Below are 72089 nucleotides of genomic sequence, written 5' to 3'. Positions count from 1 at the left end.
GCTGCATGGAGACTTGAGTTCATGCAGTGACAAGTGGTGCCATGGATCATGCATGGCTCTGCCACATGTATTATGCTATCTCACAGGCTGCCATGTGTCCTGCCAGCTCATGGGCTGCCTTGTGCCCAATGCCACATGTTACGGCTGCCACAACAGCATGCCACATCAGCATGCCACGTGTATAATTATGGACTTGTTTTGTTAACTAAAGTGACAAATCTCACTCATGTGTTTAAAAAAGTCACAAATCTCACTCATGTGTGATATTTATCACCAAAAATTTATAATTGATCTATGGATCATCATTCAAAAGATGCTATAATGCCACAAGGGTCAAGTGCTATTGTTTTTACAGCCAAATGCCACAACTGAAGGCTGCATGTAGTCTAGAGATAAAGACCATAGGAAAGCATTGTCACATTTATGGATGTGTGATCGTATCTCATGATTGAGATGCAATCTACAAAATACAATCACACCGTATTGGGTTGCAATTGCATCCCTATCTCCTGCTCATAGAGGCCATTTGACTACGCCCGTGTGCTGGAGTATGAGTCTGCATCATCTATATAGACTGATCTCACTCTCAAGCACGAGTCATACATGGCAAATCTCAGAAAGGGTGCACAAAAGGGCAGCAGCCCTTAGTGAGGCTCTTTGTGAGTATCGTTTCTTTACCAATGGAAGTTACATGAATGGTTCCTAGGCATATCAGAGAATTTTAATAGGCCTCTTTCAATTCTTGTGATGGATCCAAAGAAACCATCTCTGGCTATTTTTTGATCTTGCAGGAACGCGGGTATTTTTCATACTTAATAATAGAAGTCTTTTTCATGGAAAAAAAAACAATTGATACTGGGTATGAATTCAATTTAAGGCATCGTCACTGCCTGCATGTCATTGCTGAATATTTTAATTTGTAATGTCATTAACACATCCATAAATTATATTGACTAGTGCAATCTTTAAATTTGGAGAATCTAATTTTCCTCACAGGTTTTGAAAACACAATTATCTGCCAAGAAAGAAGGTTTTTCTGATGTGCTCTACCTAGATGCAGCAGAGAACAAGTACTTGGAGGAAGTCTCTGCTTGCAATATTTTTCTCGTAAACGTGCATATGTCAATCTTTTTTAAAGTTTCTTGTGCACATCTTGTGGATGCTATCTGTGAAAGTACATTGTCATTTTCTTTGGAGGTACAGATTGATTGGGCAAGAGTTTGGGCAATTTCTTCTATAGCAAGAGTGATATAGGGTTTTCTCTGAGGTTGTATTGCTTGGCATTTTAATTGCTTGGTGTTACAGGGAGACGCGGTGGCCACTACTGAACTGAAAGGTACAATTCTTCCAGGTATCACAAGGAAAAGCATCATAGAGCTAGCCAGAAGTCGTGGCTATAAGGTAATGAATCTGTAGAATTAATTCCAATTTACCTCACAGAAAAGGAACTGAACAGGAAACAGAAAGCATGATGTACATATGTTACCTCACAGAAAAGGAACTGAACAGGAAACAGAAAGCATGATGTATGTGTGTGCATGTGTGCATAGCTTTGTGAAGAAACATAAGCATCAGGTCAAGACTGGTCTCTTAAAATCTGGGACGAATGTCAAGCAGAAGAGTCCACATGTATGAAGTGTTGCCTCCAAGGTGTGATGTAATATTCGATGAACATTGGTTTTTCTTAAATTGAAGGTTGAAGAGAGACGAGTATGTGTGGATGAGTTACAGCATGCAGACAAAGTATTCTCTACCGGAACAGCAGTCGTGGTATCGCCTGTTGGGAGTGTTGTCTTTGAAGGAGACAGGTATATTTGATGGCATGTGTCTCTGTATCTTTAGGTGGGTTTAATTATTAATTATTAAACTATTATCAGCAGTTGTAGCAACTGCCTAGGAGCATCTAATGGTTACATGGATGTATAAAATACTTGATGCTTATTTGTTATGGCTTCAGGATAAGTTACGCAAATAAGGGGCTGGGAAGAGTGTCTCGAGAGCTGCACTCAGCTCTAACTAGCATACAGCCGGGTCACTCAGAGGATACAATGGGCTGGACAATGCAGATATAGGTAGGCATCCACAGTTTGCACCTTGGATTTTTTTGTAGCTGTTGATATTGTATGAGCCCGATGGGGGGATCTAAATGGTGGATCCGTGGGTGATATGAAAACCTCAGAGATGGGAGGAAATGGGTTTGCAACGTGACATTAACCTCTACTAATTGCTCAATATAGCAGCATTTGATTTCCAAGCATCTGCTACATTCGAAAGAGTATCAGAGGGCTTTGTGGAGAACTTTTCTGTAATAGGTATCTTGACTAGTGTTGAACGTATCTGCCAAATCTGCTAGTTCAAGCTTTTCAATTCACCCATGTTGTCTCTAATGGTTTCTTTGTATGAATCACCCAAGCATCCAATAACTTTGCATCAGAGCTTTAAAAAAAGATCAGAGGACTTGGTTGTTAACTTTTCTGTAACTCTAATTTAAATTGCTCTAATTTAAGCTTTCATGTCACCAATGGGGCCTGTAAACAGTGGGCTGCTGCTTACCTGTGGAACTGTAGATTTTAGTTTGCTGATCTATTTGTGCTTTGTATCCCTTTTGGTAAATAACTTGGCTTAACAAACTTATTATTTAACTTTGAATATGATGTCTGCATGCCCCTCATCACAGTGCTTTGTAAAAGCATATTTGCAGAAGACTGAAATGTGTGTAGGGTCGATGAAAAATGGATTTGAGTTCTCAATAAAGAGTAATGACATCTGATAGTGCTAAATCAACTTCAGCAGTTGAGGATAGTTTTGCATATCGCCAATACTTATGTGCTGGTTTGGGGAGTTTTGCAAACACAACTTATAGCAAGTAGTGCACTAGAACCTCTAGCTAGCTTGACAAAACATTATTCTTGAACGGTTAAGTGTACAGCTACAACACCAAGTTCACTTGTAGCTTGGTTCGCCTGCTGATAAATGAAGGGTATAGAAATGTGTTCACTTGGAAGAAATAAACCAAGACCCTTCTAATATTGCTAGTGAACTCTTAAAGTCAACAAAAGATGCATAGAAATTTGTGATACAAACACATGCATTGCAACCTTTCCATTGTACCCTCCTAAGGTACCTAAACGTGAAAAAGTTTGTACACCCCCTTCTATCTCATTAGAGGATAAAACATATGTAATCTCAGGGCAAGAATGACAAAGTAGGAGGGAGGAGAGGAGGGAGTAAGATAATGTCCTACTAGATGGCAACAAGGATAGCCAATGGAGTGATTTGTTGACCTCCAATCACCTGATTATACCATGCAACTCATATGTTCTAGGCAGTGATGTTGGATATCGTCTCCCAAACACTATCCTCCAGTGAGGGCATTGGGCGTACACGAGAAGTTGCCAGTGCGTCATCAATCTATACCCGAAAGATGTTTTGGCCATGGATCTTGTACACTGGTGAGATTCGGTCAATCGAGAAGGCATGCCTTATCTTTGTAAGCCATGCAACCATCCCCCAAGTGAAGTCTCACTATATCCACTGCGTGTGGGTCACAATCTTGAATGCCGCCAACCAAATCCTCTGAACTGTGGGACAACCCCATAGGTAATGGGGTATCATCTTCAGAACTCCCGCTGTGTAACAAAACCATCTGCCATCTCCAAACATCTACTCCCCCATGGGCTAACAACCAGAAGAAATAGGAGATCTTCCGTGGTCTCATGCTAGTCTAGAGACAAAGATGTGGAGCTGAGAGACGACCTCCTGAGGAACCTCTTGCTTGACCCAATAGGGCTCTCTTGAGAGTGTCCAAACAACTACCTCCAACTAAAAGCGACGGTCAATGTGAGTCGTGTATGAGAAAAAGGGCACCTCCTCTACCCTACTCGAGTGTCCTACTCTGGCTGGCCCAAACCACTCCCTTGGGTTCCACTGAATATCATGAAGGGGCCATCCCTCCCAGAGCCACATACACCAAACTGCTCCCTCTAGGGTTGACAGGATTGTGTCCAGATCAATGTGCCATCACTTGCCTAACTACCCTTATCCGCTACCACTCTAAACCATCTAGGGCTACCTCATCCAAACCATCCCTACTTGTTTCAACCTACAACAAGCCTTTAGGCCCCACCTTGTAAAACCATCCCTACCTGTTTCAACCTACAACAGGCCTTTAGGCCCCACCCCGTAAAACCATCCCTACCTGTTTCAACCTACAATAGGCCTCTAGGCCCCACCCCGTAAAACCATCCCTACCTGTTTCAACCTACAACAGTGAAAGGAAACACAGGCCTCCCAAAAATAGCAAACCCTGAGAGGCACCGATGTCCCCAAAAAAGCAAACACTGAGAGGCACCCTTGTCTACGAGAATTGCCCAAACCAATTATGAGGGGTCCAAGGACTGTGTAGCCCTTCCCACCAAGAGGTGGGGATCACTACATCATTCTTTGCTATCTCTGTACTTGACCCCCTCAAATGCGAAAGGGTATGTCCTCAGTCTCTGCATCCCTAGGGAGTCATCTCCAAACTCCAAAAGGTTTGGCTGGGCCACTATCCCATTGTACATATCCAATATGCATTTGTTGGCCTAGCATATGCCCCTTTGGGTGCCAAATGATTGGCTGCCCCTCAAATTGCTCCCTGCATAGGAGGGGATGGATTGGATGAGTCCCCCAACCAGCCACTACTGGACCCTAAAAAGACTCCTCATAAGGGGGGCGTCGATCCACCTGCAGGACTCTTGCCACTGTCCACCTATGCGAGGAGTGTTCCCTAGGAGCCCTTGCTAAAGGAGGAGCTTCCAAGGCACCACACCTAGTGTGAGACCACACTGAGCTTGCCCAAAAGGGCTCTTCTTTGCATGCATCAATGATGCCCAAACCTCCTCACGTCTGCGGCATGATCTGCCATGCCACTTGGGCTCTAGTATTCTGTGTGCCTCTAAACCTGCCCAAAGGAAGTTGCGCACCAAGCATCTCAATTGCAGGACTCTTGCCACTATCCACCTATGCGAGGAGTGTTCCCTAGGAGCCCTTGCTAAAGGAGGAGCTTCCAAGGCACCACACCTAGGGTGAGACCACATACCACCAGCTTGCCCAAAAGGGCTCTTCTTTGCATGGATCAATGATGCCCAAACCTCCTCACGTCTGCGGCATGATCACAGTCTGCCATGCCACTTGGGCTCTAGTATTCTGTGTGCCTCTAAACCTGCCCAAAGGAAGTTGTGCACCAAGCATCTCAATTGTCCCATGCATCCCTGGTGGAAACACCAATAGGAGGCTATGTACCAGGCCATGTCCAAGGCGCCCTACCTGCTAAGGAGAGTTTGGTTGAGCTCCAATGCAAGAGCTTGCACCGAGCACTCTCTAAAATTGAGGCTATCTGTCGCTCTGCTAAGATGTCCATGCCCACCTAGCAGCTAAGGTACCTCAATGTCTATCCTCGCGGAATCCACGGAAGCCAAAAGCAGCCCCTCAGTCTCGGACCTCTTGAACCTCCTCTACGCCCGTGAAAAAGCCAATAGTTTTGGTCCAGTTAATGCAGGCCCCAAAGGCCTCACAATAAATAGCCTAGGCCCCCCTAACTACCTCAAGGCTCGTGGATGAGCCCTCCATATATAGAGGTGTGTCATCTACAAACTCTAAATCTAGCAACTCCTCTTGTCAGATCGACAACCTCCTCCCTGTTGGATGTTTATCACTTCTATTGTTCATCCTTGCATTGGTCTCTCCAAGATGCACATTCTCTCACAGACCTTCATCTGGCCCAATTAGAATTGTTTTATCAATGTTTCTAGTTTATCAGTAGTAGATGTTTCGTTTTGGGAGACCTTCATCTAGCCCAGTTAGAAATGTTTTATCAATGTTTCTAGTTTATCAGTAGTAGCCGTTCCGTTTTGGGATAGCTACTATTAATGTACATTCTTCTTAAAGAAATAGTTTCTCACAATAAAAATTGTGTGCATGTGTGTGTGCGTGCGCACTCATGTGTGCATGCATGTGTGTGTGTGTGTGTGTCTCTTTGAGGCTATCTCAGATTACTGTGCCTGCATTATACAAAATCCTTTTGCCTCAACCCTGGGTTTCGGAAATGGGTAATTCTATTTGGCGATTGAATTGGCCAGCTAAATGGTGTAGTAAAACACTGCGGGAACTTTGGGCATACAAGGTTCCACTTCGGCAACATGTTTTTTCATTGCGAGTGCTTCTAGGAAATTTTCCATCTAGACAGTTGCTGGCCCGTAGGCACATTGCTCCTGCTTTATGTCATCGGTGTCTGACTTCTCAGGAGACAGTGCCTCATTTATTCTAGCATTGCCCATCTTCTCAACAGTTTATGGATTCTCTTCGACAGCGGCTACGAGCAAGATTCCCGACTCTTCTCTTCGAGAAAATTTTCTAGCTCTTTGGCTTTCATCCACCACAGCGACCGGAGTTTCATCTTTTCTTTGTTTGAACTCGCTATTGGGCACTTTGTACTTTATGGGGACTGACCATAATTGTAAAGTCTTCTGTGATCCCAATTTTTCTTTGTTTGCTTTCTTTAAGCGTTCTCTGCAGCAATCTTTTTTTGATTGCTTGCAAACTCGCCAGATAGATCAAGAGTGTATATTTGGCTTATATTGAGATCTTCAGTTGATGTATTTTCTAGCACTTCTTTTTTGAGGTGACTATTCTTGTAATATAATCAATCAAAGTTTTCACCCAAAAAAAAAGAAAAGAAGTGTGTGTGTGTGTGTGAGCCATGTTAGTGTGGGAGTGGACCTGCCTTGCAGACAGCCCAGCTCGTTGCTAGCCCTCGATTTGGGGCTTCCTGCACCTGTTCTTAGATCCCGTGCCAGGCCATGTGCAATAGCATTGCTCCAGATCTGCTTTTCCCACCAAATATTGTCTTCGAAGCCTTGTTGCAGGTCTTGCCTTAATTCCATACAGGGCCGTATTGTTCCATACAGTTTGTACGGCCACCCTGGGCTTCACCCCTTCTCCTGACATCCTCTCCATTATCTTCTTGTAATCTTTGACCCAAACTTTTCAATTCTGTATATAACAGCCTTTCTTTTACCTTCTTTCGACTTCACCTTCTACCCTTTACCTTCTTTCTGTTCAAATCTCTCTTCCTTTCCTACCTTTCCTTCTTCGCTTTATAGGTTCTCAATGGCTACTATGAAGACATACATAAATAAAAGGCAAAAGCAGGATTTGGGTCAAGATGACCCTGGGCATGTTTCTTTGGAGGCTCAGTTAGATATGATGCATGAAGTTTTTGATGATACATGCAAGGATTGGAAGGATCCTACTCCCACCATTGGAATTATGGTGGAAGTAGAGGATATTGTGGATCCGATGCGTGAATATGCCAAGCATGCAGTTATTATATTTTTTCCAAGAAGGATGCCAATTTTGCAGCTAATGTTGGAAATTGGCTGACACACGCTTTGGGGTGCTGTTTTGTTCGCGAAGTGCATTATGCAGCCAGGGGCTTCTTTGAAGTGATTGTGGTGGATGAACAACACAAGCAGATGCTACTTGAGCACTCCCCTCTTTTTTATGACCAGTAGATGGTACATGTTCTTCCCTGGTCACCTACCAGGGATTATCAAGCTTTGATTAGGCATCATTGTCCTATGTGGGTGGAGGTTGTGGACTTCCCTCAATGACTTGCTTCTTTGCTGCCAAAAATTGCAGCCTCTCTGGGAAAAGTGGTCAGTCCACCATGACCGAATGGCAACTCGAATAGATTTTGCATTTTGTGGGATACAAATAATCCCACTTCAAACTCATATTTTGTCACAGTAAACAATGTTGCTATGGCCAGTGCATTTTACAAGCTGAAATGGGGTTTATTTGCAGGAGCTTGTTTCGAATGCAAAAAGTTTGGGCACAGGGCTTCACAATGCCCAATAGTCTGGCATAAAATGCCTCAAGATGCCATGCCTGCTGATATGCATCCCAAGGATACTTCTGTCTCTTCTCAAGCAAAGAATAAGTTTAATAAACCAATAAATGCAGCTCAGGATAAGGAGAAAGCTCCTACTACATCAAATGGTAATGCCTCTGCATTGATGCCTTCAACTTCTCAATTGAAAGTAAGGGAAAAAACTTTGCAAGAAGCTTGGTAGAGTCCAAGAAAGATTATGACAGCAAGGAGACCTTTTCCATCATGTACTTGGAATGGTTGATCTCATTAAGTGGGAACACTCCTCAAGAAAATTCAAGGATTGGAATTACATGGGCAGCCAGCTGTACCCTCTTTCCTGAAAAGGAAGTGGTTGCTCTTTAATCTTCTCCATAGACTTTAGTTTCGTCTCAAGGTCGGGGGCCGGATCCTAAGGTTGAAATGCAAACTTGAGTTTTTGGGTTCTCAAATGTATATACTTTGTAAATACGTTGTCACATATAAAGTGTCTTACTCTCAATGTACAAGGTCTTTGTGATCCCACGAAATGGAAGTTGGTTTGGGGTTATCTACATCAAATGCATCCTAATATAGTTGCATTGCAAGAGCATAATCAACATATGTATGCTGGTCAATATGGGCAGTTTTCTGGCTATGATATCTTCTATGCAAGAGAACATACTTTTTCAAGAGTGGTTTTCCTGGGTGAAACATGAATTACAGCTAGTGGTTGCTCTAAATGATTGTCAAGGTAGATGGTTGATTATCCAATGTCTTAAACAGGGGGAAGTTTTTGAGTTTGCTTCAATTTATGCACCACAATCCTCTCATAGCAGAGGTTTGATTTGGGCTGATATGCAAAGTTACCCCTGGAAATAGCATGCATTTATTTGTGGAGATTTTAATAATGCTCCTCAACTAGGTGATAACACATCAGGTCATACTCATATGTTAGCATCTGAGCGTCAGCATTGTTATGCTTTATTGCCTCAGCTCCCTCTTATTGATTTGTGGAAATAATCACAGCCTATGCTACCTAGTTTTACCTTTCAACATAATGCTTAGTTTACTTATTGGGCAAGTTTGGATAGATGGTATAGACTTGATCCTCAGTATTATGATTCTCTCACTGTCAATTTATGGGTGGATTACACATTCACACATTCTGATCATGCCCCTTTGTGGTTGAGGATTGTTCTCCATGAGATACCTGATGATAGGCTTGTTCACAGAAGATTGCTTCTTGTCAACAATAGTTATTTGTAGCATGAAGCATACAAGAATATGGTTAAAGATGCGCTTCAGCCACTATCTCGATAGGCTACCATTGGTATTGATTTTGCCTGGAAAGCCTTTGTTACACGAATGCAAGTTGTCATTCTTAATTATGGTAAAAGTTATATGAAGACCTTGAGGGATAATGTTGTTTAGGAAAAATCTCAGTGTCACTCTTTGACAGAGTTGAGTCACCTCAAGAGTCTTTCTTATCAGGAAAATCAAATGTTATATCAAGCAAAATATTAGTTGCAATGCAATGACAATAGGAAAATAGCTAAATGGGAAACATGTGCAAGACAAAGAGCCTTTTTGGATAAAGGTTGCTCCTCTAAAGCCTTTTTTAAAGGGCTGCATTACAGAAGGTCTTCTCAAAAAATTTGCAGGGCTTTGTTATCATATCGTGTTTGGACTTCTTCTAGGGTAGAGCTTGCTGCAACTTGTGTTCGACATTTTTCTTCTCAGTTTGGAAAAGCAGATTTACCTTCACAAGAGATTATAACAGTGAGAGGAAAATTATTACAGCATGTCATTCCAATTGTCTATTTGGCATAGGCCTTGGATTTGGAAGCTCCTTTCATTGAACAAGAGCTAAATGATGATGTTAAATCCTGTGGTAGATGGAAATCTCCTCGTTGGGATGGTCTCACGGTGGAATTTTTCTTGGCATTTTGGGATTTGTTGAAAATGCCTTTGCTGCAAATGATTAATACTGCTTGGCAAAATCAATGTATGTCGGCTGCTTGGAAGAAAGGGTTGGTTAAACTTCTTCCCAAGGAGCCCATTTGTGAGTCCTTAGCTGATTGGAGGCCCATTACTTTGATGCCAGTAATATACAAGATCATCACCAAAATGGTGGTTGATCAGATAAAATAATATTTACATGATGGCCTGCACCCAGCATAGTATGGCTTTATTCCACGATGCCATTATACTGATAACATTGCAAATGATTATGTTGGAATTGAGTATTCTATTACACAGAGCAAGATGTGCTTATTTTGCAGGTAGATATTGCAAAGGCATTTGACACCATTCAATGGGACTTTATAGCTCATACCATGCATGCTTTGGGATTTGGTCAAAAATTGCAGCATGTTATCTTTTGGCTTTACCAGGATAGCAAAGCTGCATGCATTCTATCTGGAGATTTATCAGAATCTTAAACACTTAAATGTTCAATTCAGCAAGGTTGTCCTCTTAGTGCTATTTTGTATTCTATAGCCACGCATCCAATGCTTCAATATATTGATCATTTGGTGGTGACAAATATTTTACATGGGCTGGAAATTCCTACAAGTCGATCATTGGTTGCTTAGGCTTATGCAGATGATTCCTTCTTCATGCCAAAAAACACTCCAAGGGATCTTTCTTCACTAATGCAAGCTCTCTGTTTGTATGCACTGGCTGTTGCTGGCCTACACATTAATTTTCAAAAATCTCGTTTGTTGTTGCTATTACATACCCAGGATTGGCAAAGGCTGCTATGTTCAAGGGAAATTGTTCCGCCAACTCAATGGATTCATTATCTTGGATATCCTTTAGGTTGGAGTATTACCCGCCGTCAACAGATTGACTAGATTCTTCCTAAATTGAAGAAAAAATTGGAATATTGGAAATTGGCTACTTAGTCGTTTTATGTTTGACTTCGCATTGTTCAGTCTATATTGGTGGCTTATATTCAGTTGTATCTGCCATTGATTTTTTTCACCAAGAAGTATTTTTCTTCATGTCCACCATTATGAATTTTTTTTGGCGGTCAAACCATGGCAAGAAAAGCTTGCGGATTCTTCCAGTACAGAGATTGTGCTTGCCCAAATTGCATGGAGGGTTGAATATTCTTAATATACATGTGCACATTTTACCTCATAAAGGCAAGATGATGCTTCAGTTTCTTCAAGATGATTAGCCTTGGGCTCCTATGATGTGTTTCTTACTAGTTCACATCACCACTCCTGCTTTTGGTTTTTGGCAACCCACATGGTGGGATTTTCTTCTAGGCTATATTGAAGGCAAAATCAAAGGTTGCCCAATGGTTTCTCAGATGTTTTTTTATTGGAAGCATATTCTTTCTCACTTGGCATGGAATGGAAGAGACTCTTTTACAGGGTAACTCTTTGCAAGCTGAGAGCATCCATTGGTCATGGGCTTTCTCTACTCCCTTGGCTTTGCAGGAGCCTTGATGCTCTTATTTTCTTAATTTAAAAGGGATTTCAGTTGTTGCAAATGTTATCAATGATGATGGCATTATTTTATCTTTCCCTTTAGCTGCTACAAAATATGGTTTGGGCATGCACTATCGTCCAATATGGCAGGTCATTTCTCGAATGGTTCAGCCATGTCAACCAGTACCGCCATTAGAGTTTCCAGACAAGCTTCAAGATTGGACTCTTCTTCCTTTATATTCATCTATTCGTCCTTTGAAGCCGTCTCATATCACAGTCTCTTCTTTATATAAAGTTTTGTTATCACCACCTTGGGTGTCAGACAGAGCTAATCAGATTTGGGCATTGCACCGTCCACTCAAATGGTGGAGAAAGAGATTAAAGCAAATTTGGCACTCTAAGCTTCCTTTATGCCAACATGTCTTTTTATGGCATGTTCTGTTGGGGGTTTTACTGTCAAGACAGCTTTTATCTTGCAGACGTATTGCTCCTGCTATCTGTTATCAGTGTTTAGCTCCTCAAGAATCTGTATCTCATATCTTTTGGAATTAGTCTAAGACACACAATTTCTTGTGTATTCTTCGCGATAGATTGAGATTGATATTCTCTCAGGCTTTTTTTGGCAAGCATTTTTGGTTGTTTGGGATATATCCCAAAGAGCCACAGATTACAATTTGTTCTTTACCTGGGTTCGCTACTGGGCACTCTGGAGTCTCTGGAAAGCCAGAAATGATAGAGTCTTTGTTGATCTAGTATTTTCTACTTTTGTCTTTTTTCGTCGTTCCTTGAAACAATCGCTCTTTAATTGTTTGCAAACTCACCACATAGATCAGGATGTATATTTGTCTTACATGGACATCTTCGCTTGATGTACTATTTTTGCTCACTAATTTTTTTCTGGCTAGCTATATTGTAATATAAAGCAATCAAAGATTTGACCCCCAAAAAAAATGTGTGTGTGTGTGTGTGTGAGAGAGAGAGAGAGATGATATGATATGGTTGTATTTAAGTCCACTATGAGACCCTTCAAGATCTATGGATTGGCAATCACTACCAACTAATGCTGATCCCTTCCATCTAGTGCAAGAAAAATATTACAACCATTTATGCAGTGAGTACATGCTAGGCTAGCTCATGTGCCGGTTCCAAATACTTTGTTACAATGTTCCAAAACCTCCTTCAAGTAGCTCGCTAGCTTTTTTATTGGCTGCTCCAACAGATTTTTCATACTCTCTCTATTGCACTCATATTCTTCTGTGATGTTAGCATAGAATCCACATCTGAGGAGTACATGTTGCTCATTTTCTAGCTACCCTGTTGGGCAGATTTTGCTGGTCCATTCTAATATGGGGATCCTAGGTCTTGCTCCCCACCGCAAGATCATGTGAGCTAGTTTTCATTTTGTAGATTAGCTATCTTTTAAAACTTGATATGTCTTCCTTGAGGTATTTCTACATTCCATCGAGCTGATTTCCTATTTGTAGAACTATATTTTTGCCCCCTAGTTTTGGTATAGTTTTTGTAGCATTCTCTGTGTCACTATCTCTCTAATTTTAGGTGCTTCTTTGGTATGTCAGTAGCTATAATACCACCTTGTTTCATCCCTTAAGCCCTTTTTTTGCCATCCCAGGATTTGCATAGCTTCCATCACCTTGTGTGGTATCATGCTGACATCCACCTTCCCAACTTTGTTGTGGTAAGCCATGAATTGACATAATGCAATCGCTTCTAGGGGTATCATACATGTTTCAGCCAGTAGGATGGGGTAGAATGTCTGTGACTTTGCTCGTAACTCACCTATGAATAAACATTTGTGTAAAGTTTTATCCTTTCCACATACATCATAGAGAGCCCAAGTGCCCAAGCTAGGCATCCATAAAATTATCGTATGCACCAGTATGGTCTATAGAAACTCGCATTTCCCAATTTGATAGATGAGACTTCCTACATTTATTTTGGAAGCTATACAAAGCTTTCAACTTTCAAGCCTCCTCGAATCCTCATTTCATCAAAGCATTCCTTGCTATTTGAAGACCTTCCATGTTGTATATATTCTCATCCACCCATCCAAATCATCAATAAAGAGACCAAAATGTATTGTAGAGAGGGGGCATCCTTGCTTAATTCCTATGCCATTTCTTACAACTTTTCCCATGGAGCATGACCCATCTCCTAGTGGCTTTGCTAGGACTTTCTCATAGAGTTAGTATGTGGCTTCTCTGATTTCTTGAGGGACTTTAAGCTTTTCCAATCTTTCCCATAACTTTCTACGTGGGACTATATCAAAGTCTTTCTTGAAGTCTACAAAGCAACAATAGGCAGCCTCTTTGTCATGATTGACTCCTTTAGTTGAAGCCCTTATGGTAGCCAAATGATCAACTGTTGAGTACTTGGGATGGAACCTTGTTTGAGATGGTGCCCTAACTCCTCGTTTCTTTGCCCATTTGCTGACTTTTTTGCCAAAAAATGGTGCCATATAGCTTTGCCATTAGGCTACTCACCATGATTGTTCAATAATTCTTTGCCACCTTGCTATCTCCCCCATTATGGATTGGTACAATCCTATTAAGTTGCCATACATGGAGTGGTTGTCTACTCACAATTTAAGTGCAACACCAAGGATTTCAAACTCTACTACCACAATGCAGAGGCATACTAGGCTCTATAGGACTCGGAGTTGGTACCATATCCAACCAATGGGCTTGCACATGGTGGCCAATAGGTTCCCTGCCACTTGAATCTACGCCAGGTGATCGATTTGTGGATAAGTTCAATAACTCCTTGAGCTCCACCAGTTGGCTCAATCTGGATGGAGAGTATTATTTTTACAATTTTATTGCAAAGATGGTTTGCCAAGCTTTTGGGCTCCCCCATGTTGCCAAGCCATATGCGACACTACCTCTAATGGACAAGTAGCTTGAAGGCCTAGTTGAATACAACACAAAAATTCATAGGGGTGGCATCCCTATCAGTTTAATCAAGGATGCGACATTGGCAAAGGCAGCTTGGGTGATCACTCTCTCTGCCCAAATTCAGCACATGGAGCATCACAGTGTGGTACTCTTGAATCTATTGGCGTGCCTCCATAAGCCGAGGAGACTCATTGGGGTGATCACTTTTACAAGGAAATTTTATGGGTTGAAGGAGATGCTAGTCAACTCTACTGTCTAAGTAGAAAAATTCGAATTTGTGATTCAAAAAAATCAAGAAAATTGCTCGAATGATTCGAATGGGAGAAAAAATCAATTTAAAAAACGGTGACACGTCATGTTTTTTATATAAATCGACATGTCATCCCCACATATTCGTACGAATAAAGTATTCCTACAAATAAACTTGTATTAGGACGAATACATTCCTACGCTTTTGCATATAACCTCACTATTTGCCTATGTCTCTTATCTCACGCTTGGTTCCCCAGCCAAGCATAAGAGATCAAAAAAGGAAAAGAAGAAGAAAGGTCCTCAAGGTTGTGAAAGCAATCTAGAAGGTCCGAAATAAGATGGATTTTTTGTTAGGGAGCTTTAGGATCTCATTTTGAGTTCCTGAGATCTCTTGTGAGGATTTCAGTTTTGGTCTTTGTTCTTTTATTTGTGGGAGTTCTAGGTTCTCTTTATTGAGTTCCTTCGATCTCTTGTGATAAAAATATTTTAGATATTTATGCGTTTGAAATTTGTTTGTGGGATTTCTAGGATCTCCTTGTTGAGTTCCTTGGATCTCTTGTGAGATAAATTTATTTGTGAGAGTTTGAAGACCTCCTTGTTGAGTTCCTTAGATCTCTTGTGAGAAATATACTTGTTTTTGTGTCTATGAAATTTGTTTGTGGGAGTTCTAAGATCTCCTTGTTGAGTTTCTTAGATCTCTTGTGATAAATGGGCTTGTTTTTGTGTCTATGAAATTTGTTTGTGGGAGCTCTAGGATCTCCTTGTTGAGTTCCTTAAATCTCTTGTGAGGATTTTTTTATGTGGGAGTTCTAGAATCTCCTTGTTGAGTTCCTTAGATCTCTTGTGAGAAATGGGCTCGTTTTCGTGTCTATGAAATTATGAAATTTGTTTGTGGGAGTTCTAAGATCTCCTTGTTGAGTTCCTTAGATCTCTTGTGAGAATTTTTGTATGTGGGAGTTCTAGGATCTCCTTGTTGAGTTCCTTAGATCTCATGTGAGAAATATGATTTTATTTTGTGTTTGTATTCTCACAATTCTTTGAATGAATATGTAATATTCTTTCAATAGAATATGAAAGAATACAAAGAGATTTAAAGTGTATGAATTGAAAGTTTTAAAAGTTATTAGAAGAGGTCTCATTCTTACACTTTCTTTTGAATGAATATTTAATATTCTTTCAATAAAATGTGAATTATTTTAAAAGAGCGTGATTGAATGACAATTAATATATTGCATGCTTGAACGTGTTTTTCAAAGGATGTGTGTTGTTTTTTATGAAATGTGTATTGCAATATGTTTCTATTGTATACTCAAATTAGTTTTTTTGAATTTTGTTTTTGGCAACTTCAAAAGCATGGTGCGCGGCAAGATTTGGTCATACGTGATGGAGATACGAAAAGTACATGCCTCGATTTCTTTCTTGCAGTGTAAATATTATGGACACAAGTTCATAGGTGGTTCTACTCGCATCAAGTAACATTTTCTCGGAAAAGGCAGTGATGTTGGAGCTTGCACATGCACTCCGTCTGATGTTCTTCCGATATGCAAATCGTATTTAGAGAAAGTGAAGAAAGTGGTTAATCCGACCCTAATAAGAAATTGTGCAAATCAACAAGATGTGAGCACTGAGGTTGATGAGATGGTTGAAGGAGAAGCACCAATAAATGCGAGGAGTGTATCCATACATGAAGGTGATGTAGATATGCTACCAAGCGGGTCGCAGGTGAGTTTTGATGCGACTAATGTTTGTCAGGTAAAGAAGAGAAAAAAGGGAGAACAATCTTCTATGGAGGATGGATTTGTTTGACAACAAGTGCATGAAGAGCACTTAAGATGGACAGAAGCATTTGTTAAAAATGGTATACCATTCAATGTCATGAGAGATGACACATTTCATAATGCCTTGAAATCATGTGCTAGACCAAGATTTATTTTGCCAGATTATAATAAAATGCATACAGATCATCTTGATAGAGTCAAACAAACTGTGGCGGATTGCTTGAAAAAGAAGATATTGGACTTTATTCCTACATATGGGTCCACTCTTGTGTTTGATGGATGGACTAGCAAGTAGGCCAGACCCTTGATAAATGTAATGTGCATTACTCTCAAGGGCTTAGGGAACTATGTTTTTGGAGAGTATTGATACGTCTCTAAAATAAAAAACTTCAGCATATATTGTAAAAATATACGAAAGAGCAATTCACAAAGTTGGTGGCAGTGAGAATGTTACTACATTAGTAACAGATAATGCATCGAATTACAAGACCGCAGGTGAGATGGTCATGGCAAAGTATCCCACTCTGACATGGGTGCCATGTGGCACACATACTCTCAACTTATTATTGAAGGATATTGGACAATTGCCATTTGTGCAACTAGTACTGCAAGATGCTAACACCGTAGTGAGTTTTCAAAGAGTCATCAATACTTGCATGCAGTATTTAGAGAGCACTCTATGCAGCAACTCATGCAATTTTATCAAACTAGATTTGCCACTTCTTTTCTAGTTCTTGCTAGATTGTTGAAAGTGCATCAAGCTTTAGTCGAGACTATTTTGCTGATAGACGATGGGCGAATTGGCTAGAGAAAAAGACACAGTATGCAATACCAGGCTCTAAATGTGTGCATCTTGTACAATCATCTCTATTCTGGAAAAATGTCGAAAGTATAAAAGAAGGTGTAGAGCCATTTGTAATAGTATTGAGGATGGTTGATGTGCGCTTTTGCCCCTAGGGAGAAGTAACAAGTGGTATATTTGGCTGATAAGAGATGGAAGCAAATGCACACCCCTTTGCATGGAGCTGCGTTTGCAGTACATCCACAATATCAAATGCATGCTCAATCACAAAATCCTAAAGTCATGAGTAACTTTCGAGAGGTTTGTAAAAACTTACTTCCAGGAGATCAAGGAAAACTGGCCTACCAGCAACAAGTGAGGTATACGAATCGCAAAGGCTCTTTTGGAGATCCTTGGAATCTTGATGCTATTAAGACGACTATTGCACCTACTTGGTGGAAGGAATATGGTGGAGAGACATTGGAGTTGCAGCATGTTGCAACTCATGTGCTCTCTGTTGATGCATCATCGAGTGCATGTGAGCAAAATTGGAGTGCATACGATTTGATTCATTCTAAGAGACGCAATCGCTTAAAGCCATCAAGAGCTGCAGATTTGGTATTTTGCTTTGATTGTTGAAAGGATTTAATGTTGCGGCTAGGGTAGCAATCGAAGCCGCTGTAATGAGAATTGCTAGACAACGATTGACTACAGAATTAGTTACTGAGGGTGCATTCAGTGAAGATGAAGACGAGCTTGAGCTACTCAGTGACAGCAGCGAAGTCGAAGAGATAGACGATATTGTACTTGTGTTGAATGCAATATAGAGTGATAGAAGAATATGATAGGTGATAGAAGTGGTGGATGAAGCTCTAATTATATCGGATATAATGTTGTATGCGAGGGGATGGATGGGAGAATGTGTCAAGCGATGGAAGAGTGCATATGCTCGTATCCATCTCGTCTCCTTTTGTACTTGAAAGGTAGAACCTTGTGGGCTACAAGCGATGTGTTGTAATTATTGAGATTGTGGATGATTTTGGTATACATAATAGTTAGAGACAACCTTGTGACTTGCAAATACTTTCAAGGCAACATCAGAAAGTTGGAAAGAATAATTGAATATGCACAATCGAAGTTTATATTTTCAAGTCTCAAGGGTTGATCTAGCTATTATGTGCACTAATTCACGTCGATATATTTTAACATTTCTGCATTAACTTTACAAGTCCACCTGATCCATAGAAAACCACTTAATTCACTTATACCACTTAGTTCACTTAGATCACTTTAATCACTTAGTCCACCTAAATCAATTAAGTCACTTAAATCACCTAGTCCACTTAGATCACTTATACCACTTAAATCACTTAGTCCAGTTAAATCACTTATACCACTTAATTCACTTAGATTACTTAAATCACTTAGTCCACTTAAATCACTTAAGTCACTTAAATCACTTATACCACTTAGTTCACTTAGATCACTTAAATCACTTAGTCCCCTTAAATCACTTAAGTCACTTAAGTTACTTATATTACTTAGTCCACTTAAATCACTAGTCCACTTAAGTCACTTCGTCCACTTAAATCACTTAGTCCACTTAAATCATTTAAGTTACTTATATTACTTAGTCCACTTGAATCACTTAACTCACTTATATCACTTAAACCATCATTGCAGAAGAAGAGTATCATAAAGTTATATATGAAGTTTACAATGTACATAATTATGCAGTAGGATCCACATCTACCATTCCCTGAGTGCTTGGTTCTACACCCTGCGAATCTATATTAGTGAGGTCCTCAAAATCAAAAATATCGGTATCCTTAGCTGCATCCAAATCTCCAAAGGATTGTTTGTAGCATGCAAGCTCAGACTCCAACGTTCGTATACGTGCTTGCAGGTCCTCGATCTCTTCAGCTTGTGATGCAACATGATCTTATAACTCCTTAACACAGTAACATCTTGTTGACGGAGAGGTATGGCAAATGTGGCCAAGTCAACAAGATCACTGTGTGCCTGGGGAGTTAGCACACGAGGTCTCTGAGACACGGGCTCTCTGTTCTCTGTCTTTGCTCACTTGCACTCTGCAGGACGTCCCTTTCCTATTCTTGACAAGTGATGCTTGTCATTCCAATCCATGCGTTAATGCAAGACGTCGTAGACAATACACCTGTTGAATGAAATACATGGGTATTTGCTAGTTGTTGGGGATGCTTCCTTCCACCTCTATGAATCGTTGGAGAAGGATGTGGGCTAGGGTTTTGTGCTGCAAGTCTGACAACTTGGGCTGTGCATATTTATTCCTAGCACTTCTCAAACGAAGAAACAAGGTGTTTTTTATGAACTCTAATGGACATAGTCTCTGTACTTGTCGAAGAGAGACCGGGTAGCCTTGCATGGTATCTTCATCCACTGGACCAGCAACGAAAATACCTAGCTCCTCTCTGCCCACAGCATCTCTCTTTGCGCTTGTAAGATAGCTTGAACCTCGGCGTGATTTAGCTGGTCTGCTAAATCAACCTCTTGAGGCACAAAAGCACCTTGTGGGCCCTCTTGGACTAGAGGTTGCTCTGGTTGGGGAGGATCCTGTGGGAGAATGTTCCCTAAGTTCTCTCCCTCCATGCTCATACTTAGCCTAAAAAATGATAACAAGTTTGTAACCACAAATAATATTAAATATTTAGACAATGTTAAACAATTAAACAATATTAAACCTATCCAAACAATATTTAAATATTTATTGTCGCATCATTTATCATATTTTAAAATTGGACCATCATTTTTATCGCATCATTCACTTATACAAATAATATTTAAACATTAATTATTGCATCATTTATCATATTTAACAATTGGATCATCATTTTTATCGCATCATTTACTTATACAAACAATATTTAAACATTACTTATCGCATCATTTATCATGTCACTATAAATATACAAACTTGAACAATGGAGTGGATCCAAACTTGGATGATATATAAAACTAAAAATGTTACAAGTTCCATGATAGGTCACTCATGTTACATCCTGTCCAAGAAAGACTCAGTCTAAGTCCTTGGTTTGGACTGAGCTGTATACCACATCTTGGAGTAACGTCAAAAAGCCCACAAAAATCTGTTGTACTTGGATGTCTATTCAGTTCGACTGACTTTCCCTAAACTACAAATCGTCGTAGACACCTGATTAGAGCTTTTACGGGTCTCTACTTGGCGATGGTGCACAAATGTCCAAGATTTTCAAGATGTGATGAGACATGGTGTACACATCTTGTACAACATCGAAAGGTGGGGGATTGGTGCAGCGGCACTCTAGAGCAACGTGACGAAACCTAGCAATGGAGCTCCGCACAGTGTTGGGGCTGTCACTAAGTAATACGGGATAGTGCTTTCTAGTGCTGCATGGGGTCATCATTCCCCAATCACAAATGCCCAGATACACCTCCTCGGATGACTCCGAGAAGTGTAGCATAATGTTTTGCACATGCAAATCATTATGCAAGACATTGTGTTGGTGCATGTAATGAATAGTGCATACTAGTGTACTTAAAATGAGCTGATGAACCCGTGGAGCTCTAGCAGACATTTATCATCTCTATGAAACACCAGAGATGGTCGCTTTTCGTCATATTCGAGGTAGGTTATCCATCTTTCCAAATGATTTCCATTCCAGAATAGAAATAGTATCATTGGGTTATCATCATGGACTAGACCTATTGCTCGAATGATGCCCAGATGTACGACATCACCCAAGCATGTGGCTTCTTCCAATGCTCTGGCCTTCAATGCATCAACAGGCACAGAAACCCTCAGCACCTTACATGCATAAATCTTGTGCCAATCAAAGGGAGTGACAAGAATATTGCACATGTTGACTGTTCCTTTCATGCCTGTGTCCACAGCTACACTAGGCATGAATCAGATGTCTCGTCTCGCTGAAGTAATATGGGCCGCATGGGTCTTGGCATTGCTACATGATCACGCAAGCCATGTGATGTGCGTGGCGCTTGTGCAGGCAAGAATGAAGGAGATGGGAATGTATCTACTTGTGTAGATAGATTGTGCATTTGTGGTGCAGGCAAAAATGCAGGAGATGGAAACTGGTCTACGTGTGCGGTAGGAGGCACAAATGGAGGCACAAAAGATGTGGTGAAATGTGATCGTGCATGTGGTGGGAGATGTGAAAAAAGAGGAGGAACTTCTTCTAGGTATGAAAGATCTTGGAAAAAAGGGATACGAGGAAAGACATGTTGTGGTCGATGCTCGATGCACTAGTGCATACGCGTGGCATGGCTATAGTGGTGCTTACAGCTGCGTTGGGTGGAATGCGACATATGATTGGGGATGTGGGTGCATTGGTGCTTGTGGTTGTGGTGGATGCAATGCAACATCTAACTGGGGGCATGGGTGCATTAATGCTTGTGGTTGCGACTGTGCTTGGGGGCGTGGGTGCATTGATGGAAGGGAGGTCGAGGCAGCTCCTTTGCCTTTGTAACCTCACCACGCATTCTTGATGTACGTGACCCTAGCATCTACAGCAAGACCCTCCCACTTTGTGTCACATGAGTTTATGTCTCGATCTATTTGACCGAGGCATCATCAACCCTCCATCACTAAGTGGTACAAATACTGGTCTATAGACTCTACTATGAAAACATCTGGAAATCGATCACGCAAGGTCCTCCCTCCACGCTTTGCCATTGTCCTTACCAAAATTTGTACACTGCTTTCACCATTTTGGAAAGCTGTCTCAATGATGTTCTGATCGACATTCATTAAGAAGTGTACATTCTCATTTTTTAGCACCTTCTTCTGAAACTTAGTGAGATCAGGTTGCTGACACTTCCTCTTCTCACCTGTGTCAGCCATCTCATATGCAGTAAGCTGCAACATAGAATTCAAAAAAGAATTCAGTGCCAGCTATAATAAGAAACTCATTAAGCCATAACAATTAACAATGCAAGCAGTCTAAGAAATTACCTAGGTATAACCTCTCAACTCAAGCTCAAATCATGTAACAGACTATAGAAAATCAAAACACAAAAAATGACCTAGGTATAACCTAATCGTGGACTTCACCATCTAACACTAGGCTTCAACTGCAACACACAACTATCAACAGTTGAGTCCTAGACTAAGTGTCTAAGAGCACATCGCATGATATCTAACTTAGGCTGCAACACACAACTATCCAGTGACACAGTTGAGTGCCAGACTAAGTGTCTAAGAGCATGTCGCATGATATCTAACTTAGATTGCAACACACAACTATGAAGGGTCAGTTGAGTGCTAGACTAAGTGCTTGAAAACATCTCTAAACTTAGACTATAACACATAACTCTCAAGGGAGAGATGAGTGTTAGAATAAGCATCTATGAAAACATCACTAAGCTTGGACTGCAACACACAATTCTCTTAAGAGAGATGAGTGCTAGCCCAAGAGTTCCTACAAACAAACATTTTTATACAAACTAAGACTGCAACACACAACTCTCTTAAGAGAGAGGAGTGCCAGCCTCAAGTAAAAGATAATTATTTATATTATAATTAAAATTGCAACACACGACAAAAACAGACTACAACACACAACTCTCGCAAGAGAGATGAGTGCCAGCCTGTCTACACACTTAAATACAGTATAAAATAAATATTAAACAATTTAAAAAGACTACAACACACAACTCTCCTAAGAGAGATGAGTGCTAGTCTTAAACAAAACAAAACAAAAGAAACATTAATTACTTAACGAAAGACTATAACACAAGTAAGGGTGCAGTAAGGTACCTATGACAAGAGCTGATAGGTATGGAAGTAAGCAGGAGGTAGCAGGTAGGCAAGCAGGAGGTGGCAGGTAGGCAAGCAGGTGGCTCAGGTGGCAAGGAATACAGGTGGATGTATTCGTACGAATACCAAAAATGGCAATGGCTGCAAGTTTATACTACGTTTATTCGTACGAATAACATCATCTATTCGTACGAATAACCTATTCGTATGAATAAATTAGGAAAAATCAATGTTAGATTCGTTTTAGATCGAAAAAATTGTGATTTTTGACGTTTTTTCGAATCAAAAAAAATTCGAGCGAATTAATGCAACTTAGTCTACTGTTGCTGTTACAAGCTCGGTGGCTAAAGGTTGAGTCGCCCGATAGTGCATCTTGTTGTAGCATTGAGTGGCTTGGTTCTACAAGTCTTCTGCTATGGTCACAACTTGTAAGCTGTCACCTCCCGTTACTGCATGCTTTAGGAGTCGCTTGTCTTATCATGAGCATGGTCATCTTATCTACAAGTAGGAGTTCGTGGAAGCCACAGTAGCCATCCCATATAGATGTTGTGTGGGAGTAGTTGTAGCTTGAAGCTTGTAGAGATTGCTTGTTGTAGAAGATGGTTGAAGGTTGTCTGTGTAGAACTCTCGAGGGCACAGTGTGAGTCCTTTTGCTCATCTGTAACTCAGGTATAGGCGTCCATAGTTGTAGATCTGAAAAGGTCGTTGTAGTAGTCAATGGAGGCTATCAAGTCTCTCTTTCTCTCTAAAAACAAATATCAAGCTCTCTTTCTTCTCAGAAATCACAAACTCTTAAGCCAAATATCTCAATGAGCTGAGTGAACACTCAAAGAAATCTCCCTATCTCTTTCTCTCTCAATGAATGGAACTTTTCTTAGAACAGGAATTTTCTTCAAGAACTCTCATGAAGATGAATGGAAATCTCTCTACGGAAGAGAACACTCGAGAACACTCTCTCACACTCTCACAATGGTGCCTCAGGGGAAGGAACGACCATGCTCTGATACCATGAGCAAATATGAAAAGAGGAGAGGAGAAGAGTGGAAATGAGGAGAGAGGGAACATCTAGAGAGCACACCACAAATGACTAAATGTACACTAGATTTAGTTGAAAATAAAGAAAATTCCCTTCCTACTTCATTAAGCTTTGGTCAGCGCTTTTGTGCCATTCTTCTCATGATGAGGGGAGAGCTTATGTAGATTTTATGCAAATCGTTTCATGAAACGGTGCCAATTCTTACACCATGCAGTCTCTTCATCCTTTGTGTAGTATTGATCCTCATTAAAACACAGATGTTTGAAGAGATGATAACACATATGCTTGCATGCACACAAATCTCATGTATTTTGACATATTAATGTTCTATGGATATTTTGGTGTTTTTTTAACATGCTATTAAGGAGTATAGGCTTGCATATTTTGGCTTTATCCAGACATGTCTTTTAAGATCTTTAATTATGGGAAATTGGGCTTGTAATAGAAAATCTGTTTATATGTGACATTTTCTTTAGGCATAGATGTGAGGACGGTTTTACTAATAAAAAGCAATGCTTAATGTAGTTATTAAGCAAAGGAGCCTATGCTTGGTGAGCGTTGCAAGAAACTCATAAGGAAGACAGGAAAACAAAGATCCAGAACGTTGCAACCTCGCTCTTTAAAAGTTATAATAGTCCTACGACTTGGTGGAAACTCTACCTTATGCATTGGATTGGCAAGGATGACATGGTAGGGGAAGTTAAAAGTAGACAGTACCATTGGCAGTGTCTAAAACTTGGTGGTCAAAGCCCTATAACTTCTCAACGTTGATCATGTCAATCAATGGAAAAACTAAAAAGGGTAGAAACCTTGCATATGGATTAGAGGCCATAGTATGAAATTATGTAGTTTCCCTAATGACAAATCCATCTAATCCCAATCTGTCATGATTTTCATTTTCTAGAATTTTCTAGATGTTTGGTATAATTTTCCACCTCCTCTTGATATTTACACGAGAAAATGGCTTCTCATTTTCTCTCTCCACCTCCCTCTTATATATTCCTTTTAATGTCCTTGTCTGAAAATAGAGAGCACCTTGATGTAGCCAAATCTAATATTGGAAGACTAGTCACAAGTATTACACTTTGTCTTGTGAACAAATCACACTCTATCTTGTGAACAAAAGTATTGTTGAAGTGGACACAAAATACCCTATTATGTCCCTTTTAGACTTGGAAATCTTGTTGCTACTCCATTCTGCATCAAACTAAGGGCTATACCTACTTTCTAACTAAGGTTCTTGTTCCTTCAGATGTGTGGCCTAACTCTTGGCTTTAGTGCCCTCAAAATCTACACAAGTGAGATTGAATGCTGCTCCTTCAATTCCCTTGACCTTCACAAAGTCTGTTTGTACTAAACTACTAGGGAACTATAAAGTGCTATAATATAACTGTTGGAAACCATAAAGTACTTTAACATAACCATTGGAAACCATGATATTATGAATCGCCCCTTCCCCAATCGCATGCCCCCTCCCTCTTTAATTCTACCCTTCCTAATCGTACCCCGCTTGGCATGCCCTCCTCTCCCCCCTTTATTCCACCTCCCCTTAGTTTAATCATGCACATGCCATCTTCCTTTTTCACCCCTCTTCTTTTCTACACAACCAAAATAATATGAACTTAGTTTTTTCATTCAAAGGGGGGACATATTTGACATAAATTCTAAAAAGCACAATAGAGGGCACACATTGACATAAACTAGTTACTAACTTGCCACCGTCCAACACAAGGTTTTGTTAGAAAAGTATATGTTAGGTTTAAAACACATTTCGCCAATTGTTATCCATGTCACAGCTTGCTAAAATGATTTCTGCAACTATAGTAGTTTTTGTCTAGTGTACATTTGATCATTTTTTGTTTTATCTTATGTATCATTTCAATAATTGATTAACAATACCCCCAACTTTGTAGTTCATCAATCATAAATTGTCCACAGCCATTCTTGTTGCAAATGATGAAGAAGTACGTAATGCCCTCACTAGACATCACAAAATAATAATGAATAAACCTACTAATTGTTTTCACTGTTTTGTTTTTGTGGCTCTTTTTGGCTTCTTGGCTCAAGAAGGAAGAATCAAGAAAACCAAGAGCAGGTGAGAAAAGATCAACGAAGGTTGAACTACAGAACTTCCTATGAAGAGAAAAGATTAAAAAATATTAAGTACTCAAGCCTCCAAACAAGAGATAAAGAAAGCTAGTGCTATGAACAAAAGAAAGAGCATCTAATCGTACCATAAAAATTAGAAAAAACTTTAAAAAATTAAATCAAAAGGATTTTTTCTAAAGATTAAAAAACGTTATTAATAACATTGTGTGTGTGCGCGCGTGTGTGGATGTTCGCATGCATTTACGTGCATGCATGTGTGTGTGTGCGCATGCAGGTGCGTGTGTGTCACGTGCACACGCGTGTGTGGTGTGTGTGTGTGTGTGTGTGTGTGTGTGTGTGTGCACGCACGTGTGCGTGCATGTGTAATAAAAAAAGAAACATTGCTAAAGGAAACTCTATGAATCCACATCAAGAGCAAAAAATATTTATAAAATACAATTAGAATATGTAAATCTAAGTATCTTACTAAAGATAAACTAACTCCAGGGGAAATCAAGAAGAAGAATTTCCATTAAGAACTAATTAAAAGACTAAAGAAACTCAAACAATTGATACAGGAACACAATCCTTTAAAATATAGAAACACAATCCTCAAGAAGTGTATCCTCAAGAAGTGTTGACTGTTTAAACTAACACCCATAAGAGAAGCTTGCAAGAGAGAACCAAAAAACCCACCCAAGACGTGATAACTAAAAACCCAACGAAGCGTGATCAAGTCGAAACAATCCACCATGCTCTAGACACAATCTAATGCCTTACATGAGCTATCTAAAATATTCATGACTAACCAATAGCCGTGCTCTAGTTTTTCAGCTGGACAAAGAAGTAACTCACACCATGCAAACAAACACATAAAATTTTGAGTTACTTAACGTAAACAACTACAATAATTGGACCTATCATCAAGCCCACCTACAATAATTTAGTAAGGGTACTCTTGACCAATAGCTACCAACCTCCCAGAACCTTACCAAGTTAAAGAATGAGCAACCAAATCTATCTCCACACTCATGCTTCCAAATCTAGCCTTTTTAAACTAAAAACTATATTTTTGCAAAGGCTAGAGCTCTCAATCGAACCAATAGACCAAAACACGGTAAATGATAAATTGTACTAATCAAGACCATTTACAATTTGACCATTTGAGTCGTTGGGATTCTATCTAAATCTAGAGACATGCTTGCTTCGAATAAACCTCTTCTATGGTTGTGGACTCCATATATACCTACCCATCTTAATGTCAAAATATTTTAAAATTCAACCATTTGAATTCAAGATGACAAAAGTAGAAGAAAAGATCGTAGATAGAGAAGCACCCGAAAAGTGCTGAAAAGTACTACTTTAATGAAACTAACCACTCAAAAAGGAAATATATTAGTTGAGAGAAAGCATCAACAAGAGTCCCCTAGGACTTGTCCACTGGACTCCCCAATCTGCCTGGGACAAGTCCACTAGCCACCTTGCCATCAACCAATGAGCTACTTAAGTGATGTACTAATAACTAATGGAAAATCTAAACAGACTTGTTTGACACATCCAAAGGTCAACCTACCTTACCAACCAAATCACAAACCAAATGCACTCCCTAAAAATCAATAAGTACAATATGCAAAGAGAAAGGGGCTACTTGCGCAAATAAGGTTTTACAATAAACAACATTCAACCAACTTTACAAAGATAAAAATCCACAAATAGATAGAGCAAGAACTCACACAACTCTAAAGCTTAAAGACCAAGCACAAAAAGTACCATAGTATAACATCGAAGCCGCCTTGAGAACACCAAGAGCCCAAATCCTATGGCATATGCACAAAGTTTAAACTATACATACATACCTAGCACAAATCACCCTTGAGACAAAGCACAACCAATGCACAACATAAACCCAATCATTGCTCATTACCACACACAGTGAGAGCACTAGAGTAAAAAAACAAAAAGTTGGTGAAAACAAAATAGACCGCTTAACAGGAAAAAGATCAAGTACGTGATAGAAGAATTGAAGTCCTTGAGAAAGTATATGATGGCCCACATACTATGTTGAGGACCCCCGCATTTATTCACCTTGAGGTGGGAGAGATCTTGGACCACCATACCTAATGTAGTATTGATATTTGATAAAGAGGGGATGGATATCCTTATCATGGTTGATTTAATGGGAACCCTTGGATTTATTTGCCATGTGGTGGAAGATAACTTGAACCACCATGCCTGATATACTTATTGGGGAGTTGGAGAGATCTGCCATGAAAAATGGGTAATTTAGTGAGTTTCATTTATATATTACACATGGTCCCTCTAGAGAAGATGAGACTTAGACTATACCCATAAATGTTGAGAAGGAATATATGTATTCATCAATCAATCATAGAGTGGGGACAAAATGGTATGCAGGTAATAAGGTCACCCAATCCATTGTCATGGAGCTCACATCAATCTTCTTAAGCTCATACAACGTTAACTCTTGTTCAATTCCAAGGTAGTCTTACATACCACATTCCTTAGCTCTATATACTTTGTAGTAAGAGTGAATGCCCTTTGGTATAACAAGGAATCTGATTAAAAATAGTGGTGATTGTAAGGCAATGTCAAGGATGTAAGCTCAATGGATCAAGGATGGGCTGAAAAGCTATGACACAAGTTAACCACATTCAAGACAAGGGAGTATTTTCCAAGTGGCCACAACCAACTATTCTTGTTAATAATTCAAGAATAATAATCTTAGGACTACTCTTCAAGGCCTTGTGGTTGACTAATGCACCCATGAGTTTATTTTTATTGTTTCCACTTGTCTATTCATAGTTAATCCATCATCACCCAATTGCTATGTAGTAATTCACTCTATGACCATGTTGGTCCCTCAAGAACCAGTATGTCAATTCATAAATGAATTCAAGCTTTCAAAGATCTATATCTTTTCTTCTAAAATCGTTCAAAATAAGATAGTATAGTCCCTCAAATATGGTTACATACAAAAATCTTTATTTAAACTAGTATTGAATACCCAAGTTAGTAAAACTAAAGATCATACTAAAATAATAAACTAAGAGAGGAGTCCATTAGTATAAAATGATCCTAAGGCTTAGCTAAGTAGTCTATGTCCAATACACACTAATTTATTTAATATATCTCTATACACTTGTGCACAAACAACGTGCACATGCACTCGCATGAGCACACTATACATGCTGTGTGGCAATTTTTTTCGAACTAGTGACCTTAATGCAACACACGCACACGCACGCACACTTGTGTGCACACTTTTTATATGTTTAACGATACAAACATGTGTACACGCATACATAAATACATACATAAGTGTCTCATATGTGTGTGTGTGTGTATATATATATATATATATATAGAGAGAGAGAGAGGGAGAGAGAGAGAGATGCATGTACACACACACACACACACAAAAGCCAGCTTATTTTGTTGAGTCTCGTCAACTCAAACCAGCTCATTTTGTCGAGTCTTGTCCATGTCTATCGTTTCTATTCCTCCAATGTGGCCTGCATAGGAAACTTGTATCTCTACCTTTCTCAACACACGTGTTTTCTCGAGTCTTGTCAACTTAAACCAGCTTATTTTGTCGAGTCTCATCTATATCTACAGTTTCTATTCCTTCGTTGTAGCCTCATAGGAAACTCGTACCTGTAACTTTCTCAACACATGTGACCCCTACCACACTCAACATACATCTCACATGCACACTCACACTTTCCCAGATAGTTCACAAGACCCTCCGGGTCACATGTGTTGAGAAAGGTAGAGATACGAGTTTCCTATGCAGGCTACACCAGAGGAATAGAAACAAGAGACATAAAAACTAGTTTGAGTTTCCGGCACCAAGACCCTTGATGGGTTGCTGACATGGCTCATGATTTAGAACCTTATAATGGGAGTGGGATAGCTTTTTCGCTTCAACTACTTTTGGAAAGAAATACCAAAAAACCTCTCTCAAACCACAAACTTAGGGGAACATACTGATGATGTCAGCTTCAAATGACTCAGATTCATAGCGCGTGCAATCAAGAAATATACAGATCACCAGTGTATTTCTCAGGAAAGAATTAAAAACTGTAAGGAGAGGACAAACAATTGCAACTGATAGTTAAACTCAGTAATGTCTGCCCTTTTTTGGAATACCTTAAGCATGAGAAAATGTGACTAAAGACTCCAGACATTGAGATCCTCTTACTACTTTTACCGTTCATCTGTAGAATTGCCACACCATAAACAAAAATGTTCACCGTCATATTGCCTCACAATCATCACTGCAATCTTGATTTTCTAAACACCAAGGAACCGAACCATGCAAGACATCCATAAAAGTTTCATGAAAAGGGAAAGGCTCATGACTTCAACAGTTCCGAGATGGGAAAAAAGACCGGGCTATCTACATGCAGTGACATTGTCTATTGCAGGACTCCTAAACACAATTCCTCATCTTCTCATTGGAACAGCACCCCTCCCAGGTACAGCAGCTCCAGGGGCTCGAGCCTGCACATTATTCATAAATATGTGAATTTCACTAGTGATTTTTATAATCCTTTGATACACACAAAGCAAGCATTAGAAGACAATTTACAAAGAGTTAGAATGGTTTTGAACAGATAATATTGAAAATTTTGTCAATTTTTTTGGATTAAGGAGATAAACAATGAATAGGAGACAAAATTAGACCTTATACTAGGTCTGCTCAATACAGAAAAGGCGGGGGGAAATGAATTAGACGTCTTTAGCACCCACCAATGAATTAGACGTCTTTAGCACCCACCAGCTTTCAAATAGGATTGTGAAGTACATTAGTACAATTAACACAGATTATCTTTCTTTGCTTGCCAAAAAGACATTCATCTGGGTCTCTGAAGCACTTTGGGGGAAGAATGATTGTTTAAACTATAAACCAATAATAGCATCAGCACTTGAGACACGCGTTTCTGCGTACTCAGTCAGCATTGTCTTCTGATCTTTAAGAGGTTAACCAAACTAGATGAGGAATCCTGTGATTGGTCCAAACTACAATAAAGTTTTTAATAAAAAAGCATTTAATTCTGCAGGCATTTGTAGACAGTTAAAAGGAGATGCCCCAAAAGATAACATTGACCAACTTATAATAAGTAAAATGTGCAAATATAGATACTATAGAGGGTGTAGAGAACAACGGTCACGAGGACCATGATGACGACATAGGTAAACTACAAAAGTGAGAGATGCAGGCTCTGACCTATAATGCAGAACAGCCTTTTAAATACTCCTTGATCCTGCGTTTAGACAACACCTACCTGTTGCCACTCACAATCCACCACTATGGGACTGAAGGGGCACACCAATATGTGAATGGTAAGAGGCCTTTTAAGGTCAAAGATTAAAGGGATGAGCAGCTGCTCTTTAAGCACAACTCTTAACATGGTGATAATTTCACTAGGCGTGCCAAAGGAGATGTGACACCTCTCCCTTAGCTTATGACAACCTTTTAATCCCCTCTCACATTATCCTTCTATCATAGCATTCAAAACAAACGCTATGGCTTTGCCTTTGGCATGCCAAAAAGATTATTATAAAAAGAGGTCTGTCCCAATGAGGTTCAAGAAGGATTTTCCAAGTTTGAGACTTGATAAACTTTTCTTTGTGGAAAGAACAGATAAGGAATGTGCTTATTCAAAAGAAGCAGATTAAACCCTTGGCAGGGATATAAGGCATGGAAACCTAACCCTATCTTTCAATAGAGATGCTCATGTGGTGTCCCCTCTCCTCTCAACGTTGAAATGGTATCAGAGCATCACCATCGGTGTCCTCTCTCCTCTCAACATTGAAATGGCATCAGAGCATCACCATCGGGGCCCATACTAGTGCTGAAAGTTGGAAGGTGTAGATCTTGAATATGTTTGCATTTCAACGGGGCATTATACTTCATTCTCACTGGTTTGCCTTGTAACGGGGTATTCCATTGCACATTCCTTTGTATTTTTTGCCTTCCAATGAGGATTCTGCCACATGGGCATCTGAAGGAGGTTCCGTGTTGCAGATCTGAAGCAAGGGAAGGTAGCACCATGGACTGCATATGTTCAGCACCCCGGCAGCCAGAGCCTCAGCCACGTAGGTTAAGATGTCACCGCATAGGGGCTAGTATGGAAGGATGAAGGGCCTCATATAGGCCACAGAGGGCCTGGAATAGATCCGATTGCAGGAGTAGTTATGGTGGAAAAGGCCAAGTTTATGGTTCAGGCAGGTGGCCAGACCAGGTTGACCTAAATAGTGGATCAAGCCACCTTCTAAGGTCCGCCCCAGAGAATAGGTCGGGGCTCACAAGGTCCCAGTCAGCCTCATTTAGAGGCTGCCTCATTTAGAGGCTGATCGGCCAGCAGGAGAGAAGGAGATAGACCGGCTCCTCCTCCTCTGCCTTGAGCGGCATCAAGCAGGTGATCCACCAGAGCTTTCTCCAGCAACTACTAAAGCCCCAGAGGGTACGCGGCAAATGAGATACCCATAGACTAGGAGCAAGAGCATGCCCACTTTTGGTACCAGTCTTGAGCAGCCTCATGAGAGCTATTGATGTACTTGGTATTGTCCACATTTGTGTACCTTCAATAGACTAGAACATACCCGACCTTACAAATTAGTTTTTTTAATATAGAACAAGAGAAAGAACAAAGGAAAGAAGAGAGTTGGTAAGCGACTTTAGACACACAAAAAAGAGTAAATGAGAAAAATTAGAAATAACAATAACTTAGTAAGCAAAGCTACTCTTATGTTCTCATCAGTACCCAAGCATAAGCTGCCATCTTGGTTTTGAAATATTCCACAATCTCTTGGGTAAGCCCAGTGCTTACTAAGCTTTGAGATTCCAACTAAACAACAAAAACATTGAAGTAAAAAGAAAGAAACAAAGCAGAAAATAAGATTAAGAAATGAGAGGGGAGAGAGAGAGAGATAGAGAGAGAATGAAACCGACCTTGGGGAAATCCACAGGGCAGTGAACAGATAACAACCAGAAAATACCTAACTTTCAGCCATAAAGGAAAATATCCACAACACACCAAATAATTCCAGAGTCAATATAGGAGCTACATTGCCCCTGTCTTCATCAAACACCAGATTGGCCCTAAACTTAGCCCACCTTTCAGTATTTCTTTATCTTTTATTCAGAAGGCATCAAAATTACAGTAAAAGCACTCTCGTGCATCCCACCAAAAGCAGCCAACTGAATAATCTGTTCGCACGCACTTCCGTCCTGCTTTGCAAACAGTTCCAATTTCAAAAAGGCATCCCAGTCCAGTGCAACATTCCATAGTGACCTTTCTTTCGTATCTGGCTGATGAATTCTAACCTAGCAACTCCAAAGCAGTCCTGGCAGGAGAGAATATTAGCCAAGTCTGTCCTGGCAGCTCCAAAGGAGTCCTGGCAGGGCAGAGGCCAGCCAAACAGCCAACCTTGGTTGTTCCTAGCTTACCAAAAGGTCAACTGCAGCAAGGCAAGAAACTCTGAAGGTTCTGAGACAACTGTAGAGCTTCTGGGAGGCTAACAACTGACAGAGGGCCCTAGAAACCCTCGAGCAGCAGCATGCAAAAAGGCAAATTGATCTAGAGCAGTCCCCCAGCCATCTGGCAGTCGAAATCAGTAGCAACAACCCTGGAAGAGGTGAAAAACAGCAAAAACGATCTCCTTCTGACACCCCTCAAGCCCCTCGCAAACCAATCCTAAAAAGCGATTTGGTTCAAGAAGCAGTCTGGCACCCTGGAAGCCTGCAACAAAGATTTCATCCAGTTTTGGAGACCTAGAGCAGCTCAAACAGGTGCGAATTTCTGAAAATGACCTCTCTGGTGACCTTGGGGTGGATCTAAAACAGCGAAATCAGGTCTGGCAGCCTCGTAAAGCCTCTGGCAGATGCGACTCGGTAAATCCTCCCATCGAGAGGCAAATCAAGTTGCTTGGAAGCTCCAAACTGCCTGGAAAAGTGCGATTTTGATAGGGGCTTGGCATGGAAGGCTCCTAGAAGAAGTGTGAATCAGATTTGGGGCTCTGGGAAGGCACTAACAGCAGGCATGCAGTGGAGGCTCCTAGCACAAAAACAAATTCGCTTTTTAGCTTCTGGCAGCCCACCAACAGCCCATAGACTGCCCTAGTAGTCAAAAATCAGCAAGGCGATGTGATAGAATAGCCCTGGAGCACTTTCCTAGCCTGTGGCTTGTGTCTCTGTTTTCTGTGGTCCAAAAACAAGCCTCAAAGCAAATTTTGACTTTTTGCCTTGTCCCACAAGCCAACTTGCTCCTGGAGCTATTTTTGGCTAAAGGGATTTTTACGCCTCTCTAACCTTCAGTCCCTTGCCTTGGTCCATAAAGTTTAAATGTTCTTTGAACTGTTTTAATTAGTTGGAGGCTAGGGCAGTCGTGGCAGAGAATTAGATTAGGCTAAATTTCCACCACAGCACAACCGAAGCCAAAAGAAGAAGAAGAAGAAAGAAACAACAACTAATGCTGACAAAAGGGAACAATATAAAGCAACATACAAATAAGAAAACAAACGAGAAACCAACACAACATTACGCACAATCCCTTGTTGCTTGCATATGTGAGTGTTCTCTCACATCTGTGCTTGTTCTTTTGGTATATTGGGTGTGCACACGTCACTAAGCGAGTGTGATCTTGGGTGTTAGTAATATGTGGCAATATTTCTGCTGCAGGTTAGGATATATAGCAGGCTAGCCTCTATATTATAACCTCCCAGCTAGAGCCCTTAGATGGTGGTAGAACACACCTTCTTCATTGGTTGAGGTCACGATGCAAGCAGCTTAGCAATAGCAAGAGTGTTGCAGCTGATAGCAATTATGCCCACACTGCCTATTTTCTTTATGTGCTTGATATACTAAATCATAGAGAAAAAAGTGTGATGGATTAAATAAACTCGGTCTCTAGACTCACTCCTCTACATTATTGTCTATTCAGATTACAACAATTGTGTGGCCCTCATTTCCATGGTAAAAATACACGACCCCTGAACATGTATGCTAAGTCGATTAACTATTATATCGATAACTATCCATTATTACTGCGGCCTGTATGGTACTAGTTTAAAAAGAATCGCCTGAATGCTACTAGTTTAAAGAGATCATTGATTCCATCCTTTGTGACCTAGTACTCCAGGCTTTATATGCCTCTATTTATTAATGGCTTCAGGAAGCAAGTATACATTATGTCCTCTCTGCAGTTCTATCATTATACTAGATCAATATACTTATGGCTGGTGTAGGTTATGTGCCCAAAAGACATTCCTACCGAGAACTGACAGATATAAAGCTGTTTATTGTCTGCCCTGACATCTCATCTATTATTTACAACGTAATATAGAAGATCTGCAACTTCAATCACAACCTGAGCCATTTCATATCTTTAACAAAGAAGCCTTGCCACTGCCCACAATAAAACAGTTATATATGGCTCACCACAATGTAGAAAAATCAAAGCATTTCCCTGAATGTGAAATCAAAACACTTACTGTGACCACAAAAGTAAAAAAAAAGTCACAGAAACCATTAATAGTGAAATCTGGCATCAAAGTTCAAACCTTGGCACGAAGAGCTGCAACCCGGCCACGTCCAACTCCAATACCTGCTGAGCCTTTGCCCTGCAAGACAAGGCACTGTCTGCTTCAATACGCTGTGTCTTGACAGAAAATGTCGAGCTATCCAGAATGGCATACTCAACAACAAAAGAAGGAAGTTACAGCACCCTGATTTTGGCATCTAGGCGCTTGAACATAGGTGCGTTCTTCAACATATCAGGAATGATCATAAACCTGAGAAAGGAAGATATCCACGTGTACATATCAGAGTCTGCAAGTCAGCATTCTCAGTTTGTATATGTCCACCTTTTACAGATTATTTTCAAATTAGCAAATCACAGATTAATGATGTTGATAAGGTACACAGCCCACTCAAATGAGCACAAACACATCATTTCTACAACTGTCAGGAAGATGATTTTTCCCTTTAGCAAACAATTTTCATTCTCCACTTTGACCCAATTAATATCTTGTCACGGGGACGTGAAGTTATGAACCGTGACTAACTTTGGCTTAGGGGGCTAGACCAGGGGAAGCGACACTTCCCAGAAGTCCCTAGGTGCACACACTAGGCCTACTTGCTAGGGGCAAGGCAAGGTTTAGAGGGGTCTTAAAGTTAGGCCCAAGGAAACCAATGTTTCATTGGTTAGAAGGGGTTAGGATTTTATTGTGAGGGGCAAACCAATGGAACAAGATTTTAATGTGAAGGGCAAACCAATGTTCCATTGGTTTGCAAGGGTTAGAGCTTTAATGAGGGGGCCACATGGCATCCCCTCGTGCATACCTACCCTCTTCCTCTCCTTCCAAGGCCAACATACGTTTTCTATGGGGTCATTCATTTTTCACGCATTTTTGGAGATCGCCTTTTCCCCATGTTACTTGCTGCTGCACGATTTTCAAGGCTGCTCCTTTGCTCATATTTTTGGCACGAATCCCAAGACGCTTTGATCATTGGCTGTATGGAGTCCTATGCACGCTGCACGTTGTATGGCTTAAGCATGTAAGGTCCAGAGGACACTCCAGATTAGCTATACGGGGTGCATTGATTAATGTACGTGCAGTTTTCCAAGTTGTACGGCTGACTCTATGATCCTCTTCCACGATTGGTGGTGCTCTCTGCTGGTTGATCGTTTCTCATCTCTTGCCCGGGACTTGCTTGCTCTCTTCCCCCCCCTTATGCCTCCAGAACTTTCTCTCTTTCATTCTTCTAGCTGCCCTTTTGCCCTGATAGCCTCCACTCTGGATCTGCTGCCCCTGGAGGAGTTTTCGGAGCTGGATTGAAGTCAGTTGAAGCTGGTTTGAGTTCTCTTATCACCATCCCTTTCATGTGATTGCATTTGGTGATTTTTGGAAGCTTGTCGTTGCTCCATTTGTTGTTTGGAGTGTCCTATGGACCTTACAAGCTTAAGCTGTCACTGAGTTACCGAGGGTGTGCCTGGGAGAGTGCCAGAGGGGCAATGTGTTGCATTTGGATGCCTTGAGGCTGCTTGAGCATTTTGGGAAGTGTATGGATGCCTGGTCATTAACAGTTGGTTACAGTCTTTGTGTAATGCTTGGATACCTTTACAATTGGTCATGGACAAATGGTGAACGCCTTAGCTTTGCCTTGGGCCTTGGGTACTAGTGTGTGCACTAGGATGGAATGCAGGTTACAGCCAAGGTTTGGCTTGGACAGTGGAATAGCCTGTGGGGCAGAGCACAAGGGTGAGCCCCTGTTGTATGTACCAATTTCATTCCTAAAGAATAAATAAATACCAGAAGGGGCGCCAAGTGTTTGGGGCCAGTGTGGTGTCTTGTACTTGGTTTCATTGAGCAGGGGCACTCTAGCCTCCATCCAGTCATTTCTCCAGTTGTTTCTAAGTGGTACTGTTTAAAGTTAAGTGGTTGGAAATGATGCAATGTGGCTGTGAATAATGAATATGCAATGCAAGTTATGGTCTACTGCCCTTTAGAAAACTGAAGGCCGGTTACAATCTTGTCCTATTCTGTTCGCTTCAGCTACCAGGCCTCAATCTTGTCCCAGGCATTGTCAATGGCAGAACTTCACACAGTTGTGCCATGGCACAGAAGTTAGAAATACAGATGACATTTTATCTGGATATTCATGCTCTCTCATCAGAAGAGCATGATTCCCATGAATGGCTAAGCTATAAACCACCCTCCAAGATGGCATATTCTTTATGCACTCACAAAGCTACAACTCGGATTTCTTTCAGCTTCCAAAATTCAGTCTCAATTCCACTAAGCAAAATGGTACTTTGTACCTCAATAACATTCTCAGGTGATTCGGAAGATGATCAGCAACCTTTGAGGAAGTTGAGGGGATCAAGCCCTCGATCTGCCTGGTTGAGACCACCCCCCATACAGGATGCCAGTGGCAGATTTCCCACAAGTGGATTTTATCAAAGGCTCCCCACATGAAAGGGCTCACCCTTGATGATGGGCCTTCACAAGGTTTGGCAGCGGCTGTCTGGAGGACTCATTCAGGCTGTCTGGAGGACTCATTCAGCTTCCAAAATTCAGTCTCAATTCCACTAAGCAAAATGGTACTCTATACCTCAAAAAACATTCTCAGGTGATTCAGAAGATGATCAGCAACCTTTGAGGAAGTTGAGGGGATCAAGCCCTCAATCTGCCTGGTTGAGACCACCCCCCATACAGGATGCCAGTGGCAGATTTCCCCAAGTGGATTTTCTCAAAGGCTCCCCTCACATGGAAGGGCTCACCCTTGATGACAGGCCTTCACAAGGTTTGGCAGCGGCTGTCTAGAGGACTCATTCAGGCCAGTCCCACATGCCCGGAGGAGTTTGACAGACAGCCACCATTTGCAATCAAAAGTGTGGGACCAAGAGGGACTCAACAAGGCAGCGGTCACACATCCGTTGGGCACCCAGTGGGATAGTAGCCCAGCTAGGTCTTTAGGGACTTGGAGCCACCTTCCCACGGAGGCAAAGTCACGAGGGCATGCACTCTCTCATTTGAAGGGGGCAAGCACTAGATGGCAGAGATCGACACGCCGATTGACATGACCATGCAGGATCTAACCCTATCACATGCCTGGAAACTCAGAATCATGCACAGGCGCCTTGATCCTCCCGACCACCCCCGAGCACGTGGTAACCTAGGCATCCCATCGAGAGGACCTTCGATACACCACCTATGATCTGCCATGTAGATGGCCAGAGTCTCGACCAAGGTCCAAGCCCCATCCATCAGTTGAGGGGTGCTCAATGGAACTGCCACAATAGCACTGGCCCTCCCTCTATATAGAAGGAAACCTATAGATAGCATGACGCTATGAATAGCTTGTTCGAGGTGGTGGCCTCACTCCTCGTTTGGGCCTAGTGGCGCATGGTTTATTGGTGGAGGCTTGCGGCTGCAGGAAACGTGTACATTTTGAGGGAGAAATCCCATAAGCATAAAGTAGTATTTGGACACCCTTGAATATAAGGGCTCAATTGAACCCTCCACAATAATCCCCTCCTGGGACTTTTTGGGGGACTGTGGAGCACCACATGGCTATGGGGCAGGCCTTGGGGACCCCTGCACTCGGCGTGATTTTCAGGACACGTGGCAGCAGCTACGTGGCTCAACATGGTATCATAGCAATCTAATCGACTGCGGACTGTGCAAGATTTGGGCATGGCCCCCGTGTGGGCGACACGTGGTGGTTGCGTGTTCTTTGGGCGACGGAGGTGTTGAGATCCGCAGCCGCATTAAGTGCGACTGGGCGGGTTTATTGCGGCAGGCAGCTTGTTTGTTCTCACATGGCGGCTCCCTTGTTTTCTTTGGCAGAGGTGCTGCTACTCATGGCATTTATTGGTCGTTGCTCCTTGTTGATTGACCTGGCCTTGTATTTGGCCATGGTTAGGTTTAGTCAGCCTCGAGTTTGTTTGCCTCGGGGTTTGACCCCACAGGGGGGTGTTGGAGGTGGTAGCCTCACCCTCGTTTGGTCCTAGTGAAGCATGGTTTATTGGTGGAGGCTCGTGGTGGAGGCTCGCGGTTGCAAGACACGTGTATATTTGAAGGAGGAAGAAATCCCATAAGCATAAAGTGGTATCTAGACACCCTTGAATATAAGGGCTCAATTAAATCCTCCACAACAATCCCCTCCCGGGACTTTTTGGGGGACTATGGAGCACCACGTGGTTATGGGACAAGGCTTGGGGACCCCTGCACCCGACATGATTTTCGAGACATGTGGCAGTAGCTACGGGGCTCAACATAGCTGCCTCCATATAAAGCAAGCACTATATATGAAGCAATCTCTATATATAGCAATCTCAGCTAAAAATAGCCATCCGGCCCTTTGCTATCCCTGCTATCCAACCCTAGGTACACCATGCACATGACATATGGTAAACGTGGGTCAAGGGATAGCAAAGGGCCGGATGGCTATTTTACATTCTCTAATAATCAATACATGGAAAGTAAACCTCTCAATCTGAACAAAGTTACATATCTTCGAGAATTCTTCTCGAGAAATCAAGTAATCTTGAATCTGCAAAGTTAGTTCCTTTGGCATATTCATACACAAACATGGTAAAATCTTGGTACCTAAAGGTTAATGATTCTGTCGACCCCCAACAATTGAATTCTGCCTTGGTATTCACAAAAAACAATTGAACCCCAAATCTTGATATATGGGAATCATTGTTCTAACAACCCCATCAATTGAACCCCCGGGTCAATTCTTGGGTTGCAATTCTTGTCAACCCTAATTTCTGAATTATAAATTCTTGGGTTGAAATGCATGACAAACTTTCCATCGCAGAACTATCAAGTACCCATCTTTCCAAGTGTCTTGCTTCAAAAGAAGCATTCTCTCAATCTATGAAAAACCATGTCCAATCTCGAACACCCAGAGAGAACAAACAGATAAAAGTGGTATACCATTAGTTCTTTACCTCGTGATGGAGGAATCTTCATGTAACTATCAATGGGTAAACCTTGACCAAAGATATGTCCCCAAGATCCATCCGCTAATTTTCTATACTTGAGGACAAACAATTAAAATTCAGTTGGCTACATCCAGTCAATGGTACCGTTCTGAACATGCATACAGTCAACTATCATAAGAATAACAGCCTATGTGATCCAAAGATTACAGAAATATGCAATCCGAGATCTCTCAAAACAAGATCCACTATTGGATATCCTATAGAAAACTTGTGCACAATAAAATCGCTCCTATCACAGGATCATCCAGTACTTAGGATCTCTAATCTTAGAACGCCATGTTCAATCAAGGCACTGATAGACCATCATCATAATAGATGTAGTAACTCCCCCTAAGATTGCTTCTAAACTATGGAGCTCCAGGGTTGAACCCAATGATATATGGCTTCTCTTAGGGTAAAGAATCTTAGTCGGTCCTTGTAAAGTGTCTATGAACCATGCCCCCAATTCAAGTCATCCTACTCGTGCTTCACCCTAGTGGCCCTTAGGTATTGCTTCACCTTGATTATACCACCACATCAGAGAATGTTAGATGTAACATACCTTAGTGTTCCATGCCACCCAAGGTATATTGCAAGTTAAAATCCCAATGGACAATAAGACTGAATCAAGATAGCCAATCCCTCTTCATCCCGGACCATCCCAGATTGGTCGGCGTGGCAAATCTGTTCTCAATCCTTGTCTTAATGTGATTATATGACCCCTTGTGTCACAATATCAATACCAAAGGCCTATGAGAAAATGTTAGATATCAATGCTCCACTCTCGTGTAACTACGCGGGAACCAACTAACCCCCCATATGAGGAGAAGGCATTTGAGTACATATGGAGAAGGCATTTGAGTAGCTCGGTTATCCGGTAGGTCCTTGTTTAGACACCAAATGAGGGCCATGTGTGGCCTGATGGCTGGACGGTTTCAGATAGAGTTGGCACACCACCAACTAGGCTACATGCAAGTGCAGGAAGGCATCCCTTGACTGATCGCACTGAGGGTAGACGGAGCATTTCCCGGGACAGCCCACTCTCGGGATGCGAGGCCCGTTTGGAGCCTCAGATGATCCCGGATGGCTCTGGGCCGAATGGCGACCATAGGTCAGTTGCTCTGTTTTGCACACCAGTTCTATTGTATGGTCGGTGGCCTATTTTGAGACCGACCCCCGGTCGACCGTTTTGGGCAAGCCTGACTGACTACAACTAGTGGCTATATAAGAGCAAGCCCGTGAAGCCCATTTCATCACTGACTACAACAACCCTGATTCCTTAGCATCCAGCCTCCGTCTTCTACTGTTTCCAGCACGCCATCGAAGCTTCTTTCACAGGAGCGCACGGTTGGGAGGCAGCGCCATCTATTGTATCCGTTCAACAATAATCAAATTTTCTCCATACTATCTTGTTTTCTCTCTTGCCTACGAGATCCTGCTATCTGTTGAGCACAGACGTTGTATTATTTTCTTACATGGTATCAGAGCCTGGACTCTAGCAAGACGATTTGGTAGTGTGTTTCTGTTTGCGAGCAGATTGTGAGAGATGGCCCAGCCCGCAAGACTGCGAATCCCACCGTTCGGCGAAAGCGGAAAGTTGAACAGCTACCAGGACCAAATGGGAACCGAAGAGCCGGAAGTGCATTTTCTTGGGCTACAGTGAAGAGACAAAGGGTTACCGTCTCTATAACCCTGTTACCAAGAAGGTAATTGTAAGTCGCGATGTGATCTTCTCAAAACAACCGCATCAATTGGAGGAGGATGCTTCCTTCCCAGACAACCAGGACCAGGATATCCATCCAGTACCACCACCAATAGCAGACCGAACTTCCCCAACGGTGCTTGGGAGGATTCAAGACAAAGAAGATGAAGAAGAGCCTGCAGAACCACAACGGCAATGGCCATTCCCGAAGTGGGTAAAGCAGCTTTTGGACGGTAGAGAACCTCCAACCATTGAGGAGGAACCATCCGAACACCGCCGGTCCAACAGATTAGAGGAGCAAAGAAGGGCGCAGGAACACTTAGTCAACTATGCTTTGATGACAGAAGTGATCCGTGCTGATGAACCCAAGTGTCTTGAAGAGGCACAGGGTGATGATAGGTGGATGGAGGCTATGCAGTCGGAGTATGGCTCCATAATGAAGAACAACACTTGGGACCTTGTGGATCAACCACCAAAACGCAAGGTAATCAAAACCAAGTGGGTATACAAGACCAAATACAAGTCCAACGGCACGTTGGATAAGTACAAGGCTCGGCTCGTGGCAAAAGGATTTGCACAGATACATGGTTTTGATTATCAAGATACTTTTGCTCCCACAGCTCGACTAACCACAATTCGCAGTGTTTTGGCTTTAACTGCCCAGGGAAGTTGGCCCGTGTTTCAGATGGATGTGAAATCCGCCTTTTTGAATGGAGATCTCAAGGAGGAGGTATACGTGGAACAACCACCAGGTTTTGAGATCCCCGTTCAGAAGGTAAAGTCTGCAAACTGAAGAAGGCACTTTTATGGGCTGAAACAAACCCCACGAGCGTGGTACCAGCGAATTGATGCCTACTTTCTGCAAAACAGGTTCAGGAGGAGCCCATCTGATGCAAATTTGTATATCTTCAGAGGAGGAGGCAGGTGTATGATCGTGGTCCTTTATGTGGACGACCTTGTCATAACAGGGAACCATGAAGAGAAGATCTCACAAACGAAGCATTTGCTAGGAAGAGAGTTTGAAATAACAGACCTCGGACTGATGCATTTCTGTTTGGGGATTGAAGTTTGGCAGGAGCCGAAACAGATCTTCATTTCACAGCTGAAGTATGCTGGAGAGATATTGAAGGCATTTGGCATGGCTGAGTGCAAGACAGTTGGTATCCCTATGGAGGTTGACGCGAAGCTCTCAAATGAAGATTCATCACCACTGGTGGACGAAGCGAAGTACAGAAGGCTTGTGGGCAGCTTGATTTACTTGTGCAACACACGGCCGGACATTAGTTTTGCGACTGGTGTACTAAGCAGGTTTTCCAATAAGCCCTGGGAGAACCATTGGAGGACAAGGATGCGGGTGCTAAAGTACACCAAAGGCACACTTGATTATGGCATCACCTATACCAAGGGCAACATCTTGACCGGATTCTGTGACTCGGATTAGGCAGGAGACATGGACAGCATGTTATGCTCTAGCCGAGGTAGCATGACCTCGGAAAGATCGGTGGGCATTTTCTCTTAGATGACCAACTTTTGTAATAGTTAATGTGCGTAAATGAAATGGTCAAGAGAAGTAACTGCCAAGGTCCTAGGTGAGGGTGAAATGGCATTGACTAGGTAGTTCTGAGTGCTAAGGCCTAGGTGCACCTAAATGTGCAATAACGCCAAGGGGCAAGTGGTTTTAAATGTGCCCCAAGAGAGGGGTAAATGGTGCACCAAGTGGAAAGGCTAAAATGATGACATTTGGCAAGGGGAACTATCTAGGGAACCCGCTCTAGGTTCTTGAAGATTGGATTCGTAGCCTAAGAACTAGATTTGTTGTAGTTGAGTAGTTGGAGGGAAGAGAGATCGTTCATAAGCCAAGAGAGCAACTTGATTTGTAGATTTGGACATCATGGACAAGGGCGATGAAATTGGGATTAGGCGCTTGGGTTTTGAGGTGTGTGTGGCTGATTTTAGTGAGTTTTTGTTGTTTTTGAGATGTGTGGCTGATTTTAGCGAGTTGTTTTTGGCCGGCTGGAGAAATGCGGGATTGGCTTTATAAAAAGCAAGACTTTTTTTTTTGCCAAGATTGTAGAAAAGCATGTTGCTTTCCTATTTTCTTGTTTTTCTCTAGCAGGAAAAGCACTTGCTCTAAATCAAGCGGCCACCCTTATAGAATTCGCCCTGGTCCCTTTTTGGCTATTTATATATCCGGGATCCCTTTTCTCTCTCACTTCCTGACTATACTTCATGGATGTGATTCTCTCTCCCCCTCCATTGGTTTGAATTTAGGTGCCTAGATTCCGCCATCTCCATTGTTGCTTTTCAGCCGCCTACTTTCTTGATCCCACGCAGCATCAACTTCTCTCTTCTGCTCATGTGAGATGCATGAATTTGGTCGCAGCTCCTTTCTTCTAGCTACTCTCTCTTTTGTGAGCTTGGAAGGACATCACGGCAACAAGACACCTTTGCTCGACTACTGTCTTATTCAGCTTGAGGTCATCCCAAGGTGTTACTTAGGGAGATGGATTCCCTCAAGGATGAGCTTTGGGAAGCTCTTCACTATTATGAGAACCCTTAGTACTAGAAGTATATTGCAGAAAGCTCGTGTTGTCCTAAATGTAAATAGCATGTTTTAGACTCGTTTGAACCACTTTTGGTTCAAAAGTTCCCCAATTATTACGAAATTGTCTTGCTATTAAATTGACCAGATTTTGGTTGGTTTAGTTTCTGCTTTGTAACTAAGTTGGCATTTATAATTTGATAGTATTTTTAAATTATATAACATATAATTTTTCATATATCTTGAAGTTTTTAGATATATGGTACATTGATGATGCCTGAGTATTTGTTACATATGAAACCACAATTAACAAAGGCCATTGGATGTCCCTTCCTAGAATCCTGGTGGATAGATTCTAGTTTGGTTTCTATTTGGAATTTGATCTCAATGTGATTGTGAGTCATACTATTTCATCGCGTCACCCTTTGGATATATGAAGGTTCTCATTGATTCGACTAGAATGGGTCTTGTTTTGGGTGCCTTCTTTGAGTTATGTCAAAGGGGAGGTTATTCATATTCTCACTTTTCCAGACCGAGGTCATAGATACATAGGATTCAAGAGGAGTTAAGGGATAGTACTTGGTTGTTTTCTGTAAGAAAATAATACAACGTTTGTGCTCAACAGATAACAGGATCTCGTACGCAAGAGAGAAAACAAGATAGTATGGAGAATCAAAAATTTGATTACTGTAGAATTGATACAATAGATGGCGCTGCCTCCCAACCGTGCGCTCCTGTGAAAGAAGCTTCGATGGCGTGCTAGAAACAATAGAAGACGGAGGCTGGATGCTAAGGAATCAGGGTTGCTGTAGCTAGTGATGAAATGGGCTTTATGGGCTTACTCTTATATAGCCACCAGTGGTAGTCGGTTAGGCTCAATTGGGTGATCGACCCAGTCCGCCCAAAACGGTCAACTGGGGGTTCGGCCCAGAGCCATCCGGGATCATCTGAGGCTCCAAACGGGCCTCGCAACCCGAGAGTGGGCTACCCCGGGAAATGCTCTGTCTACCCTCAGTGCGGTCAGTCAAGGGATGCCTTCCTGCACTTGCATGTAGCCTAGTTGGCGGTGTGCCAACTCTATCTGAAGCCGTCCAGCCATCAGGCCACACATGGCCCCCATTTGGTGTCCAAACCAGGACCTACCGGATAACCGAGCTACTCAAATGCCTTCTCCTCATATGGGGGGCTTACAAGTAGAGTTAGCTGGTTCCCGCGTAGTTACACGAGAGTGGAGCATTGATATCTAATACCCCCCTCAATGCCCACCCGCAAGTGAACTTATTTTTTCGGCCCAATGCTAAGTTGATGAAGATGCCTCTCGAGCAAGTCTCTTCCAATAGCCTTCGTGAAGATGTCCGCAGCATTCTTTGTAGTCGGGCAGTACACCAAGTCGACCTCTCCATCCATGATGAGCTTGCGTGCAAAGTGATATTGAATCTCAATGTGTTTTGTGCGAGCGTTGAACACCGGGTTCTTTGCAATCGCCATGCAACTCTGATTGTCACATGATAATTGCGTAGGCTTGTTCTGCAGTGCACCCATGTCCCCCAAAATCCTCCTCAACCACACTGCCTCGCAAGAAGCAAAGCATGCAGATTTGTACTCGGCCTCGGTAAAAAGAAAGAGCAACTGTGGGTTGCTTCTTGCTGACCCATGACACAACTCCAGATCCAAGTGAGAAACAGTACCCTGTCACTGATCTCCTGCTGTGATAAAGACTCTATCGATACTGAAGGAAACTCTAAAGCTTTGTTGATACAGGTCACAGGCGATGGCATCTGTCTTTTCCTCCCAGCCTACTCTCGTAGATAACATGTATCTTATTAATTCGTTCTTTTCTTTTCCTCATACATATCCACGAGACCCTCATTTCCCTAGATAGTTCCCCTTGCCAAATGTCATCATTTTAGCCTTTCCACTTGGTGCACCATTTACCCCTCTCTTGGGGCACATTTAAAACCACTTGCCCCTAGGCGTTATTGCACATTTAGGTGCACCTAGGCCTTAGCACTCAGAACTACCTAGTCAATGCCATTTCACCCTCACTTAGGACCTTGGCAGTTACTTCTCTTGACCATTTCATTTACGCACATTAACTATTACAAAAGTTGGTCATCTAAGAGAAAATTCCCACCGATCTTTCCGAGGTCATGCTACCTCGGCTAGAGCATAACATTCCTTCCCTCTTCAAGCATCAGCGTCCTCGATGATGAAATCTGGGAACACTCTCCGTAACTGGTATACGGATTCCCAGGTAGCTTCCCATAGAGGTTGACCATGCCATGCAACCAACACCGTGGGTATCTTCCGATTTCGTATTTGCATTGTTTCTCGGTCCAGGATTCTTGTTGGCTTGCGCCTTGCAATATCCTCTCTCTCCTGAAACAAAACCACACCTTCGATTAGTGAGTCACCTGTATGCAAAAATTTCTTTAAGCGCGAAACATGAAAAACCGGGTGCACCTTACACCCCTGTGGCAATTCTAATTTATAGGCTACACTGCCTATTCTCTTTAGAATCAACCATGGCTCACAGTATCGAGGTGATAACTTAGCACACTCTCCTGAAGTCAACGACTTCGAGTGCGAAGAAACTCTGAGAAAAACTTTTTCTCCTTCCTTAAATACTCTAATAGACCGATTTTCATCCGCATACACCTTGGCTCTATCCATAGCCTGGCGGATATTAGCTCTCGCAAATGCTAGCATCTCCTGCATCTGAACTACAAAGTTCGTGGCACTAGGCACTTTCTGAGGTACTCCAACCTTTCTGAGGTACTCCAACTATAGTTGGATTGACTGGTCTATAACCATAGTTCAGCTCAAACGGACTGAACCCGGTAGATGAATGTTTTCTATCATTGTAGGCAAACTCCAACAATGGCAACCACTTGTCCCACGTATGTTGCCTCAATGACACATATGCCCTCAGCATATCCTCTAAAGTTTGGTTGACTCTCTCCGTCTGACCATCCGTCTCAGGATGATCCCCACTACTCATTCCCAACTCAGTCCTTAGTGTCTCAAATACCGCTGTCCAAAAATGACCGGTAAATCTGACATCTCTGTCTGACACTATGGATCTAGGCAATCCATGCAGACGAAATATATGTCTAATGAACAAATCCGCCACTTGCGGGGCACTAATAGACTCTCTAGTCGGAATGAAGTGAGCCATCTTGGTTAGACGATCAACCACCACAAGGATAGAATCATACCCTCCTTGTGTCGTAGGCAGTCCCACTATAAAGTCCATGGAAATGCTCTCCCACTTACTGGTATTTCCAAGGGTTGTAAAAGTCCGGGTGGCTTCACCTGCTTGGCCTTGCTTACTTGACACGAAAAACACCGTGTCACATATTCATGAATATGCTTTTTCATCTTTGGCCAAAAGAAATCTCGCTTCACGAGATCATGTCTTCTCGACTCCTAGATGTCCCGCACACGGGCTATCATGGCACTGTCGAATGACTCTCTGCCTGAGATCATTCTGACCAGGTACTACAACCTTGCCATTTCTAACTAGCATACCATCCCTTATGGTATATCTTGCATATGTTTGGCATTTTTTGGATGCCAGGTCATTCATTTCATTTTCCCCGAGTTTTAACACATGAGCTTTAGGCCATAAGCTCTGGACAAACTCGTCCACTTTTTGAGTTTCTCTTATCTCGGTCATTAGAGCACTCTCTAATACCGTGAAACTCAGGTTGTGCATAATGCGAGACAACCCATCAGCAACCTTATTGTCTTTTCCTCTTCGGTACCGAATCGTTAAATTAAACTCCTGCATGAGCTCTGCCCACCTAGCTTGGCGGCCCCTCAAGTCAGGCTATTTACAAAAATGTTTCAGAGTATCATGATCTACATCCACATAAAACTCTGAACCATACAAATAATGCCTCCATGTTTTCAAAGCATGGATGACAGCATACAACTCCAATTCATGAGTTGGCCAATTCCTTTGAGAGGGAGAAAGCTTCTTGCTTTCAAAGGCTACTGGCCTTCCCTCTTGAAGGAGGACTGCTCCTACCGCAATGCCACTTGCATCGGTTTCCAGGAACAACGGTTTCTGGGGATAAACTATTTTTAACACTGGTCCTGTGACCACAGCTTGTTTTATGGTGTTAAAACTTTCTTATTGATTTTGTCCCCAAATAAAAGGTACTTTATCCGAGGTTAGATCAGTCAATGGCGATAAAATTCCGGAATATCCCTTGATATGCCTTCTATAAAACTGGACAAATCCCAAGAATGATCGCAACGCGGTCAGACTCTGAGGGATTGGCCAAGTTAGTATCGCAGCCACTTTCTTCGGATCCATTTCTACCCCCTGTGGAGTAATTATGAACCCTAAATATTCAAGCCTAACCATACACAGTATAGTTTTCTTTTTATTTACATAAAGACTGGCTTTCCTCAAAGTACTAAACACTATTCTTAAGTGTTCACAATGCTCAGTAATACTTTTACTGAATATCAGGATATCGTCAATAAAATGTACTACGAACTTTCCGATATACGGACGTAGTAAATCGTTCATAAGCATGACGAAGGTCGTTGGAGCATTGGTAAGTCCAAAGGGCATTACCAAAAACTCATAATGACCAAACCTGCTCTTGAAAGCGGTTTTATGCACATCCTCGGCTCTAATCCGGATTTGATGGTAGCCGCACTTAAGATCTATCTTGCTGAAAATCACGGCTCCATGTAATGCATCTAGCAAATCATCAATCCGAGCCATTGGATACCGGTGCTTAACAGTGATATTATTCAATGCTCTGTAATCTATACAGAGGCGAAACGTATCATCCTTTTTCTTCTTTAATATCACTGGCGAAGCAAAAGGTGAACTCACCACTTTGCGTAACATCAGTGCTAGCCGAAGAATCATTAACCGGCTCTACCGATGCTGTGCAAAGGAATAAAAACTCTACTTGAGCTTTTCTGATTTCCATCACGGAAACCAATGGTCCCTGAGGTATATCTTTTTCACCTCGCAAGACATAAAGCACATCATTCATCTTGAACTGATATACGTGCTTTTTTCAATCAATGGCTGGATTCTTCCTAGAATGCTATGCCATACCCAGGGCTATATCTGCATGAGCAAGCTTGGTCATTTCAAAATCAAGCTTCTCAGCATAGTCCTGAATCCGAAGCTCCAACTGGGTAACCCTTTGGTCCCATACTTCAATTGAACTTCCATCTGCCATTCTGACTGTATACGCATAGTCAGATGGACTTGTCTTTAATTTCAGCCTCTTCACGAGCTTGGAGTTCATCACATTGTGAGTCGACGCCGAGTCAAACAACACAATGACATCATGATTGGCCACTTGCCCTTTCATTTTAATTAACTCCGTATCATTAAAGGCCGTATACCCCGTTGCTGCGGGCTTAGATAGGATGTTATCAGGTGCACTCGTCACTAACTTAGCAACAGATACACATAACAAACAAGGTACTAACCTCTGAGAAGGTCCCGCCAGTTGCATCTGCATATGTTCCGCATTGGGACTCTCCTGCATTTCCACGTCGCATTCAGATATTATCATATTAGCCGTGTGACGGTCTTTATTCAGTGGACAATCCTTCCACTGATGTCGCTGAAGGCAGCCAAAGCACAATCCTTCTTTTCTAGCTTTCTCTTTTTGTTCAGGGGTCAACGAGGACTTTGACCAAGCCCGGGCTGCCATTGGAGTTATTTTCCTTTTCACCCCAACGGTGGTACTTGTTTTTACAGGTCCCTCAACCGGCTTCACTTGCTTGGTTTGGCCACTTGGCTGCGAGACACTTGTCTTTGAAACCCATTTCCTCTGAAATCCCCCTTTTTTTGGGTACTCATACTGAGTTCTTGCCTGCACAAATCCACCAGATCTGCCCCTGGCATCTAGGTCATGAAGCAATCCATCCCCACATTTCTTGTTGATATCGTCACCAAGACTTCTCATCGCCTACCCTCCTCACGGAATCTCAATTTCCAATTTCTAGCGCACAGCAACCGAGGGGTAGCGCATAGCCCTTGGTCGACTATTGCTTCCACAAACTCTCCCAGATACGAGCGAGCTACTCAGCCCATTTAGGAGCAAAAATTCAGAATTGCAAGAGTAATCATGAGAATGGAAGACATCTTTTCGGCATACCTCGTGTTGGATTCAATAATGACAGGATGGCTCTGATACCACAAAACACGACCCCACAGGATCTAACCCTATCACTTTCCTGGAAACTCATTCTCAAATCCAATCAAACCCATGCACAGGCATCTCAATCCTCCCGACTACCCCCAAGCACATGGGCTACAGCTTGACTCATCCAAAGGCCCATATCTAACCCAAGCGTCCCATACCACCTGAGCCCATCTAGAGGACCTTTGATACACCACCTATGATCCGCCATGTAGATGGCCAGAGCGGCCAAGGCCCAAGTTCCATCCATCAATCAAGGAGCGCTCAACTGAACTGCCACAATAGCGTTGGCCCTCCCTCTATATAGAAGGAAACCTCCCTATGGATAGCATGACGCTATGAATAGCTTCCTCCATATAAAGCAAGCGCTATATATGAAGCAATCTCTATATATAACAATCTCGGCTAAAAATAGCCGTCCGGCTATTTCCTATCCCTTGACCCACGTTCGCTTGCTGTCCAACCCTATGTACACCATGCGCATGACACCGATCCCCAGGCATGGTGGGAGGGATTGAGCAGTGCCTCGTCCCTCCCCCACTAATATTGACAATTTTCGAGGACCGGGATGCCTCTCAAGATCCACTTTTTGCATCAAACCCTTTATTCCTACTGATGCAGACTCTACGGAGTCTTGGGGCGTGGGGGATCCACTTTTTGCATTAGACCCTTCATTCCTACTAATGCAGACTCTACGGAGTCTTGGGGCGTGGGGGCCTTCTCTAGCCCACTTGAGATACCTTGACACTGACGAGATTTTGGATTTGCTCGAGTGGAAGAGGGTCAAGGTAGTAGGCCACTTAGGCAACAACTAGACCATCCACCCAATCACAAGAGGGGCCTTTGCTTATGGGAGGGCCAGCCTCTTCGGGAAATTCGGTGGGATCTAGGTGAATGGTTCTGGCCCATCCGTGTAGGGCGCTCGGACAAAGTGAAGGAGGTACCTTTTCTCATACATGACTCATATAGGGCAGCACTCTGCCTCGAGAGAGCATCATTGGTTGAAGCAGCAAGTTCCCTTGGAGATTCTCTCTCGATTTGTTCAATGTCTTTGGACCAGCCATAGGCCGCGAAAGATATCCTATTTTTTCTAGATAGCAGTGCATGGAGGCTTGTCCATTGGCCCTTGGATGGATCAGATGGTAGATGCCTCTCATACACAAACATAGTTTTGGAGACGATCTCGCATTGTCACTAGGGCTGCCGGGGATTTGGAAGGGAGCCCTCCAGATTGTGGCCAACACGCAAAAGTGAGAGTCGAGACTTCACTTGGGAAATGGCTGAATGGCTGACGAAGGGAGATCATGCCTTCTCCATTGACCCATCCTCTCCATCCTAGGTCCAGGGCCAACAAGTTTTTGAGAAAGAGGCATATGATGTGACTCCTCCATCTCGCCTTCACCAAAGGATAGTGTATGGGAGACGGTGGCCATCATCACTACTTGAAACATTGGGTTGCCCACTATAGTTTTGTGATTGGAGGCCATCACTTTCCCCCAACAACCACCTTCGTCTCCATCTGGCAAGATATCATTTAAACGCTGCATGCCATCTGGGAATGAGCATTTATGCAAGGCTGGCCTATAGGTATCTTTTAAGTCATTACCGTGAGAGGTATTTGCTGGATGTGTAGACCTCCACCCTGGTTATTAGTCCCTGTTCTACAGATTCCCAAGAGTGAGTTGGGTTCTCTCGCAATAGACTGGTTTTTTTGATAGCCAATTGTGTTTTTTTCTCTTTTCTCATGATCAACGCCTGTGGATTGCTGATTTGTATAGTTGGGTTTTTCGAGCATTGATAAACGTTATTGCTCGTTCACAATTCAATAATGGTATTCAGCTAGATCTTGATGTTGGCTTTGAGACAATGACACATGAAGCAACTATGGCAAGGTCTATGAGGGAGATTGATCATAAACACTTGAGCTTCTTCATTTTCAGCCCTACGTTAGCTGAGTTTTGGCACCTACATATGGCAATTTGTGGAAATTCATCATCATTGTTTTCTATAGTGCTATTTTGGCATATTCTATTTACAAGAAAACATGAAAAATCTCTCCAATGATTAAACCTGCTCTTTTATAATTAAGTAGAAAAATATTCAACTTAAACAAAAAGCAAAACTTGAATCCATAATGACTCCTACGACATATCTATTGAGGACCAAATTTTAGTAAAGAAATCCTGTAGGACATATACCTAGATGAAACTAGGAACATTTCCAAACTCATCCTCTAAAAACACAACTTAGTGCAGTTTCAATCTCACGAGAGTTACTCATAAGATTGAAAACCATAAACTCCATCACACATAGCAAGGACTAGCTACTATGACATCCCCACTGACGTCATCAGCGCCCAACAGTGGGTGTAGACCATAGTATAAAAGTATGCTCTCACACATACAAATCCACACACCCACACATACTTGAGCATCCATTTATACAAAGTCTTCGTACTGAGTTTCTGTCGGCACTACGGAGGTGAAGGGCAAACTCAGCCATGACAAAGGCTAGCACTAAAGGAGAAGGCTGGCAAATCCTGTAGGACAAATTAAGTAAAGCAATGAGTAATTGAAGTAAACATTTAGCCCATTTGCTGGTTTATGATGGACATTCTCTTGAGCCATATCTGCCAGCCATGGGCTGGCTTGAATATTCAAGACTTAGTAAGACTGCTTGGTTAATATGCAGGTAAAGACCAAACCAGCAAACAATTACATATATCTAGATGAACCCAGGACCATGCCCAAACTCATCCTCTGAAATCACAACACATAGTACGGTTTTGGTAGTCACTCACAAGGTGAAAACCATAAACTGCATCACACATCACAAGGACTAGCTACTGTGACATCCCCACCGACATCCTTAGCGCCCAATGGTGGGTGTAGACCATACTATAATGCTCTCACACATACATATCCACACACCCACACATACCTAAGCATCCATTTATACAAAGGTATTTGTACTGAGTTTCTGTCAGCACTCAGGAGGAGAAAGGCAGACTCAGCTGTGACAGGCTGGCACTAAAGGAAAATTCCATAATTCTTTTACTTAGTCTGCTCATTTTGCCTCAGTGTCCTCCTTGGAGGATAACTATGTACAATGGCCTGCAACAAGCACAATGCAGAAAACATGCATCTGCAATCTTCATCTGAGATTCCTAAACAAATTATGCGTAAAGAAGCTCCAAGCCCATGAATGCAACCAAGCGTTCTCACGACACCCAAAGTTGAGAGAATATTGTTCAGGATCGTTGAGTAGAAAGCAAGAACTCAGCATCGTGCGATTCTCAAAACATTTATTTTAGGAGAGGAAGAACGTGCACCATATTTCCTACGTACCTAACTTTGCTGCCTCGGATGAAAACGTGCTCCAACTGAGAAACCCTGCCATCCTGGATGCATTCCAAAATACTTCAGAGATCAGCAGCACATCTCGGAACTTATCTGTTCATCGAGATCCAATGACTGAATCCTACACGCTGTTCCTAAAAATCACGTACAATGGGGCAAAAAGTACTGTCGCTCTCAAAAATCTACATGAGCGCTTCGTGCAGTTTTCGTATCCTTAGGTACTAAGTTGTCAAAGCATCAGAAAGAAACCCTACCTTCGCAGTGTAAGTGATGTTCTCGAGCTGGCAATTCCAATTGTCCTCGCATTCGATGAGGGAACCGCGATAGAGCTCGCCACTCTTGAGCTCGATGGATACAATATGTCCCTCGGCTTCATGCAGCAGCTTGACAGGAATGCCAAGACTTTTACTCATGGCGAAGATGGTGATGACGGGACTGATATGATAAACCCTAAACCCCTACCTAGAGTTTCCTTGCGCACGTTCTACGTTCAAACATTCAAATCCCCCGCTAAGAAACAACCTTAACGACGTTATTCTCAAGCGCATGTAAAACCTAACCTTTCCCAACGATAAATTTTTCAGAGGGAGGTGGTTGGCAACGGTTTTAGACCCATTACCCTTGACACTCAATTAATGAAGTGTAGCATCCACGTGGCACACATTGCAAGGAGTAGACCTATAAAGTTTTGCATAGCGGCATGGGCTATAGTGCACAACTAGAGCAAATTGAAGGCACTATGAGGCTACTTTCAATGCATGCCTTACTAGTCCATCATACAACCTGACGTCCACAATAAAGCTCTAATTCTTTGTATGCACAATGAAGTGGAAAGTTAGTAAGATTGGGTTTGCTTTTTGGATCTTGAGAATCATTGTTCTCTCTTCATTGTCGTATTAGAGCTTGTGCGAGGCCCCCTTCTATTCCTCCCTTTCTAATGTATTTCACCAGTTTTGGATCATAGGCCCTGGTTGTTCCAAGTTCACCTAAAAGCCTTCCTCAACCATATGGCTTCACATTCATATGTGGATACAATATAATTTTAATTCTATTGTCAACAAAGTGACTATTGCTTGTTTCTTTCCGGGCTTGTTATACAATATTGATTTAGTAAGAATGTATACTAGTGGTCGAATTTGGCTCTTTAAATCTACCCTAATTTGCCTCATAGAATGCAAGTGATGTGTGTTTTTGATGGGTATCTCTTAGATATAAATGTTGATGTGAATTATACTCTTGACAGACTTGAATTTCCTCTTCACTAGCTTCCAATGATGCTCATTTGCATTTCGAATAAACTGATTGAAAAAGGGCATTTTCCTATCTTCTGTTGAGTTATATTAGTGAGCTTAAACATAACCAATTCCCTTAACTCAAAGATAACCTTAACAAGGGAATTGCATTCCCATTGGTACCCACTATGTTATGCACAAAATGTCTTCACTAAAACTTTCGATGCTTTTCTCGTATAGTTTATTTCATCAATCCATTTAAAGTTAAGGTCACAATGGATTCTTCTTTTCAAGGCCTTTTAAATAAGTACCCATGTTGACCATCAAAATTTCTTAACAAGAATCTTGCATAAAGTGGCATTCCCATTGCTTAGAAAAAGTTTGTGTGTGTGTATTTGAGTGACCATGTGTGAGTGATCTTCAAATCGATCCAAGGTCGATTTACAAAACATGGCCATTGTGTTCAACACCCATGGGGTCACTTCTCAAATGGTGAATTTGTAATGTGTGTGGAAGTGTTTTAAAATGTGCTTGAGTGATCATCAAATGGACCTAAGGTCGATTTGCAAAAGCTTGGCTATTGTCTCCAACATCCTCAAATCGACCAAGGTCAATTTTCAAAGCTTAGCCATTATGTCCAACTGCCTCAAATTCCACCCAAGATCGATTGTAGTGTGCCTAGCCATTGTGTTCAATGCCCTCAAATCAGTCAAAGACCCATTTGTGGTGTGTGCCTAAGTGATCATCCATGTCAGTGTGTTTGACTGATCACCAAATCGACTGGAGGTCGATTTGCAATATGTGTAGGGATGAACATGCTATGCTATCACTTCTCAAATCAACCCAAGGTCGATTTGTGGTGTGTATCTAAGTGATCATCCACATAGGTGTGTGTGATTGATCAAATCAAGATCTGCACTGTGTGTGGGTGTGTTTCAATATGTGTTCAATACCCTCAAGTCGACCTAAGGTCGATTTGCAAAACCTTGCCATTGGGATTAGCACCCTCCAATCAACTTAAGGTTGATTAACAAAGCCTATCCATTGTGTTCAACATGCTCAAATCGACCCAAGGTTGATTTTTGGTGTGTATCTATGTGATCATCCATGTAGGTGTGTGTGACTGATCGTCAAATCAGCCTAAGGTCGGTTTGCAATGTGTGTGGGTATGCCTTGGAACATATATTTGTGTATGTATTTGACCTAAGGTCCATTTTGAATTTCTATTGCGAATTTGAATATCAAATCAAAAAGGAGGGAGGCATAACAAATTTTAGGAGGGGGAGTAGAAAAATTTCTAAGGTGCTTGTGTTGTCGACTCATGGGGATTTCAAATTTAATTGGGGGGGGGAATGGAATAACGGGCACTTAGAGCAAGGGGAGGTGAATTTAGAACGATCTTTTTCATTTCTTTTGTGTGTATGTTATTTTTTTGGGGGGGAAGGGGGTGGTTTAATTTATTCCTTTTGGGAGGAGGGAGGGAAGGAGGGTTTGTTTATTAGAGGGCTTTTTTTATAATAAAAAAGAGGTTTTGGGTTTATTTTATAATAATTAAAAGAAGGGGGGTTTGTTTTGTTTTTTAGAGCAGTGAGGGTAGGGGCATGGTTTATTAGGGGGCTTTTTTTTTTTAATGATTTTGGGTTTATTTTAAAATCATTAAAAGAAGCGGGGTCTTTTTTTTTTTGAAAAGGGGGGGGACGGAGGGAGGGAACCTCCCCCCTATCATTCCCCCTCCCTCACGCTGTCCCCCACCCTCATGCTCTCCTTACCACTCACGCTTTTCCCATCACTGTCGACTACCCTAATCTCTACCCTACTCCCCTAGTTCTACCCCTCTTGCCTCCCTACTAATCTCTACCCTATTATCATTTCGTGGCCTCTCACCTCCCCCATTCTACCCTAATCTCTATCCTACTCCCCTGTCGCCTACCGTTCTACCACCTCTCACCTCCTTGCTGTCCCTCTCCTGCCTCTCACTATCTCTCTCACCTCCCCATTATCTCTCCCGACCTCTTCTCTCTGTCAACCCCCTCCTTGACCTCCCCTCTCCTCCATCTCTATTGACCTCTCCTCCCGCTCTCTCTACCTCACGAGCCTCGACCTGTCCTCTACTCCCCTCGCCTCTCTATCGGCCCCCTCCTCGACCTTCCTCCCTCACAAATATCGGGCCTCGCCAGTCAGAAGATCGACATAGTTGTATCCTTCGGAGTAAACCATTTTTTCAATGCTACAAGCGTGATATGAAAAGCTAGGCTACTTCTTAACATCGAAGCAAAGCTCCTTAAAAGCTTAAGAAGTGAACCATCAACGGAGGAGAAAGGTGAGCTCTTTCTTTCCACATGCACTACTAAGTTTCCAAAACTTCGTAAAAACAACACCACACAGAGAGAGAGAGAGAGAGAGAGAGAGAGAGAGCACATTCATACACAAACATATTCAAAACATGCTTGGAGTTTTCAAATCAACCTTAGGTCAAGTTGCAATTAAATGCACAAAGACATATTCTAAAACACACCCACACACTCTACAAATCAACGTTGGGTTGATTTGAGAGGTGATCCCATAGAGTTGTTAAACTCAGTGGGCCAACCATTGCAAATCAAACTTGGGTTGATTTGAGTGTGATAGAAATTGATCTTAGGTCTATTAGTTGATCACTCACATACATACATACACAAACACATTCAAAACACGCTTGGAGTTCTCAAATTGACCTTAGGTTGATTTCCACTTATACACACACAAAGACATTTTAAAACACACCCACACTGCAGCCCAACCTTGGGTCGACTTGAGAACAGATTCCATAGGGTTGTTGAAACAATAGCCAAGCATTGCCAAGGTTAATTTGAGTGTGATGGCCAGGCTTTGGAAATTGACTTTACGTTGATTTATTAATCACTCACACACATACATACACAAACATCTTCAAAACCTCAAGAAGAAACTGTAACTTAACTATGTGCAACCATCCAGAGTTGTAGGGGAAATGACCTGTGTGTGGAAGACTTGACAACACCCCTTTGCATAGTGAAAAGACAAAAGAGCAAAGCTAGACAATGGAATAGGACTAATTGCATTATCGGAAAAGTTTGTACAAGTCAGTGAATCCCTGTTTATAAAGGAAACCAGCAGTGGGCCATTTTGCATAAATGACTTTGTGGAAACAGTGAGCTTAGATAAGTCCTGGCATGCATCATTTTTATTGAAGAGGGGAGTTTGCCTACCTGCCACCATCCAACAAGAAAAACGTGGTGAGAACCACTTAAACCTTAGTTGGGAAGACAGGTGTCATAAACACCCCTCCCTTGTTATCGGAGTCACAATAAAAATAAACACTTAACCACCGACTTACTAAGCAAGTTGTAAAAATTATGAGTGCAAAGTTGTATGGAGTAATGGTATGGTCACTAAAAGTGTGTAGAGAATAATGGGGGTGATAAAGTGGAGGTACAGTGAAGAAATGGACATAAACCTTTCTAAAGAATGAATGAGAAATTAAGTTTAATGGACAAAATTATAGTTATGATCATATAGAAGGTAGGGAGGGAAAAAATGTTAGAAGAGACAATTGAGAAAAAAATAGGCTATATAGATAAACAAGGTTGATAAGGGATATGACTATTTAAAAAGTTTTGCAATATTAGGAAACAGAAAAATGGAAAAGACGAGAAGGAAAGAAATACAAAAGTGATAAGGTTGAGAAGTTAACTTTACAAATAATAAAAATCATGCTTAAGAAAAAAGTAAAATTTACTATTAGTGTAAAGAAATTAGAAGCCTAAAAAGAAATAAGGCAAAAGAGACTTATGCGAATGTTTTAACTACAAAGGGATTTACAGGGATAAGTATAAAGAAATGAAAGAAACGGGGAAAAAGGGAAACATAAAAAAGGGGGGAAGAAAAGGGGGAGAGAGAAACATAAAAAAGGGGGAAGAGAGAAGATATAGTGAAAAGAAAAGAAAGAGGGAAGAGGGGGGGGTTGTAAGGAACTTTGAAATTTGAAGTAAAGGCCAATAAGACTTGTGAGTCCATCCGTGGTCAAAAAATGAGATCGAGCACGAGTCACGAAGCTAGTAGGACCAAGTGGTGGAGTTTTTTGAAGTGAAGGGGGGCGTTGTCCATTTCAGGGTCTGGACTCCGAAGTGTGCACAGGTCACAGTAGCGAGTGTGAGATCTTTGAGCTATTAATATGGTGGCAGCGGTGGGTAGAGGTAGCACGGTGGTAGTAGCGGTAGAGGCAACACGCAGAGTCTAGCAAGCCACAGCGTGATTCCTGGGAGCTCCAGACATAACAGGAATGGAGTGTGAAGGCAGACACTGGGTACTCGGAGTAGGAGAAGATGTGCATTTTGAGAGGGAGTGCATAAGGAGAGGGGGTTCTTAAATAGATGGAGAGGTCAAGCATGCGAGTGAAGATCAATTGGATGATTGGGGAAGGTGAGAAGATATGGTCGCGAACCCAAAACGTAAATCTAGGGTAAGTAGATGGAGTGCAATCCCAAGGATTAATGAAATATATTTACAAATTAGGAGAAAATAAGGCCCCAAAAAAAAAAGAAAAAACGTAGCTCTTTTGCTAATAAAATGGGATGCTTGGAGAGCAAGAAGGATTTTCAAACAAAGGAATTTAGGACTACTCATTTCGTCAGCTCTCCAAGATGTCAAATCTGGTTATGATTTCTTTGCTTGTCAAGTTTGTGACAATGAATAAAAGAATAGCAATGAGTCTAATGAAGATTTAGATATTTTTCTAAGTACCTGCCATTTAAGATGTTGTTGCTACTCCCCATCTTGCAATATTTGTTCACTTGCCTAAGCAGTCCACGTCGATGCGAGAGAGATAGGCATCTCTCTTGCTAGAACATATCTCTATTCCATTATAAAAATGTAGCTCTTATACTCGAGCTTTAATATTCATTCAAGAATGAGATTTGTAATGCTAATCCATATATTTTTGTTGTGCTACATGGGGATAGCTTGTTCCTTACCATTTTGAATATGGTTATCTTAGTTAACATGCCAGCTAGAGATTGTGGAAGAAATTACAACAAACTGGGGAAGTAGTTTTAGAAGGATGAATTTACTGTTAGCATATTTTTTGTTAGAAGGATTGCTCAAGAGGTCCTTAAGGGAATCAATAGCTGCCTTTATAGGAGGGTATATAGCTCTTTTATGGGTATGATCAGCCTTGCATATATTTAATTCAACAAGGAATGACATAAAATTACTCCCTAAGTGTATACAATGATCTTTTTAGTATGGCATAGTCTTTGGACATCAGTTTGCTTTTTTTTTGGAAACCATTTGTGTCACTTTGCTACTATGAGCTTGCCTTGACTCAGGCCACATGTGTGTGGTGATGGACACTGATGATGCACTCATTTCATCACATGTAGTGGCTCTTCTTTATGGGAAGTAAACTTGGAAAGAATTTCCTTTGTCTAATTGAAATAACATGACATATTGGATGGATGGGTAGGAGAAACTATTTCTATCACAAACTTGTTCATGGTAATAGCATAATTTTGGTAAGACAAAAAGGAGAAAAGACTAAATTAGTGGGCAGAGGAAGATAAGGTGAGAGCCCGCCACAAGTAAAGTTCATGATGATTATGCACTTAACAAGCTAGGAGGGTATTCAGAGAGGGAGATCAAGGATAAGGAATTTCTACCTTCTACAATTTTGTTGATTTCAAGAAAAGCATTTGACACAGCGATGACAAGATAGAAGATATGGGACAAAATGTCATCCTTGAAAGTCTTAAAGGATATTACATAAGCAACTTGGTAATGGTACTAAAATAATAGCATGATCTACACTTGTTAGGTAAATAATAGAAAATTTTGTTTTCCAAATATCAATAATACAAAACAAAAGCATGATTTTTAACCCTATGTCAATAAGGACTCGATAAATTGTGTTGACTTTGTGTAGAGTAACAACAAAGCTCTACTTGTAATAGCATGTACCTGAGAGTGTATTAGAAAAATTTGATAGGATACGCATGCTACACGGTCAAAAAACTCTTTAGGAAAGAGATAGAGAAAGATAGTCTAGTGAGGCAAAAGTGCCCACTATGAGGCTGATAGGAACAAAATCTTAAGAAACTCTCAAAACGATTCTAAGAATACTCTCGCAAAAGTTTCTCTCATGAATCCTACATGCAATTCCTACCCGTAGAGAGATGCGACTCCTACATGCGATTCCTACTAGTGAGAGAAAGTCAAGGTCCTATACACAATTTCTCCATGTGAATCATACATGCAATTCCTACATGTAGAGAGAGAGTCATGCAAATACTACATGTGATTTTTACATGTAGAGAGAAAGTCCTATAATTCCTACATGATGCAGAGAGAAAAGATCTCAAAAGTTGTATTATTATCTCATAATGGAATGAAGACCACACTCTTTAAGACATAATGTTCAACTTAACTTTAGTGTTCTTGTGTAATAGTCTCGAAATGTCCATGCTCAACTTGCACTATCAAGTTCAAGATCATGTCCTACTCTTACCTCCCACTTTCCCTTTCTCCAATCTATAGCTCTTTTTCTCCCCTCTTCTCCTCCTTTCTTATTCTTTCTCTCCCCAAACCCCTTCACTCTTACACATTCCTTCTCTTGCACTCCTAGTCTTCGAAGGATCCCTTACACTTCTAAATTTAATATGTTTTCTCATCCCTTATCCTCCAATATCTATGAGGAAGATAAGTTCTCCTCATGTACTCTACGTGGAGCCTCCTTCTTGCTAATGCCAGTTGTGTTGTTCTAATAGCGCTAGCATTGAGTTAATGCTAATGCCAACCTGCTTTATTACTAGGTCCACTATATAAGTAGGCATCCTCATTTATGCATTTCTCACTTGGCAATGTACCGAAACTTTGCCAAAATTTTCCTTGAAATTTCAAAGCATCCTAATGCCCCCAAAAACACTCCAATTTACATACTCGCTTCATGTCATCCTCTTCTTCACATTCCCTTAGAGCCCAAGATCTATTTTCCCTGCCAACGAGCTCAATCTAAGCAACGAAGCCTCTTCATCCTTCCCACCTTCTACTACTCCCTCATCTTCCCAACCCCTTTCAATCCCTCTTTCCTTTCAAATGGAACCAGATCCCTCAGCATAGCAAGATACTAATGAACCTGAGCCATCTGCCTAGTAGTCCACCACCCGAACACTAAGGAAGAGAAGAATCATAGATGTCCAAACTACTCCGAAGACACCATGCAGGTTACTCACTTCTCCCCACTAGGACCAGAATGGCTAGAACAACTACAGGGAGTGGTTGTCTACTCACAATTTAAGTGCAACACCAAGGATTTCAAACTCTACTACCAATGCAGAGGCGTACTAGGCTCTATAGGACTCGGAGTTGGTACCATACCCAAGCAATGGGCTTGCACATGGTGGCCAATAGGTTCCCTGCCACTTGAATCTACGCCAGGTGATCGATTTGTGGATAAGTTCAATAACTCCTTGAGCTCCACCATCTGGCTCAATCTGGATGGAGAGTATCATTTTTACGATTTTATTGCAGAGATGGTTTGCCAAGCTTTTGGGCTCCCCCATCTCGCCAAGCCATATGCGACACTACCTTGAATGGACAAGTAGCTTGAAGGCCTGGTTGAGTACAACACAAAAATTCATAGGGGTGGCATCCCTATCAATTTAATCAAGGATGCAACATTGGCAAATGCAGCTTGGGTGATCACTCTCCCTGCCCAAATTTAGCACATGGAGCATCACGGTGTGGTACTCTTGAATCTATTGGCATGCCTCCATAAGCCGAGGAGACTCATTGCGGTGATCACTTTTACAAGGAAATTTTATGGGTTAAAGGAGACGCAGTCAGCTCTACTGTCTAAGTAGAAAAATTCGAATTCGTGATTCCAAAAAATCGAGAAAATTGCTCAAATGATTCGAATGGGAGAAAAAATCAATTTAAAGAACAGTGACACCACATTTTTTATATAAATCGCCATGTCATCCCCACATATTTGTACAAATAACCAATAAATGCGAGGAGTGTATCCATACATGAAGGTGATGTAGATATGCTACCAAGCGGGTCGCAGGTGAGTTTTGATGCGACTAATGAAACTAATTCTCCATTAAGCACACAATTTTGATAAAGTCCACCCTAGCTTGTTCGAGATGCAAGACAACCTTGGCAAGACCAAGGTCATGATCTTTTCATACCCCCCTGGCATGCCTCCAAGACCACACTCTTACATATAAAGGTGACCTTGTTGAGCTCATTAGATCATACACATATTTGGGTGTAGTCTTTATTGGACCTAGATTCATGATATTATCAGTAACAGAGACCTAGCTGACATACGGGTACATGACAAAAAAGTATTTCCAGGCACACTTTTAGGAGCGCAATACAAAGGGTTGGCTCTTTGGAGCCTTAGTCACTCCATATTCCTCTTCTCTAATATGGCATGAGAGGAAGGTTTCCCCTCAGATTGGCAACTTAATAGGATTGTACCAATCCATAATGGGGGAGATAGCAAGGTGGCAAAGAATTATTGAACAATCATGGTGAGTAGCCTAATGGCAAAGCTATATGGCACCATTTTTTGGCAAAAAAGTCAACAAATGGGCAAAGGAACAAGGAGTCAGGGCACCATCTCAAACAAGGTTCCATCCCAAGTACTCAACAGTTGATCATTTGGCTACCATAAGGGCTTCAACTAAAGGAGTCAATCATGACAAAGAGGCTGCCTATTGTTGCTTTCCAGACTTCAAGAAAGACTTTGATATAGTCCCACGTAGAAAGTTATGGGAAAGATTAGAAAAGCTTAAAGTCCCTCAAGAAATCAGAGAAGCCACATACTAACTCTATGAGAAAGTCCTAGCAGAGCTAGCAAAGCCACTAGGAGATGGGTCATGCTCCATGGGAAAAGTTGTAAGAAATGGCATAGGAATTAAGCAAGGATGCCCCCTCTCTACAATACATTTTGGTCTGTTTATTGATGATTTGGATGGGTGGATGAGAATATATACAACAAGGAAGGTGTTCAAATAGCAAGGAATGCTTTGATAATTCTTATCTATGTGGACGATGTGGTATTCTTCACTATGGCTAGATTTCACAAACAACTACAAATGGAATGTATGCATGGAAATGAGGATTCGGAGAGGCTTGAAAGTTGAAAGCTTTGTATAGCTTCCAAAATAAATGTAGGAAGTCTCATCTATCAAATTGGGAAATGCGAGTTTCTATAGACCATACTGGTGCATACGATAATTTTATGGATGCCTAGCTTGGGCACTTGGGCTCTCTATGATGTATCTAGAAAGGATAAAACTTTACACAAATGTTTATTCATAGGTGAGTTACGGGCAAAGTCACAGACATTCTACCCCATCCTACTAGCCGAAACATGTATGATACCCCTAGAAGGGACTGCATTATGTCAATTCATGGCTTACCACAACAAAGTTGAGAAGGTGGATGTCAGCATGATACCACACAAGGCTATGGAAGCTATGCAGATCCTGGGATGGCAAAAAGAGGGCTTGAGGGATGAAACAAGGTGGTATTATAGCTACTGACATACCAAAGAAGCACTTGAAATTAGAGAGATAGTGACACAGAGAATGCTACAAAAACTATGCCAAAATTGGGGGACAAAAATATAGTTCTACAAATAGGAAATCAACTCGATGGAATGGTTTGGATAGGTGGATGAGAATATATACAACATGGAAGGTCTTCAAATAGCAAGGAATGCTTTGATGAAACGAGGATTCGGGGAGGCTTGAAAGTTGAAAGCTTTGTATAGCTTCCAAAATAAATGTAGGAAGTCTCATCTATCAAATTGGGAAATGCGAGTTTCTATAGACCATACTGGTGCATACGATAATTTTATGGATGCCTAGCTTGGGCACTTGGGCTCTCTATAATGTATGTGGAAAGGATAAAACTTTACACAAATGTTTATTCATAGGTGAGTTACGAGCAAAGTCACAGACATTCTACCCCATCCTACTGGCTGAAACATGTATGATACCCCTAGAAGGGATTGCATTATGTCAATTCATGGCTTACCACAACAAAGTTGAGAAGGTGGATGTCAGCATGATACCACACAAGGTGATGGAAGCTATGCAAATCCTGGGATGGCAAAAAAAGGGCTTAAGGGATGAAACAAGGTGGTATTATAGCTACTGACATACCAAAGAAGCACCTAAAATTAGAGAGATAGTGACACAGAGAATGCTACAAAAACTATGCCAAAACTAGGGGTCAAAAATATAGTTCTACAAATAGGAAATCAGCTCGATGGAATGTAGAAATACCTCAAGGAAGACATATCAAGTTTTAAAAGATAGCTAATCTACAATATGAAAACTAGCTCACATGATCTTGCGGTGGGGAGCAAGACCTAGGATCCCCATATTAGAATGGACCAGCAAAATCTGCCCAACAGGGTAGCTAGAAAATGAGCAACGTGTACTCCTCAGATGTGGATTCTATGCTCACATCACAGAAGAATATGAGTGCAATAGAGAGAGTTTGAAAAATCTGTTGGAGCAGCCAATGAAAAAGCTAGCAAGCTACTTGAAGGAGGTTTTGGAACATTGTAACAAAGTATTTGGAACTGGCACACGAGCTAGCCTAGCATGTACTCACTGCATAAATGGTTGTAATATTTTTCTTTCACTAGATGGAAGGGATCACTATTAGTTGGTAGTGATTGCCAATCCATAGATCTTGAAGGGTCTCATAGTGGACTTGAATACAACCATATCATATCATATCATCTCTCTCTCTCTCTCTCTCTCTCTCTCTCTCTCTCTTTCTCTCTCTCTCTCACACACACACACACACACTTTTTTTTTGGGGGTCAAATCTTTGATTGCTTTATATTACAATATAGCTAGCCAGAAAAAAATTGGTGAGCAAAAATAATACATCAAGCGAAGATGTCCATGTAAGACAAATATACATCCTGATCTATGTAGTGAGTTTGCAAACAATCGAAGAGAGATTGTTTCAAGGAACGATGAAAAAAGACAAAAGTAGAAAATACTGGATCAACAAAGACTCTGTCATTTCTGGCTTTCCAGAGAGTCCATAGTGCCCAGTAGTGAACCTAGGTAAAGAACAAATTGTAATCTATGGCTGTTTGGGATATATCCCAAACAACCAAAAATGCTTGCCAAAAAAAGCCTGAGAGAATATCAATCTCAATCTGTCGTGAAGAATACGCAAGAAATTGTCTGTCTTAGACCAATTCCAAAAGATATGAGATACAGATTCCTGAGGAGCTAAACACTGATGACAGATAGTAGGAGCAATACGTCTACAAGATAAAAGCTGTCTTAACAGTAAAACCCCCAGCAGAACACACCATAAAAAGACATGTTGGTGTAAAGGAAGCTTAGAGTGCCAAATCTTCTTTAATCTCTTTCTCCGCCATTTGAGTGGACAGTGCAATGCCCAAATCTGATTAGCTCTATCTGACACCCAAGGTGGTGATAACAAAACTTTATATAAAGAAGAGACTGTGATATGAGACGGCTTCAAAGGATGAATAGATGAATATAAAGGAAGAAGAGTCCAATCCTGAAGCTTGTCTCGAAACTCTAATGGCAGTACTGGTTGACATGATTGAAGCATTCGAGAAATGACCTGCCATACTGGACGATATTTTGTAGCAGCCAAAGGGAAAGATAACCCATGTTTACCTCCTTGACTGGGGCTGGACCATCATATCCTTGGGAGCACCCGTCTTCCCAAGATCTCTTGGCCTATTGGTATAAGATCTTGCGATCCTTGATTGCATAGGCCTTGTAGTGGGCTGGTATCTATCGTAGGTCTTCCTTCTCTTCAACCTCCTCCTCTATTTCTATTGGAGAAGTGGTGCTTTTGGCCTTAGCTGAATAATGCCATCATCATTGATAACATTTGCAACAATTGAAATCCCTTTTAAATTAAGAAAATAAGAGCATCGAGGCTCCTGCAAAGCCAAGGGAGTAGAGAAAGCCTGTGACCAATGGATGCTCTCAGCTTGCAAAGAGTTACCCTGTAAAAGAGTCTCTTCCATTCCATGCCAAGTGAGAAAGAATATGCTTCCAATTAAAAAACATCTGAGAAACCATCGGGCAACCTTTGATTTTGCCTTCAATACAACCCAGAAGAAAATCCCACTGTGTGGGTTGCCAAAAACCAAAAGCAGGAGTGGTTATGTGAACTAGTAAGAAACACATCATAGGAGCCCAAGGCTAATCATCTTGAAGAAACTGAAGCATCATCTTGCCTTTATGAGGTAAAATGTGCACATGTATATTAAGAATATTCAACCCTCCATCGAATTTGGGCGAGCACAATCTCTGTAGTGGAAGAATCTGCAAGCTTTTCTTGCCATGCTTTGACCGCCAAAAAAAATTCATAATGGTGGACATGAAGGAAGAAAAATACTTCTTAGTGAAAAAAATCAGTGGCAGATACAATTGAATATAAGCCACCAATATAGACTTAACAATGCGAAGTCAAACATGAAACGACCAAGTAGCCAATTTCCAATATTCCAGTTTTTTCTTCAATTTAGGAAGAACCCAGTCAATCTGTTGACGGCGGGTAATACTCCAACCTGAAGGAACAATTTCCCTTGAACATAGCAGCCTTTGCCAATCTTGGGTATGCAATAGCAACAACAAACGAGATTTTTGAAAATTAATGTGTAGGCCAGCAACAGCCAGTGCATACAAACAGAGAGCTTGCATTAGTGAAGAAAGATCCCTTGGAGTGTTTTTTGGCATGAAGAAGGAATCATCTGCATAAGCCTAAGCAACCAATGAGCAACTTGCAGGAATTTCCAGCCCATGTAAAATATTTGTCACCACCAAATGATCAATATATTGAAGCATTGAATGCGTGGCTATAGCATACAAAATAGCACTAAGAGGGCAACCTTGCTAAACTAAACATTTAAGTGTCTAGGATTCTGATAAATCTCCAGATAGAATGCATGCAGCTTTGCTATCCTAGTAAAGACAAAAGATAACATGCTGCAATTTTTGACCAAATCCCAAAGCATGCATGGTATGAGCTATAAAGTCCCATTGAATGGTGTCAAATGCCTTTGCAATATCTACCTGCAGCCTGCTCTATATACTAGAATACTCAATTCCAACATAATCATTTGCAATGTTATTAGTAAAATGGCATCGTGGAATAAAGCCATACTATGCTTGGTGCAGGCCATCATGTAAATATTATTTTATCCAATCAACCACCATTTTGGTGATGATCTTGTATATTACTGGCATTAAAGTAATGGGCCTTCAATCAGCTAAGGACTCACAAATGGGCTTCTTGGAAAGAAGTTTAACGAACCCTTTCTTCCAAGCAGCCGGCATACATTGATTTTGCCAAGCAGTATTAATCATTTGTAGCAAAGGCATTTTCAGCACATCCCAAAATGCCAAAAAAAATTCCACCGTGAGACCATCCCAACGAGGAGATTTCCATCTACCATAGGATTTAACATCATCATTTAGCTCATGTTTAATGAAAGGAGCTTCAAATCCACGGCCTATGCCAAATAGACAATTGGAATGACATGCTATAATAATTTTCCTCTCGCTGTTATAATCTCTTGTGAAGGTAAATCTACTTTTCCAAACTGAGAAGAAAAATGTCGAACACAAGTTGCAGCAAGCTCTACCCTGGAAGAAGTCCAAACACCATCTGATAACAAAGCCCTGCAAATTTTTTGAGAAGACCTTCTATAATGCAGCCCTTTAAAAAAGGCTTTAGAGGAGCAGTCTTTATCCAACAAGGCTCTTTGTCTTGCACATGTTTCCCATTTAGCTATTTTCCTATTGTCATTGCATTGCAAATAATATTTTGCGTGACATAATATTTGATTTTCCTGATAAGAAAGACTCTTGAGGTGACTCAACTCTGTCAAAGGCTGACACTGAGATTTTGCCTAAACAACATTATCCCTCAAGGTCTTCATATAACTTTTACCATAATTAAGAATAACAACTTGCATTCATGTAACAAAGGCTTTCCAGGCAAAATCAATACCAATGGTAGCCTATCGAGATAGTGGCTGAAGCACATCTTTAACCATATTCTTGTATGCTTCATGCTACAAATAACTATTGTTGACAAGAAGCAATCTTCTGTGAACAAGCCTATCATCAGGTATCTCATGGAGAACAATGCTCAACCACAAAGGGGCATGATCAGAATGTGTGAATGTGTAATCCACCCATAAATTGACAGTGAGAGAATCATAATACTGAGGATCAAGTCTATACCATCTATCCAAACTTGCCCAATAAGAAAACTAAGCATTATGTTGAAAGGTAAAACTAGGTAGCATAGGCTATGATTATTTCCACAAATCAATAAGAGGGAGCTGAGTCAATAAAGCATACCAATGCTGACGCTCAGATGCTAACATATGAGTACCTGATGTGTTATCACCTAGTTGAGGAGCATTATTAAAATCTCCAAAAATAAATGCATGTTGTTTCCAGGGATAACTTTGCATATCAGCCCAAATCAAACCTCTGCTATGAGAGGATTGTGGCGCATAAATTGAAGCAAACTCAAAAAGTTCCCCCTGTATAAGACATTGGATAATCAACCATCTACCTTGACAATCATTTAGAGCAACCACTAGCTGTAATTCATGTTTCACCTAGGAAAACCACTCTTGAAAAAGTATGTTCTCTTGCATAGAAGATATCATAGCCATAAAAATGCCCATATTAACCAGCATACATATGTTGATTATGCTCTTGCAATGCAACTATATTAGGCTGCATTTGATGTAGATAACCCCAAACCAACTTCCATTTCCTGGGATCACAAAGACCTTGTACATTGAGAGTAAGACCTTTATATGTGACAACGTATTTACAAAGTATATACATTTGAGAACCCAAAAACTCAAGTTTGCATTTCAACCTAGGATCCGGCCCCTGACCCTGAGATGAAACTAAAGTCTATGGAGAAAATTAAAGAGCAACCACTTCCTTTTCAGGAAAGAGGGTACAACTGGTTGGTACAGCAGCCCGTGTAATTCCAATCCTTGAATTTTCTTGAGGAGTGTTCCCACTTGATGAGACGAACCATTCAAGTACATGATGGAAAAGGTCTCCTTGCCATCATAATCTTTCTTGGACTCTACCAAGCTTGGCGAGTCTGCAAGCAATCAAAAAAAGATTGCTGTAGAGAACGCTTAAAGAAAGCAAACAAAGAAAAATTGGGATCACAGAAGACTTTACAATTACGATCAATCCCCATAAAGTACAAAGTGCCCAATAACGAGTCCAAACAAAGAAAAGATGAAACTCCGGTCGTTGTGGTGGATGAAACCCAAAGAGCCAGAAAAATTTCTCGAAGAGGAGTTGGGAATCTTGCTTGTAGCCACTATTGAAGAGAATCCAGAAACTGCCGAGAAGATGGGCAATGCCAGAATAAATGAGGCACAGTCTCCTGAGAAGTCAGACACTAATGACATAAAGTAGGAGCAATGTGCCTACGGGCCAACAGCTGTCTAGATGGAACATTTCCCAGAAGCACTCGCCATGAAAAGACGTTGCTGAAGTGGAACCTTGTATGCCCAAAGTTCCCACAGTCTTTTACTACACCATTTAGCTGGCCAATTCAGAATTACCCATTTCCGAAACCCAGGGTTGAGGCAAAAGGATTTTGTATAATGCAGGCACAGTAATCTGAGATAGGCTCAAAGAGACACACACACACACACACACATGCATGCATGCACAAGCGCACATGCACACATGCGCACAATTTTTATTGTGAGAAACTATTTCTTTAAGAAGAATGTACATTAATAGTAGCTGTCCCAAAACGGAATGGCTACTGCTGATAAACTAGAAACATTGATAAAACATTTCTAACTAGGCCAGATGAAGGTCTCCCAAAACGAAACAGCTACTACTGATAAACTAGAACCATTGATAAAACAATTCTAATTGGGCCAGATGAAGGTTTGCGAGAGAATGTGCATCTTGGAGAGACCAATGCCCATAAACAATAGAAGTGATAAACATCCAACAAGGAGGAGGTTGTCGATCCGACAAGAGGAGTTGCTAGATTTAGAGTTTGTAGATGACACCCCTCTATATATGGAGGGCTCATCCACGAGCCTTGAGGTAGTTAGGGGGGCCTAGGCTATTTATTGTGAGGCCTCTGGGGCTTGCATTAACTGGACCAAAACTATTGGCTTTTTCACGGGCATAGAGGAGGTTCAAGAGGTTCAAGACTGAGGGGCTGCTTTTGGCTTCCATGGATTCCGCAAGGATAGACATTGAGGTACTTAGTTGCCAGGTGGGCATGGACATCTTAGCAAAGCAACAGATAGCCTCGATTTTAGAGAGTGCTTGATGCAAGCTCTTGCATTGGAGCTCGACCAAACTCTCCTTAGCAGATAGGGCGCCTTGGACATGGCCTGGTACATAGCCTCCTATTGGTGTTTCCACTAGGGATGCATGGGACAATTGAGATGCTTGGTGCACAACTTCCTTTGGGCAGGTTTAGAAGCACACAGAATACTAGAGC

The 72089-nt window shown here is 41.6% G+C and overlaps 2 protein-coding genes across 2 annotated transcripts in view; one reads left to right on the top strand and one right to left on the bottom strand.

Annotated features, from left to right (window-relative positions):
* The window catches only part of LOC147879860 (branched-chain-amino-acid aminotransferase 5, chloroplastic-like), a 3653-nt gene extending 1332 nt beyond the window's left edge, over window positions 1-2321 (top strand). Inside the window, exons 2-5 of the mRNA XM_087371617.1 lie at window positions 997-1107; window positions 1306-1401; window positions 1696-1808; window positions 1958-2321. Coding sequence (XP_087227743.1) covers window positions 997-1107; window positions 1306-1401; window positions 1696-1808; window positions 1958-2072 — 435 coding nt within the window. The 3' untranslated portion in view covers window positions 2073-2321. The remainder of the gene's footprint in view (window positions 1-996; window positions 1108-1305; window positions 1402-1695; window positions 1809-1957) is intronic.
* Window positions 2322-29995: 27674 nt separating this feature from the next.
* LOC147879859 (small nuclear ribonucleoprotein SmD3b-like) lies at window positions 29996-54918 on the bottom strand. The gene is made up of 5 exons (XM_087371776.1): window positions 54543-54918; window positions 54277-54329; window positions 35722-35788; window positions 35558-35617; window positions 29996-30493 (listed from the first exon to the last, which is right to left on the bottom strand). Exons 1-5 carry the CDS (start codon window positions 54699-54701, stop codon window positions 30437-30439), a joined length of 396 nt encoding a protein of 131 aa, XP_087227902.1. The 5' UTR covers window positions 54702-54918; the 3' UTR covers window positions 29996-30436.
* Window positions 54919-72089: the final 17171 nt, after the last annotated feature.

The sequence above is a fragment of the Dipteris shenzhenensis genome, chromosome 33, assembly GCF_047967505.1.
Source record: "Dipteris shenzhenensis isolate YYH24624 ecotype China chromosome 33, Dip_SZ_1.0, whole genome shotgun sequence".
NCBI lineage: Eukaryota > Viridiplantae > Streptophyta > Polypodiopsida > Gleicheniales > Dipteridaceae > Dipteris > Dipteris shenzhenensis.
The sequence above is the reverse complement of the archived record's forward strand: the minus strand, read 5'-3'. Positions and strand labels throughout refer to the sequence as shown.

Bases quoted from the DNA above. Each gene is read 5' to 3' on its own strand.
- LOC147879859 (XM_087371776.1), bottom strand. From the start codon at position 54,701: ATGAGTAAAAGTCTTGGCATTCCTGTCAAGCTGCTGCATGAAGCCGAG. The intron at 54,330-54,542 runs GTAGGGTTTCTT...GAATGCATCCAG, and splicing joins ACATCACTTACACTGCGAAG to GATGGCAGGGTTTCTCAGTT. The intron at 35,789-54,276 runs GTACGTAGGAAA...TTCCTTTCTCAG, and splicing joins ATCCGAGGCAGCAAAGTTAG to GTTTATGATCATTCCTGATA.